Source organism: Physcomitrium patens, chromosome 2 (genome assembly GCF_059467195.1).
Source record: "Physcomitrium patens ecotype Gransden chromosome 2, ASM5946719v1, whole genome shotgun sequence".
Classification (NCBI taxonomy): Eukaryota; Viridiplantae; Streptophyta; class Bryopsida; order Funariales; family Funariaceae; genus Physcomitrium; species Physcomitrium patens.
In genome coordinates this window covers 4,733,823-4,805,911 of record NC_143411.1, presented here as the reverse complement: position 1 = coordinate 4,805,911, position 72,089 = coordinate 4,733,823, and the positions used below count along the sequence as shown (strand labels likewise).

The 72,089-nt window shown below is 33.1% G+C and overlaps 1 protein-coding gene and 1 long non-coding RNA gene across 2 annotated transcripts; one reads left to right on the top strand and one right to left on the bottom strand.

The window, feature by feature from the left end:
* Positions 1-55,880: 55,880 nt before the first annotated feature.
* On the bottom strand, positions 55,881-58,016 carry LOC112279049 (uncharacterized). Its single transcript, XR_002968869.3, has 3 exons — positions 57,643-58,016; positions 57,247-57,386; positions 55,881-56,988 (listed from the first exon to the last, which is right to left on the bottom strand). It is a non-coding gene; the product is annotated as an uncharacterized LOC112279049 (long non-coding RNA).
* Positions 58,017-62,126: 4,110 nt separating this feature from the next.
* On the top strand, positions 62,127-63,671 carry LOC112273374 (uncharacterized). Its single transcript, XM_024502076.3, has 4 exons — positions 62,127-62,836; positions 62,965-63,071; positions 63,213-63,351; positions 63,488-63,671. Exons 1-4 carry the CDS (start codon positions 62,638-62,640, stop codon positions 63,556-63,558), a joined length of 516 nt encoding a protein of 171 aa, XP_024357844.1. The 5' UTR covers positions 62,127-62,637; the 3' UTR covers positions 63,559-63,671.
* The last annotated feature ends 8,418 nt before the right edge of the window (positions 63,672-72,089 follow it).

Genomic DNA, 72,089 nt, shown 5'->3' with positions numbered 1-72,089 from the left:
TTACAAAGATTGACCTAAGGGGAGCTTACAACCTTGTGCAAATCAAGGAAGGAGATGAATGGAAGACAGCTTTTTGAACAAGGTATGGCTATTTTGAATACAATGTCATGCCATTTGGTCTTACTAATGTTCCAACGGTCTTTCAACACATGATGAATGACATCTTTCGAGAGCATCTAGACGATTTTGTTGTCATCTATCTAGATGATATTTTGATATTTTCTAAGAACGAGGAAGAACATGAGAAGCACGTTCGTCTGGTACTCAAAAAACTACGGGAGCGAGGACTCTATGCCAAATTGGAGAAGTGCTTATTTCACCAAACTGAGATGGAGTTTTTGGGATTCATCGCGACTACGGAAGGATTGAAGATGGATCCAAAGAAGGTGGAAGCAATCATGTCTTGGGAAGTTCCGAAGACGGTTAGGGACGTACAATGTTTTCTTGGATTTGCTAACTACTATCGGATCTTCATCAAGAATTATTCTCAAATTGCTGCCCCCCTCACTCGGTTAACGTGCAAGGACAAGCTCGAATGGGGACCTATCGTAGAAAAAGCATTTCAAGATTTGAAGATGGTATTTACTACAGCTCCAATCTTGGTACATCCGGACTTTACAAAGGCCTTTTATTTGGAGACAGATGCTTCGGATTTTGCTTTAGGAGCTATACTTTCACAGATGGGCGTAGATGAGAAGCTCCATCCAGTTGCGTTCTATTCTCGAAAATTCTCTGCTGCTGAGATCAACTATGAGATCCACGATAAGGAACTCCTTGCTATAGTAGATTCTTTCCAAGAGTGGCGCCACTTTCTCGAAGGAACTGCACACCCAGTGATCGTATATACGGATCACAAGAATTTAGAGTATTTTATGTCGGCTCGGGTTTTGAATCGGCGTCAAGTTCGGTGGACTATGTCGCTATCCAGGTTCGACTTTGTTATTACTTATCGGCCTGGGAAGCAACAAGGGTTGTCCGATGCATTATCAAGGAGATCATATCTCGCGCCAAAGGCTGGAGATGCAGCATTTGATCAACAGTGCACGACATTGTTGAAGCCAGAGAAATTTCGACTCAACGCAGCTATTGTACTAATTGATGCTGACTTCTTCGACCAGGTACGGGCCGCAACCATTGAAGATTTTATAGCCCTTGATATCAAGCAACATGCTAGTGATGATAAATTCAAGATGGAAGGAGATCTAGTATATTTCGAAGAGCGGTTGTATATCCCAAAAGGGCCAACACGACTCCGAGTTCTTCAATCTTGTCATGACTTTCCAGCTGCAGGACATTTTGGATTCAATAAGACCTTGGAACTTATTTCGTGCGATTTCTGGTGGCCTCAAATGTGGAAGGATGTGAAAGATTTTGTTGTATCTTGTGACATTTGTTCAAGATCCAAAAACCCTCGACATCGGCCTTATGGACTTCTACAGCCATTGCCTATTCCGCGCCGACCATGGTCTTTGGTTTCCATGGACTTTATTACGGATCTACCACCATCGAATTCATTTGACAGCATTTTTGTTGTCGTAGATCGGCTTACAAAGATGGCGCATTTTGTCCCTTGCAAGAAGACATCGTCAAGCGAAGACACAACAAGACTCTTTCTTGATAATGTGTATCGATATCATGGTCTACCAGATGATATCGTATCGGATCGAGGAACCCAGTTTGTGTCAAAGTTTTGGAAATCTCTTTTTGAGATATTGAAGGTGGATATCAAGCTTTCTTCGGCATTTCATCCTCAAACGGACGGCCAAACAGAACGGGTGAATCAAGTTTTAGAACAATATTTACGTTGCACCATCAACTATCAACAAGATGATTGGGTCGCATATCTACCACTAGCTGAGTTCGCATATAACAACACCCTTCATGCATCAACTCAACAAACGCCATTCTTTTCCAATTATGGATACCATCCGAAGCTTGACTTATGGAGTTCGTCAACGATTAACAATCCGGCAGCTGAAGGATTGGTGAAGGAGCTTTCGTAACTTCAAACTATATTGAAGCTTCAATTGCAAACTGCCCAAGAATCTTACAAGGCGTCCGCGGACAAATTTTGGAATCAGGCACCTAAATTCACGATTGGAGACAAAGTTTGGCTGCTTCGACGAAATATTAAGACCAAGCGGCCATGTGACAAATTGGACTATCGGAGATTGGAACCATTTGTTATCGAGAAGCAGATCAATCCTGTAGCGTATCGTCTGGAGTTACCAGCTACTATGAAGGTACATCCTGTCTTTCATGTTTCTTTATTGGAGCCTTATCGAGAATCGTCTTTTCCTAGAGGAGTACAATGTCCACCACCTAGCATAGAAATAGAGAACCACGAAGAATACGAGGTGGAAAAGGTCCTGAATTCACGGCAAAGACGGGGTAAATTAGAATACTTTGTGCATTGGAGCGGTTACGATATTAATGAACGAACATGGGAGCCGGCCGAAAATCTCGCGAATGCGCCGCAAAAGGTACAGGAGTTTCATCGACGATATCCTGAGAAACCCAAGCCGGTTCGACGATAGCTTCTTACTAAAGCTTGCTCATTCAGAAAACAGAAAAGAGGAGAGAGCACCACCAAAATCCATAGTTGATGTAGTCATTCTCTCCAAGATAGCGTAGAACTTTGTTAGTAGCCCAAGTTTGTTCTTATTGTTTTAGCCTTTGAATATGGATAGCCAAGATACTACACTTGTCATGTCATCTCAAGCAATTAGCTCACGAAGACGACCGCGAGATAAAGAACCGCGTACACCACGATGACGTCAAGGATTCCGAGCAACAGATCGCTGGTGATTATATTTGAGGTCGAGCCTGCCTACAATGGTCAGCCAGAAGGAGTGTTTGCAGGACAATTTCATTATGAAGACACGGAGGTTCATGCTTGGTCAGAAGTTGAAGGCGTGGGCCACTACCGTTGGCTTCAAGGACCATTGAATCACTTGCCTCGTGAACAACAATTGGAGTTCATAGCAGAGGTTATGCGACAGATCTTCATTTTCTTGCGTTGCTATTGACTGACGATAACATTGCTTCTCGGAGACCTCAAAGCTAAAGGAGGAGGTGATGTTAGGGACATAGTCCTTAGACCTTTCTAGAGACAAGTTTCTTATCCATTGAAAGAACCAATTTAACAAGCTTTGTCAAATTCAGTTCTAGTAGCTTTATCAATTTCTACTAAAGAGAAAATCAATTTACCTACGTCGATGCCTAGGATTGGGAAGAAGAAATGGACATTGGAAATTACCACTAATACAAAACCATATGATATTCTAAAAGATTTGGGCACCATACTGCCCATGATCTCTATGAAGCAACTATTGTCACGGACATAAAATACAGACTTGAAATCTAACAAGAAGTTCAAGAAGAAGTGGCAGAACTAGATTAAACAGATGAGTACAACAACAACACTAGAAAGGTGAGCTAGAACTCTAAGAGATGTGTTGTTGAGACTGAAGAACTCTTCAGCCTCAACACCTAAATATACTACTGGCCTATGGTTCTAAGGAAGTGCATCAAGAAGCTTCCCAAGAACTATGAAGCTTCTCAAGCAACTATCCAAGAGCTAGGAAGCTTCTCAAGTAACTTCCTAGAATCTACTAGAATATTCTAAGAATCTTCTAGAGCCTTCTAAGGGAATCTTTAGGGAATCTTCAAAGAATCTTTAGGGAATCTTTGAAGAATATTCTAAGAGAATATTCAAAGAATCTTCTAGAAGTTTCTAGAGACTTCTTTCTAGAAGGTTCTAGAAACTTGTCTCTAGAAAGGTCTAAGGACTATGTCCCTAACATCACCTCTTCCTTTAGCTTCGAGGTCTCCGAGAAGCAATGTTATCGTCAGTCAATACCAACGCAAGAAAATGAAGATCTGTCGCATAACCTCTGCTATGAACTCCAATTGCTGTTCACGAGGCAAGTGATTCAATGGTCCTTGAAGCCAACGGTAGTGGCCTACGCCTTCAACTTCTGACCAAGCATGAACCTCCGTGTCTTCATTGTGAAATTGTCCTGCAAACACTCCTTCTGGCTGACCATTGTAGGCAAGCTCGACCTCAAATACAATCACCAGCGATCTGTTGCTCGGAATCCTTCGACGTCGTCGTGGTGCAGGCGGTTCTTCATCTCGCGGTCGTCTTCGTGAGCTAATTGCTTGAGGTGACATGACAAGTGTAGTATCTTGGCTATCCATATTCAAAGGCTAAAACAATAAGAACAAACTTGGACTACTAACAAAGTTCTACTCTATCTTGGAGAGAATGACTATATCAATTATGGATTTTGGTGGTGCTCTCTCCTCTTTTCTGTTTTCTAGATGAGCAAGATTCAGTAAGAAGCTATCGTCGAACCGGCTTGGGTTTCTCAGGATATCGTTGATGAAACTCCTGTACCTTTTGCGGCGCATTCGCGAGATTTTCGGCCGGCTCCCATGTTCGTTCATTAATATCGTAACCGCTCCAATGCACAAAGTATTCTAATTTACCCCGTCTTTGCCGTGAATCCAGGACCTTTTCCACCTCGTATTCTTCGTGGTTCTCTATTTCTATGCTAGGTGGTGGACATTGTACTCCTCTAGGAAAAGACGATTCTCGATAAGGCTCCAATAAAGAAACATGAAAGACAGGATGTACCTTCATAGTAGCTGGTAACTCCAGACGATACGCTACAGGATTGATCTGCTTCTCGATAACAAATGGTTCCAATCTCCGATAGTCCAATTTGTCACATGGCCGCTTGGTCTTAATATTTCGTCGAAGCAGCCAAACTTTGTCTCCAATCGTGAATTTAGGTGCCTGATTCCGAAATTTGTCCGCGGACGCCTTGTAAGATTCTTGGGCAGTTTGCAATTGAAGCTTCAATATAGTTTGAAGTTACGAAAGCTCCTTCACTAATCCTTCAGCTGCCGGATTGTTAATCGTTGACGAACTCCATAAGTCAAGCTTCGGATGGTATCCATAATTGGAAAAGAATGGCGTTTGTTGAGTTGATGCATGAAGGGTGTTGTTATATGCGAACTCAGCTAGTGGTAGATATGCGACCCAATCATCTTGTTGATAGTTGATGGTGCAACGTAAATATTGTTCTAAAACTTGATTCACCCGTTCTGTTTGGCCGTCCATTTGAGGATGAAATGCCGAAGAAAGCTTGATATCCACCTTCAATATCTCAAAAAGAGATTTCCAAAACTTTGACAAAAACTGGTTTCCTCGATCCGATACGATATCATCTGGTAGACCATGATATCGATACACATTATCAAGAAAGAGTCTTGTTGTGTCTTCGCTTGACGATGTCTTCTTGCAAGGGACAAAATGCGCCATCTTTGTAAGCCGATCTACGACAACAAAAATGCTGTCAAATGAATTCGATGGTGGTAGATCCGTAATAAAGTCCATGGAAACCAAAGACCATGGTCGGCGCGGAATAGGCAATGGCTGTAGAAGTCCATAAGGCCGATGTCGAGGGTTTTTGGATCTTGAACAAATGTCACAAGATACAACAAAATCTTTCACATCTTTCCACATTTGAGGCTACCAGAAATCACAGGAAATAAGTTCCAAGGTCTTATTGAATCCAAAATATCTCGCAGCTGGAAAGTCATGACGAGATTGAAGAACTCCGAGTCGTATTGGCCCTTTTGGGATATACAACCGCTCTTCGAAATATACTAGATCTCCTTCCATCTTAAATTTATCATCACTAGCATGTTGCTTGATATCAAGGGCTATAAAATCTTCAATGGTTGCGGCCCGTACCTGGTCGAAGAAGTCAGCATCAATTAGTACAATAGCTGCGTTGAGTCGAAATTTCTCTGGCTTCAACAATGTCGTGCACTGTTGATCAAATGCTGCATCTCCAGCCTTTGGCGCGAGATATGATCTCCTTGATAATGCATCGGACAACCCTTGTTGCTTCCCAGGCCGATAAGTAATAACAAAGTCGAACCTGGATAGCGACATAGTCCACCGAACTTGACGCCGATTCAAAACCCGAGCCGACATAAAATACTCTAAATTCTTGTGATCCGTATATACGATCACTGGGTGTGCAGTTCCTTCGAGAAAGTGGCGCCACTCTTGGAAAGAATCTACTATAGCAAGGAGTTCCTTATCGTGGATCTCATAGTTGATCTCAGCAGCAGAGAATTTTCGAGAATAGAACGCAACTAGATGGAGCTTCTCATCTACGCCCATCTGTGAAAGTATAGCTCCTAAAGCAAAATCCGAAGCATCTGTCTCCAAATAAAAGGCCTTTGTAAAGTCCGGATGTACCAAGATTGGAGCTGTAGTAAATACCATCTTCAAATCTTGGAATGCTTTTTCTGCGATAGGTCCCCATTCGAGCTTGTCCTTGCATGTTAACCGAGTGAGGGGGCAGCAACTTGAGAATAATTCTTGATGAAGATCCGATAGTAGTTAGCAAATCCAAGAAAACATTGTACGTCCCTAACCGTCTTCGGAACTTCCCAAGACATGATTGCTTCCACCTTCTTTGGATCCATCTTCAATCCTTCCGTAGTCGCGATGAATCCCAAAAACTCCATCTCAGTTTGGTGAAATAAGCACTTCTCCAATTTGGCATAGAGTCCTCGCTCCCGTAGTTTTTTGAGTACCAGACGAACGTGCTTCTCATGTTCTTCCTCGTTCTTAGAAAATATCAAAATATCATCTAGATAGATGACAACAAAATCGTCTAGATGCTCTCGAAAGATGTCATTCATCATGTGTTGAAAGACCGCTGGAGCATTAGTAAGACCAAATGGCATGATATTGTATTCAAAATGGCCATACCTTGTTCGAAAAGTTGTCTTCCATTCATCTCCTTCCTTGATTCGCACAAGGTTGTAAGCTCCCCTTAGGTCAATCTTTGTAAAGATCCTTGCACGCCCAAGTTGTTCTAGAAAACCAGAGATCAAAGGTAGTGGATAGCGATTCTTTTTTGTCACCTTGTTGAAACCTCGATAGTCCACGCACATCCGTAGTGAGCCATCTTTCTTCTTCACAAATAAGATTGGTGCCCCAGCTGGCGACTTCGAATGACGGATGAAGTTCTTGGCTAGATTCTTGTCAATGCACTTTCGCAACTGAGTCAACTCTGTCTGCGACAAATTGTAGATTGGTCCAAAAGGTGGTTGTACTCCTTCTTGCAATTCAATGGCACAGTCATAGGGTCGATGCTTTGGCAGCATATCAGCATTCTTCTTTTCAAAGACATCTTTGAATTCTTCATACTACTTTGGAATAACCAAAGTCGGAGTTGCATCTTCTCGAGTCGGAGTTGCGAAGATGACAAGAGGTGTATTTTGCTTGGCTTCCTTCATGAAAGCCCTTGCACCTATAAACAAGGATTTGTTTCTAGACATTGTCTTGGCAGATTCCACCTTCAAGGAGTTTGTTGGAAATGTCACTTTCCGCAACTTCCAATCTATCAATGGATTATATCTATCAAGCCAAGATAGTCCCAAAATGATAGGACATGAAGGGGTCTTGATAACATTAAACACAATATTGCTCTCATGGTTTTCAAGACGTACCTTCAATGGTTTAGTTTCATGGATAACATTACCCGAAGACAATGGTCGTCCATCTATGACTTCTACATGGACAGGCTTAAGTTTCTTTACACGAGAAATATTGTGAAGCTTGACAAACTCTTCATCTATAAAGCAAGCGGTGTCGTATTACGTGCTTTCCTGCTCGACAACACGCCGGGCGTCTGGCTGTAGAAGGTAGTATGGAGATTCACCGATAGTCAAGCAGTCTATCAATTTTTGAGTGCTGGAATATAAACGACTGCAACAATGTACCGTAAATCTATACGGGTGCTCTTCGACTGCTTGTCGAAGTCCTTTTTGCTCCAGCCGGTAGGTCTCTAGACGTTACAGAGAACCCCGTACAACCCAAACTGTTAACCTTCAATATTGCTTTGTACTTACGATCTTGTATCCACTGACTGTCTTGTTAGATTAACCCAATAAATTTCATTCACTCCGCATACTCAATCCTATAGACACCCTTTTAATCCTTCAATCACAGACGTAACTCGATTTCACAAAACAGTCAAGAGTATTCAAACCCACTTCATTTAAAAATCCTGATTCACCATTACAACACTGACTTCAGCAGCGATTGCCTCAGTCTTCCCCAAAACTCTACGAAGAAGAAAAATCCAAATCCTATGTCTTTCCTTCCCCGACCCGAAGCATGAAGCTCCTCTCACTAATTCCCTTGATCTTCAAAAACCTCCAATAAAAAAAAACCGAACTGGTAACCTTGTAGAAGCTTGAAAAAATCCTTCCCCCCCGATTTCCCTCAAAGAAAAAAAAACCACACACCTCCAAAACTATATCCCACCTAACCTTATCCTCTGAATTTCTTCAATCTTCCGTCTTAGATCCGGAATTGGCTCCTACCTCAAGCTTGGATCCGAAATTGGCTCTCGCCGTCAAACTTTCTCCTCCGTTTTTGCCTTTAAGAAATCCATTTACCGAAAACAACGTTCCCTGAGACGGCACAGAGAAAAGGACAGCCTGAAACAGAATCGAACCCCGTAATCGGGACCACATTGAGTCGCCCGACCAATTCAGGTCCTATATTGGGAAAGATGCCCGTAGTAACCTGGATGTTCCCGTAATTGGGTCAAATTGGTCTTCGCGTCAGATTGGCTAAGACCCGTAGTAAGACCTGGATTTTCCGTAACTAGACTGCATTGGGTGCCCCACCAATACAAGTCTCATATTGGGTAAGAGGACCCGGATTGGATTATCGAAATTGGATCCAATTGGCTCCTCGAACCCGTCGTGTGAATTGGTCCTTCTCTTCCTGCTGACTCCCGTTATTGGAATCGAACGGGGCATTTCAGTATGCCCCGGCTGACTGTAACGGAGTCACTGAACCTGACCACTCAGTATTTGTACTGGAGTTGGTCGATGTTTCCAATATTCGAGGTAACTGAATATTAATAAAATTCCCCTTTCTTTTTATTTTCACTGTATACTCGTGTCACAACACGACATCCACCCCCTCTGAACCTGTGCATCCTCCGGTATGCACCAATTTACCCAATTGCTGTTTGATTCAGAATATATCCCCTACGTCTTTGTCCAGTTCATCTTCGTCACCTTCATTATCCATATCACTTTCATCTTCTTGCTGCGGAATCTCTGTACCTTCATTAAGGTCTTCCATATTCATCTCTGCGTGTCTTCGTTTAAATATTTTTACTCGCTTCCCTGCAATTGGTATTTTCAATTTTGTACCATCTAACTCCCATAATGAGTAAGTCGCATTATCATGAATAGTTGTTACAACATATGGTCCAAACCAACGTTTTGAAAATTTCCGCAAAGTACTATGTTGATTATCCAGACTATTGTCATAAACAAGTACCCAGTCACCTTCCTCGATTGCTTTTGGTCTCAATCGATGTTGCTTATTGAATCGCGCCTTGTTTTGTAACCTTGCTCTTTTTAACCTTTCCAATGCTATCTGGACATCTTCCGTTCTTTGCTCCAATTGTCGAATCCTAATAGCCAGAAGTTCTTCTCTTGTCAATCCATCTTCCCATGGTAGCATACTCCAAGTAAGTACCTTTTCTTCAATCGACATAATTGGTTTTTGACCTGTCATAAGTTCTACGGGCATATATCCTATCACCGAACTATGTGTTGTTCGATCAGCCCATAATGCAAATGACAAAAGCCGTGGCCACTCTTTAACCTTCCCATTACAAGCTTTAACCAATGCTTTCACAATCGGCGGGTGACCGCGTTCGCTTTTTGCATTCCCTTCCGGATTATAAGCAGTAGTCAGTGATAGTTTAACTCCACATCTTTCAAAGAACTTACGAGCTTCTTGTACATTTAATTCTCCACGATCTGCAGTGATTTTTCCTACGCACCCGTAACGGCAAATGACATCTTCAAGCAAAAACCTACAAATCTCCTCTATAGATTTTGTCCTCAATGCTCTTCCTTCTACTTGATTTGATAAATCTTCACGAGCTAAAACCAAATATCTCATCTGCCATAACCCAACCGACATAATAACCAAATCAACAACCCATTTAAAATGAATAGCCAGAGGATACGTAGGATGAAGACCATCTCGATGTCGGATATTAGAGTACGATTGACAGATTTCACATGACTCTACAAATGAGAGCACATCTCGATACATATTTTTCCACCAATATCGTTCCTTGAGTTTAGCAAAAGTAGCCCAGATTCCTCTATGCCCTGCCCATAAACTATCATGAAACTCCTTTAATAATTTTAGTTTTTCTTCCCTTTTGCCTATCACTCCTTGTGGCATCCCAATTCCTTTCTTCGGTCTCTTCCATAAGAATCCATCTCGAAGTAAAAATCCATATGCTTTTTTTCTTATTTGTTTGAATTTTTCTATAGACCAATTCTCCTCCTTAGACAAGGTATTCAAATAATGACCAATATCCAATAATTCTCCTTCATAAGCTTCTTCAAGAAATAGCTTGTCTTCTCTGTTGAGATTTGATATTGAATAAAATTTCAATCCGACATCATCAATGTCTTCAACCATTTTGTCCTCCCTCTCGTATCTTGCTCGAGATAGCATGTCTGCTACTAAATTGTCGTTTCCAGTGATATGCTTAAATTTTGGATTTAGTGACTTAATATAAGCAATCCATCTCAACATTGCAATATCTAGCGTTGAACAGTTAATAATCATTCCAAGCAATGGCAAGCAATCTGTTTCAATTACTACTACTACCCCAATCAAATAGTCCTTTTCAGCTTTCATAGCCGAAACGACTCCCCAAAGTTCTCTTTTGACTTGCGAATATGCACGCTGACGAATACTTAAAACTTTAGCCCCAAATCAAACTGCAAATCTACTCCCATTCGAATCATCTTGACCCACCGCCCATCCAACGGCAATTGGACTAGTGTCTACAATAAGAATCACTGGTCTATTGCACTTATAATCAACCTTCCTCAATATTGGAGGTGACATCAATAATTTCTTCAATCTTTGCATTGCCTGAATATGCCTTTCTTTCCATTCAAATCGGTAACCCTTGCGTAACAGTTCATATAATGGATCCGCTATGTGAGCAAAATGAGGGATCCAGATTCGATAAAATACACATGCACCCAAAAACCTGCGAACCTCTGTTAAAGAACCACAATCCTCTTTCATCCTTCCAATTGCATCAACTTTAGTCGGATCTGGTTTTCTTCCGTAAGATCCGCATAAATGTCCAACAATTACAACCTCTCGCACTCCAAATACGGACTTCATACCCGATAATGTAAGATGAACTTCTCCAAGCCGAGTTAAAATCTTTTCACAATCTTGTATATGATCAACAACATATATGCGACACCCCCTCGTATCTAAAGTTTCATCCTTGTCTCCTTCTCTGCACCCTTTTATAGGAACATCATCCAGAAAAGGCATAGTCCTTTCCGGGATAAAATCTCTCAATACCTTATTCATCTCATTCATCATATGCGCAACTGAGTTGGTCACGCCTTGAGGAAGAGTGCACATTCTAACCAATTCAAGCGGTGTCCTCATCGTTGTCATATCTCTACTTCCTTCGGCAAGTTGAAATTGATCATAACCTGAATACAAATCACCCATTGAATAGATCGCCCTTCTAGCAAACGCCTCAGCAAATTCATCCACAATAGGTCCAATTCGTGCATTCCTGACAATTACAGCATTCACCGGCTGCATATCTTGAATAAACCGTAGTGACCTATTCTTCTTAGGTACCGTAAACCATCGACTAGAATACGGCGCAAATGAAGGTTCTAATATTTTCATCTTTATCTTTTCTTTCAATAGTTCCACCAATTTAGGTAAATGTGCCCTCGGTACTGGAATCGGTCTTAGATTCCAAAGTACATGCGGTACAGTGAAGATAACCATAGGTGTTATAATATTTGGATCCACACACCCAATTTCATGAGATTCGAAGGCAAACGATCTACCTTGTTTAGCCAACATCTTTTTGAAGCAAGTAATTTCCTCCGGCAATAAAGAACCATCAGAACCAATCTTCAATTCTTCAAAATTCTCTTGAGTAAACTGATGTCCAATACTCATTGGATCTCTTAAACTCGCTTCTTTTGATGCTTCTCCCATTTATTCTTTAGAATCCTCTGGTAATGGTCCGGCAACAGGCTTTACCTTCTTATCTGCCGTTTTATATCTCGTCTCTACTGTGACTTCTGGTGCTTGAAAAGATTCAAGCATGGTATAAACCTCTCTCGAATGAATCTCAACAATCTTATCATTATCCCCTAACCCAATAGATGTAATCAATTCCAATGAATCTTCCAGCCCATTTTCTTCATAAACACCCAAAATCCTCTCATCATCTTGCAATGTACCTATCTTGCGTAACTGTCCTTCAATATCATATAATCTTTTTTTTTCTTTTCTTTTAAAATCATCAACTTTCTTATACATAATATTTCCATTCTCCAATATACCAATAAAACTCGCATCAAAGGCACGTTCATCTCGCAAGAGTACCTCCTCTTTTGTACCTCCATAATCTCGCTTTATAGTGGTACCTCCCCAAAATCCTTAAATCCTTCAACAATCTTTGGCAATGGTTTCTCCCTCAACCTATCTCGATTCCGTTCATGGTTAGGAGGTACTGTTAGAAATTGTACAGCTTTCCTCCCATCTTCGCTCCGTACCCTTGCATAAGCAGAACCATAGTCAAGTACCTTTGTTTCCATCCGTGTTGCCGTGATATAAGGTTGTCCTAAAATCAACGGATAAGACGTTGTATCTTGAACGAAGAAATGTTGCCCCGTCGCAACATCCCTAATCCGAATTTTGACATCTGGACAAGCTCCATATAATTCGCCTCGTGTGTTATTAGCTGCTCAAATTGCCCATCCATGTTCCATATCAATTGGCTATTTTTGCTTCTTATAAAGATCTTTAGACATGAGATTTATTTCAGAACCATGGTCCACCAAGACAACTATTGGTTCTTCTATATCTCCTACCTTCACCAATACCTCAATAGTTGCCCTTGCCCAATGCTTTCGAATATAATGGCTCAAAGTTTCCATTTCCTTGTCACTAGAATCTTCGAAACGTATTCGTTGATTATATCCATTCTTTTCATTTGTTGGTTGCTTGTAACCAATATCAACCTCTTCTTCATCTCTACATATTCTTGCATCAATAGTATGACTCATTCTAGTTTCGCTCATTAATTGCCTCTTTCGCTTAATGCTGTCAATGATAACATCATGAAACTCCTTCTTTACAATTCCCAAGACTTCTTTCAATGTGAATTCCACCTTAGCGTTTAATATACGTTCTTTCAACACCCCTTTCAAATTTGTTGCCGCTTCAATGTCAGAAAGTAGCTTATAAGCAATTGATTTGCCCTTATCTTTTGTCTCCGTTGTTTTTTCTCCCAATGATGCTGAGGTATCCTTTACAGGCAATTCTTGTGAAGCTGCCTCCCGAGCCTTGTCTCCTCGAGTTTGCCTCTTAAAAGAATTTCCTTCTCTAGTATCATCAAAATTTCCTCGTCTTTTTTCTTCCATCAAAGCTTCATGTTGGCTCTTAGCAATATATGCATGAACTGAAAGAGACTCAACAGGATCCTCCCAACCTGTTCTTCCTCGTATTGTAGCTGCAGTTCTCAATAACGCTTCTCGAGGTAATTTCCCTTCTTGCATTGTAGAAACGGCAGAAGCCCAAAACTCACTAGTTTCCGTACTTCCACCAATTTCATCATCTACTCTAGCACCATAACTTGCACTTTCTCATACTACTGTTTCATGCTCTTTTAAGTAATCTTGAACCAATGCTCTCATTCCTCCCTTGCCAAAATTGGTTTGAAGAAGATCCTCCCTATCTTTCAATGCTATCTTCCCATCTTTTCAGCAAATAATTCCCTGCCGTATCATATTATTAAATTCATTGCAATCTTTTCTAGTGTGTGAAGCATCATCACACCAAATGCATCTTTGTACATATCCTTGTTTTGAAACATTCTTCGAATTGTTTATAGAAGTATTCTCTTCAAGTCTTGCCAATTTGATTTGAAGATCTCGCATTCCTCGTATAATTTCGTCCATTTTCATATCTGCTTTCTTTGATAAGAATATTGAAGGTTGAACTGTAGGCATTGTTGGTGGTGTTGTACGTACTGGAGCTTTGGGTGCTTGTACAGTTTTCGGAATATTGCTTCTATCCTTCCTCCTTTCTCTTTTTGTAAGCAACCCCACCGCATCTTCAACATTCTTCCACTTTGTTGTCAATCCTTCATCTTCTTCTTTATCTTCAAGAAGGGGTTCTAATTTCTCTTGCAATTCTCCATCAGCAGCTTGAAGAAATAGATCAACTTTGTTCGGCTCTAATGTCAATTTTTCTACCTTCGATAATTGAGAGTACTGCCTCTCAAATTCCCTTAGTAGCTCTATTGCTTGCAAATTCTTATTGGGCCGTTCAATCCATCCCAGAAACAGCTTCTTAGTAACGCGATCAGCATCTTCCAAGAAATATTCGTCTTTCAATGCATGTGAAAAATCCTCCCATGAATTCCCACAACGATCCGTAATCGATGTAATGTGGTCCCTTATCTCCGGTATCGTGGCAAGTCCAAATAGTGCAACCATTTTCTTCTCAGAAACCCGATTTAATTCCATTTCACGAACATAACATCTTAAATACCTTGACATATTCCTCCCATCAAATTGATCAATTTTATTGACCACTGCTTGCAATGCTTTGGTTGCCAAAGCTTCCTTCCGATCATTGCTTTGTTGTTGCTGCATTGACAATGAGAAGGCTTGAAACAAACTAGCAATAGACGGATCCATGTGCATACCTTGTCCTTTAGAAGACTCCCCACCAGAAACTTCTCCCAAAAATCCTTCAAAATTTTTATTTTCATTTTCCATAAAAATAAAGATAAAATCAACCGAAAACCAATACCTTCTACCTCAAGCTTTCACGTCAGGTTCACCACTTATGTCGTATTATCAGCTTTTCTGCTCGAGAACGCGCTGGGCGTCTGGCTGTAGAAGGTAGTATGGAGATTTGCCTATAGTCAAGCAGTCTATCAGTTTTTGACTGCTGGAATATAAACGACTGCAACAATGTACCGTAAATCTATACGGGTGCTCTTCGACTACTTGTCGAAGTCCTTTTTGCCCCAGCCGGTAGGTCTCTAGACGTTACAGAGAACCCCGTACAACCCAAACTGTTAACCTTCAATACTGCTTTGTACTTACGATCTTGTATCCACTGACTGTCTTGTTAGATTAACCCAATAAATTTCATTCACTCCGCATACTCAATCCTATAGACACCCTTTTAATCCTTCAATCACAGACGTAACTCGATTTCACAAAACAGTCAAGAGTATTCAAACCCACTTCATTTAAAAATCCCGATTCACCATTACAACACTGACTTCAGCAGCGATTGCCTCAGTCTACCCCAAAACTCTACGAAGAAGAAAAATCCAAATTCTATGTCTTTCCTTCCCCGACCTGAAGCATGAAGCTCCTCTCTCTAATTCCCTTGATCTTCAAAAACCTCCAATAAAAAAAACCGAACTGGTAACCTTGCAGAAGCTTGAAAAAATCCTTCCCCCCTCCGATTTCCCTCCTTAAAAAAAAAACCACACCCCTCCAAAACTATATCCCCCCTAACGTTATCCTCGGAATTTCTTCAATCTTCTGTCATAGATCCGGAATTGGCTCCCACCTCAAGCTTGGATCCGAAATTGGCTCTCGCCGCGAAGCTTTCTCCTCTGTTTTTATCTTTAAGAAATCCATTTACCGAAAACAACGTTCCCTGAGATGGCACAGAGAACAGGACAGCCTGAAACAGAATCGAACCCCGTAATCCGGACCACATTGAGTCGCCCAACCAATTCAGGTCCTATATTGGTAAAGATGCCCGTAGTAACCTGGATGTTCTCGTAATTGGGTCAAATTGGTCCTCGCGTCAGATTGGCTAAGACCCGTAGTAAGACCTGGATTTCTCGTAACTAGACTGCATTGGGTTGCCCCACCAATACAGGTCTCATATTGGGTAAGAGGACCCGGATTGGATTATCGAAATTGGATCCAATTGGCTCCTCGAACCCGTCGTGTAAATTGGTCCTTCTCTTCCTGCTGACTCCCGTTATTGGAATCGAACGGGGCATTTCAATATGCCCCGGCTGACTGTAACGGAGTCACTGAACCTGACCACTCAGTATTTGTACTGGAGTTGGTCGATGCTCCCAATATTCAAGGTAACTGAATATTAATAAAATTCCCCTTTCTTTTTATTTTCACTGTATACTCGTGTTACAACACGACAGCGGATGCACCCAAGTCTTATAAAGCATCGACTTGTAGTTCTTGAATACCCAGATGTAAAGATACCATAAAACAATCTGAAGGTTGAGCTGAGAGAAAGGGACCTTGATTAATTTTGGATGTTGAAATGTCCAGCCGCACGGTCCCTATTGTGGCTGGGCGTCCTTGTTTTCCTGCATGCTTGTACTCCTGAGTCTTGTTGTTTGAGGCTTTTGTTTCTTCCGACAATCTACAGCTTTATGGCCCACTTCTCCGCAATATAAACACAAGTTTTGTTCAAACCGTCGCTTCCTTTCCTCAGCTGTGAGGGGTTTGAAACGTACCGCATCAATTTGCATGGATTCAGGATCTGTGGAGTGATTCTCTGGACCTTTTGAAAATGTAGCAAATGCTCCATCATTTCTCCAGCCTGATCGTCTTTCTTGTCGTAATTCAAAGAGGCGGTTGTCACAAATAATTGCCTGAGATATAAGTTCTTCTAAAGTATCCGCCTTAGGCATGGTGATCAATAAGTTCTTGACATCATCTCTCAGTCCATATCGAAATCGTGTCATGAACGCCTTATCATTCCAATCAAGGTCACATGTAAGCTGTTGAAATTCTGCAGCATAGATTGCAGCAGAACGTGATCCTTGTCGCAGATTTTGTATCTTTCTTTCAACCACTCTTTCTCGATCGCTATCTCCAAACGCAGCAGTAAGTCTCTCTATGAAAGCCTCTAGGTCGTACAATATTGGAGAATCCTTCTCCAATAGTGGAGCAAGCCAAGAGCGAGCATTTCCTGATAGAAGAGTACCTATGAAAGCAACTTGGGTAAATCCATTCGGATAACGAGAAAGGTATAGGCGTAGGTAAAGCCGTACTTGTTGCACAAAACCTCGGAAGTTGGCTCTTGTTCCGTCAAACTTGTCTGACATACTCGCTTTTGGTTCTTTCGTACTAATCCTTGAAGTATCTATAGGGGTCGTATGTGACACATGTCTTGCTTCTCTCAGTCGAATAATCTCTTGTTGTAGGCTATGAATTTCGCGTCTAGCTTCTTTGGTCACTAGATCAATTTGAGGTTCTTCACTTGGATTGCGAAGAAATGCAATCTCCTTTCGTACACTATTCATAAGAGCTTGAAGATCTGCAAGAGTTGCCACTCTATTGTCTACTTGTGGAGATGCACTGTCTATGACCTGGTCTACTTCCATATTTAGAGAATAGATGGATTAAAATTTTGAGAGAAGAAGAAATTGCTAAGTCTCTTGGAAAAAATTGTAGCACTACCTGTCACTAAAACCTACTCGGAGAAAAGAAAAAAAACACTAAACGATTTCAGTTTTAGAGGAGGGTAATCCGCAACCTCTAAAAATGCCTCAATGCTTTCGAGAAGAGGGATAATCCGCACTCTATCAAAAAGGCAAAGCTCTGAAATCGATGTTAACAGTTTTTTCTACTAGCTATGCTAAACAAAAAGAAGGAATTAATATCAGTCCAAGAGAAGGTAATCCGCAACCCTTAGAACGCTCAAGTATCTCCAAGGAAAGGGGTAGTCCACTCTCTGCCTCAAAGAACTAAGCTCTGATATTGTGATTGAGAAAATATCAGTTTAGAGGAAGGTAATCCGCAACCCCTAAAGCGCTAGAATACCTTCAAGAAGAGGGGTAATCCGCTCTCAAACAAGAAGGATTCAGCTCTGATATTAAGATAAAGGTAGTCTCGACAAACTGTCACGGACACAAAATACAGACTTGAAATCTAACAAGAAGTTCAAGAAGAAGTGACAGAACTAGATTAAACAGATGAGTACAAGAACAACACCAGAAAGGTGAGCTAGAACTCCAAGAGATGTGTTGTCGAGACTGAAGAACTCTTCAGCCTCGACTCCTATATATACTATTGGCCTATGGTTCTAAGGAAGCGCATCAAGAAGCTTCTCAAGAACTATGAAGCTTCTCGAGCAACTACCCAAGAGCTAGGAAGCTTCTCAAGTAACTTCCTAGAATCTACTAAAATATTCTAAAAATCTTCTAGAGCCTTCTAAAAGAATCTTTAGGGAATCTTCAAAGAATCTTTAGGAAATCTTTGAAGAATATTCTAAGAGAATATTCAAGGAATCTTCTGGAAGTTTCTAGAGACTTCTTTCTAGAAGGTTCTAGAAACTTGTCTCTAGAAAGGTCTAAGGACTATGTCCCTAACAACTATTTGTGGTAGCACGTGAGTGCCGAACTATCTTGAATTCCTCATTAATTTGTCGCAGATTTCGAAATAAAGAAATCGAAGAAGTAAGTTTGAATTCCAATCTGGATGCACGTACGATTGATGTCTCAATTGATGGAGTGTTATTATCGAAAGTACAAGTAGATAGAGGATCTAGTGTAAATCTTATGAATATCGCTACAATAGAAGAGTTGGGTTTGGATCACTTATTGCCTACTATAGGAGTTTTGAGAATGGCTGATTCCAATCGAGTTAAACCTATGGATATTCTATAAAGTATTGATATAGTAATTGCGAGTATTACCTACAAAATTGATTATATTTTTTTTCGATTGCAAAGCTCTATATTTTCATACTTAATTTTATTGGGGTGATCGTGGTTGTATCAAGCTAAAGCTCAAAATGACTGAGACCATGGTACATTGATAAAATTAGAAAAGGTAATGATAAAATTGTGCTTTAAATGTATCCTATCCAATATCATAGAGAAATGCAAGTGGCCAGTTCAAAATTCACATCGGATTATGAAGATGAGTCTATAGAAGAAGAAATTGGTGCACCTGACCCAATTTATGCTGATACAAGGCAAGTTGTCGAGCACACTAAAATGAACTACCAGTATAAGAGACCGGGAGAGTACTTAGTTCCTTTAGATGTTATTGATGATTCTGATCATATGATTGCATATTGGATGAATAGACGAGATGTTTATCACGTTAGTGCTATGGAACTGTAGTTGAAAAGTTCTAATGTGTCGGATTTTATGAAAGATTATGGAATTGAGTAGAAGATCAGTTTAGAGATATCTAAAATTCCACGATGTCAATCAATTAATTTAGGTATGAGGGAGGCTTCTCAAATCATTCAGATTTACGACGGTATAAAAGGCAAGGAGAAAAAAATTTGGATGGATTATTTTTTAATGCATAAAACTGCTTTCGCATGGTCGTATGTGGATTTGAAAGGAATTTCAGCTGAAATTTGTTAGCATCGAATTATATTTAAGGAAAACGCTACACCAGTATGCCAAAGTCAACATCGACTTAATCCAAAATACTCACTTATGGTAAAAGAAGAACTAGATAAAATCTTGGAGGTTGGATTCATCTATTTGGTTCTTTTCAGTGAATGGATTTTATCAATTATTATAGTATCGAAAAAGAATAGAAAAGTTTGCATCTATCAAGATTTTTGTAAATTAAATGCGGCTACCAAGAAGGATTATTTTCCTTTACCATTCACAGATAGTATATTGGATGTTGTCGCTGGACATGAATGTTATTCATTTCTTGATGGATTCTCCAGTTATAATCAAGTTAAGATTGCAAAAGAAGACCAATTAAAAACTACTTTTACTACGGATTGGAGGACCTTTGCCTATAAGGTTATGCCGTTTGGGCTTTGTAATACACCAGCTACATTTCAAAGGATAATGACACAAGCATTCCAAGATTATCTATGAATTTTAATAGAAATATTTCTAGATGATTTTTTTTTTATTTAGTACAAGAGCCAAGCATTTAGAATGTCTAGGTCAATATTTAAATCAATGTGTCAAATATGGAATTTCTTTAAATTCGTAAAATATCAATTTGGTGTGCCTTCTAGTAAACTATTGTATCATATAGTTTTGATGGCACGCATTGCTATAGATCTAGATAAAATAAAGATTATAGTAGAATTAAATTAATCAGACACTATTACAAATGTTCAAGTATTTGTTGGCCATGTCAGTTATTATCAGTGATTTATCTATCTATTCGTAGTTATATACCTTTTTTTGATAAATTTCTTGAAGAAACCACCAACCGATCGGACCAATCCATTTTTGACAAAGGAATGTACAATTTTATTCGAAACAAAAATTGGTTTCAGCACCAATATTGGTGGCACCTTGTTGTACAAAACCATTCCAAGTTTATGTAGATGCATCTAATGTCGCAATTGATTTTGTGCTAAGCCAGAAAGATGATCGAGGTTTTGATCATCCTATTTATTATGCAAGTCGTCAATTGGTAGTAATTGAAAGAAATTATACAACAACTGAAAGAAAAGCATTGGGAATGATTTATTCCATACAAAAAATTTGATATTATCTTCTTGGTTATAAATTTATTTTCCATGTCGACCATGATGCTTTAAAATATATGATAAATAAGCTTCAATTGAGTGGTCATATTGCACGATAGATTCTACTCTTACAGGAATTTGACTTTATTATTCAGGTATGACTAGAAAAATCACATTTCAATGCAGACCATTTATCTTTGTTATCCAATATATTGGATAATGAACCTATTAACGATGCACTACCTGATGCGAAACTATTTGCAATAAATGTAATTACTCCGGAGTATAGTAAAATAATTCAATACTTGACATTTCAAACCTTCCTACCCAATTTCAATAAAAAGCTTAAATGACACTTAATATTAAAATGTGCACCTTATACGATGATTGATGAAGCTTTATATAAACAAGGCAAGGATGGAGTTTTACAATGCTATATTTATCAGACTGAAGTGCGTACTATATTGGAAGGTTGCCACTTGGACAATTGTGGTGGATATTTTGCGAGAGACAGCACGACTCATAAAGCTTTATAAGCTGATTATTGGTGGCCAACAATGTTTGCAAATGTCCACTAATTTGTCTGTCATTGTAACCCATGTTATAGAATAGGTCGACCTACTGGAACTTTAGCAATGCCATTGGTATCAATTCTAGATCAAGCGCCTTTTGAAAAATGAGGAATTGATTTTGTAGGACTAATTGTACCAACCTCAAGAAATGGATATAAACGGTATATACAAATAGCAACGGATTATGTCACAAAATGGGCTGAAGCCGTAGCTACAAAAACCGATAGTACAAGTACAATACTAATCTTTTTGTTTGAAAATATTATTACACGGTTCGGTTGTCCACAAAAATTAATTAGTGATCGAGGAACTTATTTTATAAATAGCATAATTGAAGCACTCATGGCTAAATACGAGATAAAATATTGGAAGACTACATCGTATCACCTTAGAGCCAATGGAGAAATGAAAAAGATTAATGGAATTTTATGTAAAATCTTAACAAAAATAGTTTCAAGAGTGATGTCGTGTTGTAACACGAGTATACTGTGAAAATATAAAGAAATAGGACTTTTATTAATGTTCAGTTACCTCGAGTATTGGGAGCAACGACCAATTCCAGTGCAAATACTGAAAGGTTAGGTTCAGTCACCCCGTTACAGTCAGCCCGGGCATACTGAAATGCTCCGTTTGATTCCAATAACGGGAGTCAGTAGGAAGGAAAAGGATCAATTCACACGACGGGTGAGCTTGGTTTGAAGAGCCAATTGGATCCAATTTCAAGAATCCTATCCGAGTCCTCTTACCCAATATGAGACCTGAATTGGTCGGGCAACCCAATGCAGTCTAATTACGGGAAAATCCAGGCCTTACTACGGGCCTCAGCCAATCTGACCCAAAGGACCAATTTGATCCAATTACGGGAACATTCGGGTCTTACTACTGGACTCTTAGCCGATATGAGACGTGAATTGGTTGGGTGACTCAATGTGGTCCCGATTACGAGGTTTCGATTCTGTTTCAGGCTATCCTATTCTCTGTGCCATTTCAAGGAACGTTATTTTCGGTAAAAGGATCTCTTAAAGGTAAAACGAAGGAGAAAGCTCTGACGGCAAGAGCCAATTCCGAATCCAAGATGGAAGATTGAAGAAATTCAGAGGCTAGGGTTTGAAAGAGGGGAGGAAGGTTAAGAAATAAAGGGGGTTTTTTCAGATCGGGTCTTTGGATCGAAGAGCTAGCTTCAAGTTCTTTTCAAGGTTACTAATTTGGTTTCATTAGGATTTGTGAGGGAAGAGCAATTGCTGCTCAAAGTCAGTGTTTATTTTGGTGTTTCGGATTTTATATAAAACATTGATGGTTTGCATTCTCAATCGGTTTGTGCAAGTCGTGTAACATCTATGGGTCAAAATTTGGTATTGTCTGGATAGTTGGGTGTGCTAAGTGTATACAAAAATTTATATTAATCTAACGATGCAATCAAGAGATATCTGGGTTTTAGTACAAAGGATTGTCGGAAGTTGGCAGTCTAGGGTTGGATAGGGTTTTTGTGATATTTGAAGATCTACTAGTTGGATCGACGTAATTTTTGGCTTGGTAATAGAAGATTTGGAGATCAAGTGGCTATTCAATTTTGAGCTGGAGTTAACGGTTGACAAAGGAGAAATCACTTTTGGAGTTTCTACATCAAATTTCAAGGTTGCGGCCGAGTGTCATTAGTGCGGTTTTTGGGTGTTTTCTTGCAATCTGTAAGTTGGGTTGGGCTGAAATTTTCTGAGCATATAGAAGGCTTATACTAGTATTTGGGTGCAAAATTTCACACTAAGTGGACGGTTGGATCAAAAGTTACAGCTTGTCAAAGCTCATTGGCTAGGATTAGGGCTTGTTAAGAAAAACAAAAACAACTTAATTATAAAAGAAATAAAGCAATTGGAATATTGTATGGTTAAAATGACTATGAGGAGTGTTTTTAAATACTTGGAAATTGATATTTCAATTATATTCTTCATACATGGATAAAATCTATTAGGGTTTCTTTGTTATTTGCAAAAAAAACTATACCTTCCACAGCCAAATACTCAGTGTATTCCTGTACAAGACAACACGTAATACGACAGTGGAAACAGATTGGGACACTAAGTTGTTCGCAGCTTTATGGGTATACCATACTGCATATAAAGTTACTACCAATGCTACCCCTTTTCAATTGATTTATGGCCAGGAAGCAATATTACCTATTGAATTGGAAGTCCAAGGTTTACAAATTGCTATAGATAATAGATTGGGAGATCAAGATTCATAATGACATCGTTTAGAAGAATTGGAAAAATTGGATGAAACTAGAGCCAATGCATTAATGATAATGGAAATGACACAAAAATGAAGGAAGACTTATTATGATAGTAAGTTTAGACCAAAGGCTTTTATGCCCAATGATTTGGTACTTCTTTATGATAGTCGATTTAAAAAAATTTAAAGAAAATTTAAGTTCTATGGCATGGGCCATATCAAGTTATTGAAGGATTTCTAAATGGTTGAGTACAATTGGAAGATTTTATGGGTACCAAATTTACAACACAGATCAATGGTAATCGACTTAAACTTTACTATATATAAACCCGGGATGGGTTGTCTGTTATAAAAGGGAGAGTCAATTCAATTGATTGGACCATAGTAAGAAGTAGGAGGGGGGTTCTTGACAAGCATCATATTTTCTTTTGTGGTTAAGGAGAAGATGGAGAACATGGTATCTGAGATAGTAAGGATGGAGATCGATTGGAAGAAATGGTAAGAATGGGTGCAGGTAGAGGTTGTGATGTTGCAGACTAAACTAGCTACATTAGCGAAGGATGCCAATAATTTAGTGCAGACCAATATGCCAGTTTCAGCAATAACACCTTCGGAGATACCTTTGAAACCGACAGAAGAATGACAGAAGATGTTGGAGGAGCGTTGTCATGATGTAACATGGATAATAAGTGAAAGGGTGAAAAAAATATCATGTTTTGAGGATCTCACTTCAAAAATATTGTAGCAAATTATCTTGGAAAAATAGATATTAGTCAAAGGGTAGAAAAATTAAAGCTGCCAATACTGCCTTTTTGCAAATTATACTTCTATTTACTTTGTAAGGCCATAAATAAGAAAAAACAAGGTAGATTAAAAAAATAAAGGATATAGGCATATGTAGGGAAGAGTTAGGAGTGCAAATTAGTAAAAATTACCTCAAGAAGACGAAAGTTGATACCCAAAGAGGATCGGTTATGAACCTGGGTCGAAATCAGACCCTGAGGCACAAAACCACGCTCTGACGGCGACTCAAGAACTCTTTGGCAGATCGGAGAGTGGGTTTTGATAGAAGATTGGATAGGGTTTCTATGGGTGTTGGATTTGGGTGATTTGGATCTGTATTGACTTTGTGAGAGCTTTGCAAATTCAAGGTTTGTTTCAGATGACTTGGATTTTGTGAAATAAAACAGGGTTTACATTTTAGGTGATTTCAAGAGTTTTGTTATAGATCTATAGATGAAATTTTGTGGGTTTATGGTTATAGTTGTGTTCAATATGTGTTGTAAATTTGAATTCGATCTAACAATTGAATTGAAGGATATTGAGGTTTAAGTGGGTCAAGGTCTCAAAAAGTAGAATTTTAGGTCTAGTGAGGGTTTTTAAGATTTCTTGACATCTACTACTTGGATTGGAGTGAAACTTATGTGAAAGGATATTAGACTTATTTTCCTATGTGAAAAAGAATTTTGAAATCAATCGAACGGTGCAAAGGAGAGATATTGGCTCTAGAAGATTGGCATCAAGATTGGAGAAGGAGGCCAATATCCGAGCACATTTTTGAAGTTATCATCAATTTAGTAATTTCGATCATTTTCAAAAAAAATTTGATTTTTTTCAACTTAGTTCTTAAGAAGTGTGAAAAATTTGAGTTAAGATCAATGGTTTATTCATTAGTTATTGAGGTTTAAATCTATTGTAGGAATTACTAAGGTTTGGTTTAAGATTTGGTTAGGGTTTAGTTTAAGATTTGATTAGGATTTGATTTAGGATTTAAGGTTTGGATTAGGGTTTAGATTAGGATTTGGTTTAGGGTTTAGGATTTGGTTAGGGTTTGATTTAGGATTTAGGATTTGGATTAGGGTTTGGATTGGGATTTGGTTTAGGATTTAGGGTTTGGTTAGGATTTGATTTAAGATTTAGAGTTTGGTTAGGGTTTTATTTAGGATTTAGGATTTGGTTTAGGATTTGGTTTGGATTTGGTTTAAGGTTTGTTTAGGATTTAGGGTTTGATTTAGGATTTAGGATTTTATTAGGGTTTAAGATTTAATTAGTTTTGGCCTAAAGTTTGAATGAAGTCCAATAGGATTTTAACTAAAATTAAATTAAGATTGAATTGAGATGTATTTGAGTGATATTTATGATCCTTCTAATATTTCTTTAAGAATTCTTATTATTTTTTGAAATTTCTTTGAGGTTTTTTTGAATTTGATTAAGCTTGCTTAGCATTATTATGGTCTAATTAGAGCATTGTTAATATTCTATTAGAATTAGGATTTTGTTATTGTAATTTCCATTCTTCTTTCCACAACCAGGTGCCCAAAGCATTCTCAAGCAAGACTTCACGTATTACTATAGCGTGACAATCAAATTGCCCGACGTAAGTCTCAAGGACAGGAATTGAGTTTGTTGAATGAAGATTTGATGGCACGTTTGGATAGAGAACCATTGAACAACGAGGTAGACGATGAAGATGTAAAGAAAAGAAGGTCACCGATTCAAAGGGTGATAAGCCAATGCCATTGATTGAAGAAGCTAACACTACATCTTTATAAGTTGAGGCTAAATAATATTTGCAAGGATGCTGCACAATTAGGAGTGGGGCTATGTAGAATAGGTAAATAAACTTTGTGCTAAGTTACTGGTTGGTTATTGACAACCTTGAGAATTAGACTGATCGTTAGGCAATTTCGTTGGTAATAGTAGGTTGTTAGTGGAATAAATGGTTAAAAATTCAAAGGGTCATAACCTTTGAAATCCACTGATCGATGGATCATCTTTTTGGTAGGATAAATAGGTTGAAGAAAGAGAGATCAGGAGCCAGACTGAGAGTCGTAAGCCAAGGTAAGCTTGGTGCTACCGCTTTTTTTTCTTTATTATTTGCTTATGAAGAATTGTGATTGAGAGAAGTATTGTTGAATTGATAATCGTAGAATAGATTATGGGTTAAATTAAGATAAAAGTAGTAAGCCTCGGTATTTTGTAGTTTGATAATTGATTTTAGATAGCTGGAATACAGTCAATTGTGACACTAATAGACCCAATTCATATAACCAGTCTTTCTCCGTATTCGAACCCACCTCTATTAATTCAATTGCTTTGGTCTACTGAAGCTTGAATGCAACGAGAACAATAGTAGCTATTAGACCTAAGAGGTGCTATATTTGAGCCTCTATCTAGGATTGCTCTGCCATATCTTCATACTATAATTTTCTTGTTGGATTCCACTATTATAATGTCTTTTCACCTTTTAGTTGAATTTTTAGAAATAGCTTGTGATGGCCACAACAGAGTATCCAATGTGACCATGACAATTGATCTTGAACTAGATGATGGCTATCAATACACTATCAAAGAATAGTCTAAGACTCGCTTCGATATGAATGAAATAGGACTAGTTTATCTTGAGAGTCTAAAACTCTTGTAATCCATAGATAACATAAAACTTTATTAAAAAATATGACAAAATGGACTACAAAATTAAACAAAATTAAATAGAATATGACATGAAAGACAAAACTATGCAAACAGAAATAGAACAAAATAGAATTGAACATGAAGATGCAAAACCAAAATTTATTAAGAGAGAAGGTTTGAAGCCATACCTAACCAGATGCCTAGAAGGCCTTGGCTAGTCCTATTTATACTTTGTTCTATCACCTTAGATTTTTTAGAATATTCTTAGATAATCGATTCCACTTAGATAATCACCTTAAATTTCTTCTAGAAGATTCTATGGTAGATTCTATCTAGATAACCGTCCTAATCTCTTTCTAAAATATTCCACGATAGATTTCACATGGTCTACTAACTTAGTCCTAATTCTAAAAACTTCCATAACTTCTCAAGCAATGTTCCAACTCTCTATTCCTATATATCAATAATACAAATATCTTATCTATACTCTGTTATAGATATATTAGGATCTAGAAAAAAAAGATTATTAAAAAAAACTTTAAAATACCACAATGTAGTGTAGTAATACATGCTAGTACAACAGTTCAAGAAATAATGACAATTATTTTATACAATGTTCTTACCTCTACTTTCTTTGGTTTAAGAGAGTAAGATATTTTTTATAATTATACCACTCAATCAATCTATTAATTATATACTATTTTTTTATATACAAGATATAAATAAAAATAAAAATTAAATGATAATAAATTATTTAGTAATTTTCTTACATTTGATTATATTACAACCTAATTAAGTATTTTTTATAAACTTATTATAAATTCAAGTAATTTTTTAAGTAAAGTAAATTAAAATTTTAATTTATAATCAATATTAATGTGGATATAGTAAAAATAAAAATAAAAATAAAATAAAATATTATAACCAAATTTTAGATATTTAGATATTTATATTTTAATTATAAATAAAATTATAGATATTTTTATGTATATATGACTATTCTGTCAATTCATAAATATATAATGACTATTAAAATTAAAGCTTTAATAATCAAATTATTTCTAAATTTATTTTTAAAATAATATATAAATTAATATATTAATTTTTTAAAAGTTTATATTTTGATGTAATAGAGTGATTTAATATTTAGAAATTTAATTGATTATAAATGTAATTTATTTTTGTATTATAAATATAACTATACTTATATTTTTAACTAATATATATATATATATATATATATATATATATATATTTTTTTTTATTTATTTATATGAAAATAAATTTATTAAAATCTTGTATTTTAATTGAAAAAAATTATATTTTGGTTTTAAATCTCTTAAATTCTAAAAAAAAATTAATAATTATTTTAAATTTTAAAAAATATTATTATTTGTAATATAAAAATATATATATTTTGTCGCAATCTTTATGCATGTACTTCTAAAATCTAGCAAGTATTACTTTGTAATCTATATATGTCAAAATTTATATATATATATATATATATATATATATATAAAACTATTTTTATTTCAATTATTTCTAAATAATGTGTATCAATAATATGTAACTTTTTAAAAAAATTTAAGATAATAAAAAAATTATAAATATATATATATATATATATATATATATATATTCAAAGTCATGATAAAGTAGACTTATAATGTTCTTAAATAATGCACAATAATAATTGATTATAATATCTTATAAACAAGTAAATATATATGCAAATGTATCATAACTTGATAATTTAAAGCTATATTTCAAAAATTTGATATAATATTTAGAAAGCTTTATCAATAGATGATTACTATATAATATTAAAAGAAATTAGTTATAAATTTGGATAAGCATAATAAGTTAATTTAATACTTTATAAATTATTAAAACTACAAAAGGTGTATATATATATATATATATATATATATATATATGTATGTTTATTTATTTTTAATTATTTTTAATATTAAATAGATTTATCTTTTAAATAATATTTTTAGATTTAAAATTATAAAAAAAACTTTGACTATTTTTTCTTCTATTATAGTTTATATTTATATTCAAATAGTTATAATATTTATAATATTTTGTAATATATATGTTGTATAATAAATAAATAAATCGTACTAATTTGAAATAGAAAATAACATAATTATTAATTAAAAAGCCTAACAAATATAAGACCTCTTATTTTAAATTATTGGAACTAAAAAAAAGATATTTTTATATAAAACTAAAGAATTTTATACTTTTAAAGTATTTTTTATTTTTAAAAATATATGTTATACTTACACACCTTCCTATATTTAAATATTCACACACATTTATTGAACTTAGAACTTAAGGCTACTTCATACTATGGCCAATTATTAAGTGACAAAGGATACTAATAATATAATTGGTAGAGACAAAAAAAAAAATTGATTGCTTGGCCTTTGTACTAGAAACAAACAACCAACAAATGTTTTGGTTGAAAGTACTTTTTGGCAATTTTGGCACCAAAAAATTGTCAAATTGATAAGAAATTGTATTGAACAAGAATTGAAATCCAAACCTTAATTAAATAAAGAAACCACATATCATATTTACTATATTTTAATGGACTTCTATATAAGCCTTTTGCCTAAATTCAAGTAGAGTTGTCCAAAGTCTACTCAACCAAACAACCATGATGTGAAGTGGCTCTTAAAAACAACTATACACACAACCCCCAATGTTTTATACATTACAAAAACTCACAACCATTGGTTGAACTCTACCATATAAAACATTCTACAAGACTCCACATTCCACAATGGTTACAGCTAATATAATGATAAAAACGTCAAAGAAGGATGTGGGTGAAGCGTGTGGGTTGTTGCCGAGTGGTACAAAAGCACTAAGGAGGAAATGTGGAAGTTGGAGTAATGGATGGAAGCGGAGGATCCAGTTGGGGATTGAGAGTGTGTGGATGCGAGTGAATCCAAGCTGGTTGCATTGATTCTGCATTCTTCTGGCTCATTTAACAAGGCTACAGGACCTCTGCTTGGGACTCATGGTGTGTGCCTGGTCCCCCTCATAGGCTTGAACTTTTCCAATTCCCTTCACAGGCACGGCATCTGGTGACAAGAATCTATTGCCTAGGAGCCTGCTTTGCTACCGCTAGATTGGGCCTGGACCTGCACTCCATGCGAGTGCTCTCTCGAGAGTAGTGTCGCAAACCACTCCCTGCCGAGTCTTATCAACGGCGAATCTGCCCCTGTGATGAGCCAGGTTCTCATTCCAGACCTGGTACGTGATAATTCTTCCACGGTTCTAGAGAATTTTCGTTTTGGACTTGGCGTTGTAGATTTGATTTCAGGCGATGGTTTCATGGCTCCCCAAGAAGTTGCTATCTTCATGGGAGACTATCGAAGCTTCTATTTATCTTTCGACGAGGACGGGGGGTGGATATCGAATGTGGCATGACGTCTTAGGTTCCAGTTACCATTTCCGAGATTCAGAGGTTTGTCCGGATGCCCAACTACTGTGAGGAAAAGTCAGTGGGAAGTGAAGAAGGGATCAATATACATGCGTGACATAAGTCATCAACTAAGATTGAAAATACCACCATGTAATGCAGTTTTGTTCAATCTGTGAAGTCCTCGATTCTTACCAGGATGAGCTTAGCAACGTGCGCTACAAGTCTCGGTGGAGTCAGAAGATCGAATTCAAAAAAAAAAAAAGAAAAAAAAAAAAACTCGTGAAAGTACGTATCTGAATGCATCGTTCAATTTACAAGTAACCAGGACTCGGTGAATAAATAGAAGCTTCGATAGTCTCCCATGAAGATAGCAACTGTCTGCATTGCTAGTAGGATGTGTTTAATACATACTCAAGTATTTTTATTTGCACCATGGTATCAGAGCGATAGTTTTAGATCACATTAGCTTTGCTTCCAAATTAGGAATAAAGAAACAGATCTGATAGAAGCGTAATAGAAGGTATATTCTAAACAAATAAAATCTCAGAATAGAAGTAATGGCAGCAGGTAAAAAAAAGTCCTCAAACTATGAGGTAGGAGAGTCAAATAATCTGCAAGGGATTCAAAACTACTATGTTTGGAGGTTGAAGATGCTCACAATCCTAAAGAAAAAAAAAATTATAATGCATTGTAGAAATAAAGTAGTTGGTTTTATTATTTCCTACCAATTTACAAAGAACATCTTATACTAAAATTTAATTAGTAGAGACAAAGCAAAGTGCTCAATCAAGCCTTAATATATCCATTATAGATAATTTTATAGGTATAGTATTTCAACATAACTACCAAGTAGATTCATTTTGAAGAATATTTAATATAGGAGATCAATAGAAAATTATGTTATTAATAAATAAATTGAACATGATGACAATAAAAAAAATTAAAAAAAATAAAAAAGTAATAACAATATTTATCTGATGGAAGCAATGGAGATGAATAATCATCTAAAGGCATTTGACAAAGACATCAAAGACAAGATGCTATCATATTATATGTTGTCATATTTGGAAATGCACTAGGCATTTGGATATAGAATGTGAGGTTGTATTTTATAAGTATTCAAGAATCCTAATATATTTTTCTCTTGTAAGAATAATATAATTTGAATTTTAATTAAAAAGTACTTAAATCCTATACAAAGAGCTCAAAAAAACTCTTCTTAGTAATCTCAATCATACATAAACTCCAATTGTCTTATTACTTTCATAATTAGGTAATTTTAATTTTTCTTTGCAAGTCCTAATCCTAATCAGCAAGCTTTAGTGACCTGTAACTCCTAATCTAACCGTCCACTTATAGCAAAATTTTGCATATAAATACCACTATAAGTCTTCTATGTGCTCAAAAAGAATTCATTCCAATCCAACTTACAAAACATAGAAAAACGTCCAAAAACCACATTGATGTTACTTGGCTACGAACTTGAAAGTTGATCCAAATGTTCTAGTAATGATTTCTCTTTTTCCAACTATTAACTATAACTCAAAATTGGTGTATAGCTTGATATTCAAGTCTTTTAATACTATGCCAAATTTCACTATGATCCAACTGATAGATCTTTAAATATCATAGAAACTTTATTAAACTCCAAATTACCAAAATAAGCTCTTATTTATGCTCTAAAATTTTATTTTTAATTTTTTTCTTATTTTATGATAATTGGGCATGTTAAATTAGGATTTATATAAGTAGAATCTGATTTTATTAAATTTTTAGGATTTTAATCTTTGATGGTATAAATCCTAGCCTGATTCCTTGAGTTAAGTTAATTAAGACCAAAATGATAAGGATTAGAAATTAAAATAGTAATTTGGTTAGTTTTAATAATTTAAAATTTATTAGTCATTGGTATAAGGGTTGATTGTGAGCCTATGAATTTATCTACAATCATCTCATATGATTTAGAGTGAATTAAAATTAGAATTTTTTAAAAGATTTAGTGAAGTTTAGTAATAACTGTTTTGAAGCTTTTTCTTCAACTTCAATAAATCCAAGCAACAAAGTAGTTTTTTTAAATTAATGGAGGCTTTCAAATACAATGGCGGTATGGGATTCACGTCATGGAGTGAAGAAAACAAGATTAGCACCTTCTCCTCCAACATATAAGTGGAGCATTGAAATTTTTATTTTTGAAGGATTTTACATTAATTACTAAAATCTCTCAAAATAAAAATTTTCATAAAATTTGCAAGTAAACATAGATAGAGGTATGTGAGTAGTCAATCTTAGCATAAAAAGGTGTTTTGAACATAGTAGTAAAGCTAGATTTACCAAAAATTATTTTTTTTACTACTTACAATAGCCATGAGCCTTTGTAACGAAATTAGCTTTTGGATGAATGAAGGCTATAGATCTAAATTAGGAATCTTAGAAATCAAAGATAGAGGTGCAACCACCCTTCCACGAGCCTCCACTCAATTGTATAAGAGAGGTTTGGTTTTCCAAGCTCTCTCTCTCTCTCTCTCTCATCTTTTGGTTAAAGACAAAGCCATGTCAAAATTTGGCCAAAAATCCTAATTTTAATTTCATTTAGATTATTAAATCTCATTATGAATTTGTGGATGGATGTGTATGGATTTTTAGTTGTGAATGATAATAATTGGATTTTAAAACATGCTTTATTATGGTAGATAGCTACCTTGGTCTCTCAAGTACTCTAAGAGTTTGAAGGGCCTCGGATTTTCTCCAATCAGTCAGACATTTTTTTTTAATGTAAAATTTCTTATAATTAAATCTTTTATTGTTAGCTTTTCAACAAGATAAGGCTTGCTCAATTTGGAGTTGAATTGAAGTTTTAGTGAAATTTTGACTGTAAGGGAGTTGACTGCCTTCTTAGTTTGAATTAATTGAGTTTAAAAAGGCATTTCTCACTGACTTATAATTGGATTCAATTGAAATTTTGGGAGCATTGGTCTTTGTAAGCTAAGCTATGAAAGACACAATTTTTTTTAGATTTGAAGATGATTTGGATTTTTAGCAAATTTCTAAGTGAAGAGGATTGGTTGCAATGGCAGTTTGAATCACTCAACTTCAAAGGAACAATTTTCATGGCTAAATCACTAAGTTGCAACGAGATTTATTGGAGCAAGAGTGCCTTTAAGTTAAACTTGCAAAAAACTAAGAACCATCCAATTTGGAGCTAGTTATAATTTTTGGTAATTTTTGGAGTAGAAGAAAAACACTACCTTTGATCTTTGGATGTTGTTAAAATACCTTCACTTTTACCTCTCTTATTTTATTTTACTTTCATCTTTACAATGACTTGTAATCTCTATATTTTGATTTTTGGCTAATAAATTTTAAGTTTTAAGTTTTAACCTTTAATATTCTCACTTTAACTTTTAATTTTAACTTTTAATTTTAACTTTTAAATTTAACTTTAACTTTTAATTTTAACTTTTAACTTTTAATTTTAACTTAAACTTAAGTTTTTATTCTTATTGTGAGTTAATAATAATAATTTAATTAATTATCTTTTTATCATTTTTGCATTGTAAATTTTATTTAATATTTTAATTTAATATTGGTAACTATTGCTTGGAAGGCATTAATTTTAATTAAACTACAAACACCCGCATTTAAATTAACTTAATAATTTTACAATTAGAAGTTCTTCTATTCTACCTCTCGAGCTTGTTGTGTAGTACTAATTCCATAGAATGGTGGATTTTAGGCTCACACCAACTTCCAATACCTTCTTGTATCAAATTCCAAATATCTCCCAATTGTAGCATTAGATTATCACAAAATTTCACATACACTTACCACACTCAATTAATCAAGTATTGTTGAATTTTGAACTATAGATGTCATACCAATTTTATGAACTAGCCAAGAGTACTAGCCCTAATTATATTGCATTAATTTCATGTCACTAATACAAACCTTGATTATGAATAATAATTACTAAGTCAAATCAAATCCTATTATAATAAGCCTTATAACTTTAAAAGAAGCTTTAAGCTAGCTGTCCAATTCTAATTGTCAATCTTCAAATGTCTCTCTATTTTTTCCTAAGCAGTCATTTTAGTAACTAGAGGTTTGATTTCGATCATATCTCACAAATGATCAACCATTGGATATCAATCTAACCTATCCTAGGGATTTTTTGGTCCAACCCTATCTTCAACTTAATCCTAGTATCAACCATACTAATTATTTACCTCTTTTAATATGTTTTTATCAATTTATGGTCTTTTTAAGGTAGTAAAAGAATCTCTATAGCCTAGAAGGTAAAATTACTAACCAACCTTTAACCTATTAATTATTAAGATAAGAAAATAAACTAAGAGGCTTTTATAAAAGTCCTGTTTAAATACCTAGAATTATTATTGAATCAAAATAATTAGATATTAATTAGAATTTTATTTTTGATTATATTTTTATTATATAGTTGTATTACAATATGACATTGACCCCTTTTGAATTTGCACATCTTTCGGTATACACCAATTGAACCATATGTCATAATTGGCATCATATTATTCTTTCATTTTTTGTATTAAATCCTTCATTACTATTTTTACCATCCATTTTTATATAATTATTTTTTGAAAAAATATTGATATCTTTAGCATGATCCTACATATTGATTTTTTTATCTTATCTTATGAAAATCTTCACTTACTTCTCAGCAACAGGTATCTTCAATCTCATATCATATAACTTCCTTAATGAATATGTGACATTATCTTGAATCGTTACTACCACATATAATCCAAATCAATATTTTGAAAACTTCTTTAAAGTACTATATTGGTTATCCAAACTATTGTCATAAACAAGTACCTAATCACTTTCTTCAATTGCTCTAGGCTTCAATCAATGTTGCATATCAAATTAAGTCTTATTTCTTAATCTTATTTTTTGTAATCTTTCTTATATTAGTTCCACATCTTTTGATCTTTGTTCATGTTGCCAAATTCTAATAGCTAATAATTCTTCATTTATCAATCCATCTTCTCATAGTAGCATATTCTAAGTTGGCACATATTCTCTAATTGGTTTTTGACTTGTCATACATTCCATCTATAATGCATATGGCAAAAGTTGAGGCCATTCTCTCACTCTTCTATTAAAAGCTTTAACCAAGGCTTTTAAAATTCGTAGATATCCACATTCATTTTTTGCATTCTCCTCTAGATTATAAGTAATAGTCAATGATAATTTAATTCTACATCTTTTAAAGAATTCAAGAGCTTCTTGTGAATCCAATTCTCTTTGATCTGTTATGATCTTTCACACACTTTTATAATAAAAAAATAACATCTTCAAGTAAAAACTTACAAATTTCATTTATAGACTTTGTTCTTAGTGCCATGCCTTCTACTTAGTTTGATAAATCTTCACAAGCCAAAAATAAATATCACATTTTTTATACTCCAATTGACATAATAGTCAAATCTATAATCCATTTAAAATGAATAATCAAAAGATATATCAGATGTAAACCATCTCAATATCATATATTTAAATACATCTAACAAATCACATAAAATTCTACAAATAAAGCTATATCTCGATACATATTCTTCTATCAATATCCTTCTTTCAATTTAGCAAAAGTAGCCCAAATTTTTCTATGCCTCATCCATAGACTATCAAAAAACTTCTTAAATAGTCTTTGTTAATCCTCCTTGGTATCTACTACTCGTTGTGGCATTCTAATATTTGATTTTGGCCTCTTCTAAAGAAATCTTCTATATAATATAAACCTATATGTTTTTTTTTTGATTTTTTTAAATTTTTACAACCAACCAATTAGCACACTTGGTTAATGTACTCAAATAATGTCTAATATCTAATAAATCTTCTTCATAATTTTATTCATGAAATAACTTATCTTCTTTATTCAATTGTGCAACCAAATAAAATTTTGTACCTATATCATCAATATCATCAATCATCTCATCTTTTCTATCATATATTGCTCAAGATAACATATCTACTACGGAATTGTCTTTCCTCTCAACATGCCTAAATTTTGGATTTAATAACTTGATATAAGAAATCCATCTCAACATTGCAATATCTGATATTGTACAATTAGTAATCATTCTAAGTAAAGGCAAACAATCTATTTCAATTACCACCATTGCTCCAATCAAATAATCTTTTTCACCTTTCATAGCTGAAACAACTCTCCATAATTCCCTTTTCACTTGTGAATATGCATGTTGATGAGTACTTAAAATCTTAGTTCTATATTGTACTACAAATCTATGTCCATTCAAATTATCTTGACTTATAGTCCATCCAATGGCAATTGGGCTAGTATCCATTGTAAGAATCACTAGTCTATTGTACTTATAATCAATTTTTTTTAATAATAGAGGTGATGTCAAAAATTTCTTCAATCTTTATACTACTTTGATATGCTTTTCTTTCCATTTAAATCAATAGTCCTAGCATAACAATTCATACAATGGATCTGTTATGTGAGTATAGTAAGGAATCCAAATACAATAAAATACACATGTACCTAAAAACCTACAAACTTCTATTAAAGAATTGTAATCTTCTTTCATTCTTTCAATTGCATCAACCTTAGTTGAATCTGATTTTCTTCTATAAAATCCATATAAATGTCTAATAATTATGACCTCTTCTTTTTTACATGATGTTCCTATAAAATAAACTTTCTCAAGGCAAGTTAATATTTTTTTACAATCTTGTATATAATCAACAACATACTTGTGACATCCCCTCTTATCTAAAGTTTCATCCTTGTCTTCTTTTTTGCACCTTTTAATAGAAACATCATCTAAAAAAGGTAGTCTTCTCAAGAATAAAATCCCTCAATACCTTGTTCATGCCATTCATTGTATGTAGAATTGACTTAGTTGCATCTTGAGAAAGTGTACATATTCTAACTAGCTCAAGTAGTGTTTTCATCATTGTCATATCTCTATTTTCTTTTACAAGTTGAAATTGATGATAAGTCAAATACAAATCATCCATTGAATAGATTGTCTTTCCTGCAAATACTTCAACAAATTCATCCACTATTGGTTCAATTCCTGCATTCTTGATGGTCACCATTGTCATATTATGTGGCATTTGGCTAACAAATGCATAGGACAATTGGTTGTAGAAGATAAAAGAAAAATTGTAATAATAAGTCCTAACAACTCTAATAGATTCTTAATTAAATTATAATTAAAGATTAGTAAATAAAATCAAATATCAATCAAATTTAATTAAAATTCCAAAAAAAATACAAGAAATAAAAATAATTCTCACAAATCTTTTTAAGAAATCATAAAGAAATAACATAGAAATTCAAAAAAATATATATTAAAATAAAAATCTTAATAAAATATTAAAATAAAAACCTTAAATAAATCTTAATCAAAACCTAGTCAAAATTTAGTCAAATCTTAGTCAAACCTTAATCAAATCTTAATCAAATCTTAATAAAATCTTAGTCAAACTCTAAATAGCCTTAATCAAATCTTAGACAAAGCTTAATCAAATTTGAAATAAATATTAACCAAATCCTAATCAAATCTTAAATAAATCCTAATCAAATCCTAAATAAGCCCTAATCAAATCCTAAATAATCTTTATTAAATCCTAGAAAAATCCTAAATAAGCCCTAACCAAATCCTAAACAAACCTTAGATAAATCTTAATCAAACTCTAATCAAATCCTAAACAAATCCTAGTAAAAATTCTAGACAAATCTTAAATAAGCCTTAATCAAATTCTAGATAAATCCTAAATAAATCTTAGTCAAATCCTAATCAAATTCTAATCAATTTCTAATCAAATAAAATCTTAAATCCTAACCAAATCCTAGCCAAACTTTAGAAAATTCTAGCCAAACCATAATCTAAACTAAATTCTAAATCAAATCCTAAATCCTAATTAAACTAAATCTTAAACCAAATCCTAATCAAATCCTAACCTAAATTAAATCCTAAACCAACTTTTAATTCTAACCAAATCCTAATTAAATTCTAATTAATTCCAAGTAATTCTTATAAATTTAGACTTCAATAACTAATGAATGAAACATTGATTTAATTTAAAATTTGTACATTTCTTAACAATTAAGTTGAAAATAAGCACAAAAAAATTGAAAAGGATTGAAATTACTCAATAGAAATTAATCTCAAAAATGTGCTTGGATGTTGGCTAGCCTCTTTTTTCGACTTTAATATTGATCTCTCAGAGCCAATTACTCTTGATTGAATTGTTATTTTTCTTCCAAACTTTACAAACTTGTTAAAAATCAAGCTGACTATCTTTGTGAAAAATATTTACTTCTATCTAATTGGCAGATTGATAAATATCTAAAAAAACCTCACTAGTCTTTAAAACCCTAAATTTTGAGACCATAACCTACAAAAACCTTCATGCCTTTCAATCTAACTATTATATCAAATCCAAATTCACAACACATATCAAACACAATTATACCTACAAATCTAAATATTTTTACTTATAGATCTATTACCTAACTTACAAAATTCTCCAAAAAGTATCACCTATTTTATTTTACAAATTTAGAATCATCCAAAACAAACCTCAACTTTGCAAAGCTTTTACAAAGTCAATACGCAACTAAATCACTCCAAATTAATGCTTAAAAAAACTTCATCAAGTCAATTCTTAGATCCTACTCTCCAATCTCCAAAAAAAACCCTAGAATCATTATTGAAGCTTGGTTTTGTGCCTTGGAATCTGATTTCGACCTTGGTTCATAACTGGCCTTCTCGGAGTATCAATATCTATTTTTTTAAGGTAATTTTTGCTAGAATTTATTCTTAACTTTTTTCTAAAGATGGCTATATCATTTATTTTTTTAATCTACTTTATTTTGCCTTATTTATGGCTCTATAAAGTAAATAGAAGTCACTTTTTAAAAAAAGTAGTATTACTATTAAAAGTTTTATTACCTTCCTATATTTTATCCATATTTTTTTATTTTATCTTTTAACTTGGCTCTTCTATAATAAGATCTATATTATCATCTTTCACCATATAGTCGTATTACAATATGACACCACATTCACTGGCTATATATCTTAAATAAATTTTAATGATCTATTTTTTTAGGCACTATAAACCATCGATTAGAATATAATACAAAAGAAGGCTTCAAAATTTTCATCTTCAACTTTTCTTTCAATAATTCCACCAAGCTTGGTAAATATGTCCTTGGTACTAGAATTGGCCTTAAATTCCAAAGTACATGTGGTAAAATGAAAATAATCATAGACATTATAATATTTGGATCTACATACTTAACTTCTTTAGACTCAAAGGTAAATGATCTATCCTATTTTACCAACATCTCTTTGAAGCAAAAAAATTTCTTTGGCAATAAAAAACCATCAAAATCAATCTTCAATTTCTCAAAAGTCTCTTTAGTGAACTTGCTGTCGTATGGTGTGATTTGCAATCTAGGAATACACTAGGTATCTAGCTATAGAGAGTTTAGCTTTGGCTTATATATAATGTCTTATCTTCCAAAAATCCCTTTATTATCCTTAGATTTGAAGCACTGACTTCAACTTCTAATATCTCCTTCATTCCAACTTAGAATCCACTAAACAATATGCCAAAAGCATAGCCACAAAAATATTCTCTCCAATCAAAGTCACCAATCTTTTCTTTCTTTCTTTATGGGTGCATTATGTCCAAAAGAATGATAGTAGATACAAAATCAACATCTTAACTTTGAGTACCCATATTTTTTTCATATAAACTCCAAATCACATAAAATTTATACCAAAACTATAGCCAAAAACCTAAATTTGCAGATCTTAGCTTCCAAAAGCTCAAATCTTTTCAAAAAATTAACCCAAATTCCTAATATGGCCTCAAGTAGTCTCCTTGAAGCCCATTGGTCATGATTTTTGACCAATAAGAATGAAGATTTTTATCATCCATTTCCATTCATCCATTTGGATGTCCTAATTCTTTTTTTTTGCTACCAAGATCCTTCTCCAATCTTTTTTCTTATAAGATTTATATGATATATGTCCTGAACACCAAATAAAAGAACTAAAATAAAACTTTAAAGATCACCAATGTTTTACAAAGGTGACTCTAAATGTATAAAGTTACTACTAAAAAATCAACTTCAAAAACCATTATCAAAAGAAAATAAAGTTATATAAATTCTAATAATAATCTTTTTAAATAACCTCCTTTTAAGATAGTAATTTAACCATACTCTATAACCAACTGAAATCTAGTAACATGGCTCTCACTATGTTGCTAAGTATTTTATATATTAAATATATAAATATATTATTTTCACATGGTAGCTGAACCACAATATGATATTATGTCCAATATTCCTTGGATCCCTTAAGCTCTTTTCTTTAATATTTCTTCTATTTATTTTTTAGAATCTTCTAGCAAAGATCCAAAAATAGATTTCACCTTTTTATCTATTATCTTATATTTTGTTTCAATTATAACATCCAATGCTTGAAAAGATTCAATTATGTCATTAACTTCTCTTGAATGAATTTGTATAACTTTATTATTATTATCTAATCCAATAGATACAATCAATTTCGAAGGATCCTCCAATCCATTTTCTTTATAATTAATAATAATATTTTTATTATCTTTTAATATTCCTAATTCATACAATTTTTTTTCAATAGAACATAATTTATTTCTTACCTTTTTTTTTTAAGTCTTTGATCCTCTTATACATAATACTTCCATTTTAAAAAATAATAATAAATATTATATCAAAGGTACCTACATTTTGTAAGATTACCTCTCCTTTTGTACTTCTATAATCTCACTTTATAGAAGGTATCCCCAAAAAATCCTTGAATTCTTCAACAACTCTTGGCAATAGATTTTTTTCTCAATTTGTCTCAATTTTGCTCATGATTTGGAGGCATGGTCAAAAATTGTACTACCTTCCTTCCATCCTTACTAAAAATTTGTACATAAGCTAAATCATCATCAAGTACCTTTATTTTGTTCCAAGTTATAATAATCTATGGTTGTCTCAAAATAAAAAGATAAGACGTCATATCTTAAACAAAAAAAATTTATTCCATTACAATGTCATCAATTTGAATTTTTAAATCTGGACAAGCATCATATGACTCATTTCATATATTATTAGCTATCCATATTATCCATCCATATTTCATATCAATTGGCTATCTTTAAAGATCCTTAGAAATAAAATTTATTTCCGAATCATAGTCAATCAAAGCAATAAGTAGCTCATCCATATCTCCAACTTTCATTAATGCCTCTATAGTTACTCAAATCCAATACTTTTGAATATAATAACTTGAAATTTTTTTATCTTTATTACTTTGATCATCAAAATGTACTCTTTGATTATGACTCTTTCTCTCACTTCTTAATTATTTGAAATAATTATCAAATTCATCTTCTTTATCTTCATATATACATACATCAATAGTATAATTCAATCAAGCTTCTTCCATTAATTGTCTCTTTTATTTAATACTGTCAATAATGATATCATGGAATTCTTTCTTATCAATTTCAAAAATCTCCTTCAATGTAAACTCAACCTTAGCATTGACCACACGTTTCTCAAATATTTTCTTTAAATCTATTGCCACTTTAATATCAAATAATAGTTTTTAAGTTGTTAATTTATCTTTATCTTTTATCTCCTTTGTTTTTTTTTTTTTTTGTCCAATATTGTTGAAATGTCTTTTGTAGGCAATTCTTGTGAAGCCGCTTCACAAGCCTTATTTCCTCAAGTTTTCTTCTTTGAAGAATTTTCTTTTCTTATATCATCAAAATTTCTCCTCTTCTTTTCTTCTATTAAAGCTTTATGTTGGCTTTTAGAAATATATGCATATATTCATAAAGCTTCTATAGGATCTTCTTGGCTTCTAGCACCATAAATTTTTGTAGCAGTTTTCAATAAAGATTCTTGTCGTATCTTTTTTTTTTTTGCATTGTAAAAATGGCAGAAGATCAAAGTCCACTTGGTTGAATATTTTCAACAAAATTATGTTTGCCATCATTATCCACCCTAGTTCCATAACTTGTAACTTCTATTATTACAATCCCATGTATTGTTAAATAAGTCTTTTGTTAAGACTTTTGTAACTTATAAATACTTCTAAATTATTATAAATACTTAAATAATAAAAAAACTCTTTAATCTTAATATTTGTATAATTAAATGACTTAAAACTATATTTTTAATTAATCCACCAATTAAGATGAATTTATGGGACTCACAAGATTGGATTATGCGATTGAAAAGTTAATTAAAAAGACTACATTTTACTTTCATAAAAAAAGCTTTAAAGTTGATTTGGAGAAGCAACGATTGCTTGAAGATAGTACTTCCAAATTGAGGTTTGTAACTGAATTAATTTCATGAAGGATTGGATTTTAGCCATATCTTGGACATTTAAATGAATCTTTAGCTAAAATTTCCTACAAATATATATTACTATGTTATAAAGCTATATAAAAAAATTTATAGTATTTGAATTTTTTATTTTTGAAAAATAAAGAGAATAGTATTCAAGTGCTTGTAAATTGGAATTTAGAGCACTTACTAGGATTTCTATGATGCTAGACAATCTATAGTAATTTTTTAATTCATATATTTTATAGGAAAGCTTAAGAGTAAATTCTACATTATCTAAAAATTTTAAAAAAATTGAAAGATTGGATCAAGAAATATAAAATTATAAGATTCAAAGAACAAAAATCCTTTGCAAGAAAAAATATATATATTTTTTAAAAGGATTTTTATATAATTTGAGAATTTTATACAAAATAAAGGGATTTTTGGAAGCAAAGACTTTATATGTATGTTGAAGGTAGAAATATAGAGTTATGATAAAATTATGATATAAATATGAATTTTTGAAATGAGATAATGAATTTTCTTTGAAATTATTAAAAATCTAATTTATCAACAAATGATTAGTTATAATTTGATATTGTAAAAGATGTTAGGAAATTTTTAGATGCTCTAGAAAGTCTTATGTATATACCTTATTAAATATAAAAGATTTTATTAAAAAAATATCTTTCTACATTATTATATTTATTTATCTTTTATAATAAGAATAAATCACTTATTAGAGCTTGGCCAATAAATTAAATCTAAACACTCTAAAGCTAAATAACTAATATATTTTTAAATAGAAAATCATGCCATGTGATAATGCTTATAAATATTATCATCAATAGACTATTACAAAGCTATAAAATAGTAATTTAAGGCATCACATATATGGCACAATCAATATTTGAAGACATTATAGATAAACTCTTTATTAAAATCTATTATATAACAGTAAGAAAACAAAAGTTAGAATAAGAGGAAGCATTAGTAATATAACTTTAACAAATTCATCTTGAAGGATACAGATACAATTATTTCATGTACAAAAGAGGTCAAAGAAGAAGAAGCTTAATTCAAGGAATACCACAATACTTTGGAAGATTCTACATGATCAATCAACTTTAAAATAGACAAAGATAACCATTGAATTTTATTGAAGCAAGACTACTATCTTTTAAATTTGGATTTGGACAACACAAAAATATATGGTCATTTTATTGCTATGTATATAGAGAGCCTAATTATATTATCCAAAATTGCTCAAAAAATCAATATCACAACTCCAACATCAATTATATAGAAAGAAATATTTATAAAAGATATGTTGACAATATAAGCAAAGTCAATCTTGTCAACTATCAAAATAAGAATTTATATATTAACTTAAAAGCTAGCAATCACTTCACTAGAGAAGTCTCAAATTTTAGCTAATAGTTGCATAAAATTCCAATTAGACAATAAAGTCTATAGTTAGTAAATTCTACTAGGTCAAAGCTAATAGATCCACAAATGGCATAAAAGATTTAAATTTTTATATTATGCTTGATTGCAATACTTTTTACAAGTTCATTGAATATAAGAATTGCTACTACTTAACACACTTAAAAAGACATGTAAAGGCTGTCTCACATGACAACAATATTAAGAAAGATTTCCAAAGACCTTGTCTCACTATAAAAAAATTACTATAATTTATATATTATGACTTAGTAGGATCCATAAAAACATTATCTTTAGGATATTCTATCTATTTTTTAATACTCATAGATAATAACTTTGAAAAGAGTTAGATATATTTTTTACAAAGCAAGGATGAAATATTTAGAAAATTCAAAGAATTCAAAATATAAGTAAAAAAAGAAATATAGAATCAAATAATATGCCTAAAAAATAGAGAAGAAGAATATTTATTGTAAGATTTCAATACATTCTTATCATACCATAGAATAAGTAGGTAGCTTATCATACTATATATTTTGTAATAAAATAGAATCAAAAAATAAAAAAATCAAACAATAGTAGAAAAGACATGCTTGATGTTAATAGTATTTTATCTACTAATCAACTTATGGATAAAAGTTATTGATTACACTAACTATCTAATAAATCTCAACTCTATTAAAGCAAATTAAGGTCTAAATCTAAAGCGGCTTTATAAGAAGATCAAATTGTATGTAGACTACTTGTGAATCTTTGGATTTGTTGTATATTTTTACATCCAAAAACAAAAAAAATAAAAAAAAGTTAAAAAATAAAACATTCTAATATATTTTCTTTAAATATGATGATCAAACAAAAGCCTATAAAATATTTAATCTCATATATTGTAAGATCTACATTAGCAAAGATATAGTATTTGATGAAATTATAATAAATTTTACTCATACAAAAATAAATTCAATCCTAGTAAAAAAAAATAAAAATAAAAATTAGAAATTAATTCATCATCTAAAAATATATATGATATAATAAATCAATAAATAGATGATCAAGCTCCCATGACTAAGAAATTTAAATATAGAAAAGAAAAAAATACCTATCTTTTGTTGATTATATTGGATAGTTTAATTGAGTTCACTTTGAAAAAAACACTTGGACATACTCATCAATATGCAACCATAAAAAAAATTCATTAACAAAGGTATTCTATTTGAAATAAAAAAAAATATAATATAAAATTTAAATATGGTTATATTTTTATAATTAAAAAAGATTCTAAATCAAAGAACTATAAAAAAATAATTCAATATATTATATAATAAAAAGCAATCAAATATAAAGTAGAATCTATATAAAAAAATAATACTTAGATTTTGATGGACTTATCCAAAGACAAGAATTCAATATTGGCTATGTAGATTTTCAAAAAAAACTTAGACCTAGCATCAATATAAAAAAAAACTCCAAGCTAGAATTGTAGCTAGTAAATACAAACGAAAAGATGATATTATTTCTTAAATTCAAAAAAAATGAAGTAAATAAAAAGTATATAAGCTAGAATAAGCCATGTACAGATTGCATCAAGTTTCTAAATTCTAATATGATTGAATTAATACATACCTATAAGTGTCACGGACACAAAATACAGACTTGAAATCTAACAAGAAGTTCAAGAAGAAGTGACAAGAACTAGATTAAACAGATGAGTACAAGAACAACACCAGAAAGGTGAGCTAGAACTCCAAGAGATGTGTTGTCGAGACTGAAGAACTCTTCAGCCTCGACTCCTATATATATTACTGGCCTATGGTTCTAAGGAAGTGCATCAAGAAGCTTCCCAAGAACTATGAAGCTTCTCGAGCAACTACCCAAGAGCTAAGAAGCTTCTCAAGTAACTTCCTAGAATCTACTAGAATATTCTAAGAATCTTCTAGAGCCTTCTAAAGGAATCTTTAGTGAATCTTTAAAGAATCTTTAGGAAATCTTTGAAGAATATTCTAAGAGAATATTCAAGGAATCTTTTGGAAGCTTCTAGAGACTTCTTTCTAGAAGGTTCTAGAAACTTGTCTCTAGAAAGGTCTAAGGACTATGTCCCTAACATCACCTCCTCCTTTAGCTTCGAGGTCTCCAAGAAGCAATATTATCATCAGTCAATACCAACGCAAGAGAATGAAGATCTGTCGCATAACCTCTGCTATGAACTCCAATTGTTGTTCACGAGGCAAGTGATTCAATGGTCCTTGAAGCCAACGGTAGTGGCCCACGCCTTCAACTTCTGACCAAGCATGAACCTCCGTGTCTTTATTGTGAAATTGTCCTACAAACACTCTTTCTGGCTGACCATTGTAGGCAGGCTCGACCTCAAATACAATCACCAGCGATCTGTTGCTCGGAATCCTTCGACGTCATCGTGGTGCAGGCGGTTCTTCATCTCGCGGTCGTCTTCGTGAGCTAGTTGCTTGAGGTGACATGACAAGTATAGTATCTTGGCTATCCATATTCAAAGGCTAAAACAATAAGAACAAAGTTGGGCTACTAACAAAGTTCTACGCTATCTTGGAGAGAATGACTACATCAACTATGGATTTTGGTGGTGCTCTCTCCTCTTTTCTGTTTTCTGAATGAGCAAGCTTCAGTAAGAAGCTATCGTCGAACCAGCTTGGGTTTCTCAGGATATCGTCGATAAAACTCCTGTACCTTTTGCGGTGCATTCGCGAGATTTTCGGCCGGCTCCCATGTTCGTTCATTAATATCGTAACCGCTCCAATACACAAAGTATTCTAATTTACCCCGTCTTTGCCGTGAATCCAGGACCTTTTCCACCTCGTATTCTTCGTGGTTCTCTAATTCTATGCTAGGTGGTGGACATTGTACTCTTCCAGGAAAAGACGATTCTCGATAAGGCTCCAATAAAGAAACATGAAAGACAGGATGTACCTTCATAGTAGCTGGTAACTCCAAACAATACGCTACAGGATTGATCTGCTTCTGGATAACAAATGGTCCCAATCTCCGATAGTCCAATTTGTCACATGGCCGCTTGGTCTTAATATTTCGTCGAAGCAGCCAAACTTTGTCTCCAATCGTGAATTTAGGTGCCTGATTCTGAAATTTCTCCGCGGACGCCTTGTAAGATTCTTGGGCAGTTTGCAATTGAAGCTTCAATGTAGTTTGAAGCTGCGAAAGCTCCTTCACCAATCCTTCAGCTGCAGGATTGTTAATCGTTGACGAACTCCATAAGTCAAGCTTCGGATGGTATCCATAATTGGAAAAGAATGGCGTTTGTTGAGTTGATGCATGAAGGGTGTTGTTATATGCGAACTCAGCTAGTGGTAGATATGCGATCCAATCATCTTGTTGATAGTTGATGGTGCAACGTAAATATTGCTCTAAAACTTGATTCACCCGTTCTGTTTGGCCGTCCGTTTGAGGATGAAATGCCGAAGAAAGCTTGATATCCACCTTCAATATCTCAAAAAGAGATTTCCAAATCTTTGACAAAAACTGGTTTCCTCGATCCGATACGATATCATCTGGTAGACCATGATATCGATACACATTATCAAGAAAGAGTCTTGCTATGTCTTCGCTTGACGATGTCTTCTTGCAAGGGACAAAATGTGCCATCTTTGTAACCCGGTCTAGGACAACAAAAATGCTGTCAAATGAATTCGATGGTGGTAGATCCATAATAAAGTCCATGGAAACCAAAGACCATGGTCGGCGCGGAATAGGCAATGGCTGTAGAAGTCCATAAGGCCGATGTCGAGGGTTTTTGGATCTTGAACAAATGTCACAAGATACAACAAAATCTTTCACATCCTTCCACATTTGAGGCCACCAGAAATCGCAGGAAATAAGTTCCAAGGTCTTATTGAATCCAAAATGTCCCGCAGCTGGGAAGTCATGACGAGATTGAAGAACTCGGAGTCGTGCTGGCCCTTTTGGGATATACAACCGCTCTTCGAAATATACTAGATCTCCTTCCATCTTGAATTTATCATCACTAGCATGTTGCTTGATATCAAGGACTAGAGAATCTTCAATGGTTGCGGCCCGTACCTGGTCGAGGAAGTCAGCATCAATTGATACAATAGCTTCGTTGAGCCGAAATTTCTCTGGCTTCAACAATGTCGTGCACTGTTGATCAAATGCTGCATCTCCAGCCTTTGGCGCGAGATATGATCTCCTTGATAATGCATCGGACAACCCTTGTTGCTTCCCAGGCCGATAAGTAATAACAAAGTCGAACCTGGATAGCGACATACTCTACCGAGCTTGACGCCGATTCAAAACCCGAGCCGACATAAAATACTCCAAATTCTTGTGATCCATATATACGGTCACTGGGTGTGCAGTTCCTTCGAGAAAGTGGCGCCACTCTTGGAAAGAATCTACTATAGCAAGGAGTTCCTTATCGTGGATCTCATAGTTGATCTCAGCAGCAGAGAATTTTCGAGAATAGAACGCAACTGGATGGAGCTTCTCATCTACGCCCATCTGTGAAAGTATAGCTCCCAAAGCAAAATCCGAAGCATCTGTCTCCAAATAAAAGGCCTTTGTAAAGTCCGGATGTACCAAGATTGGAGCTGTAGTAAATACCATCTTCAAATCTTGGAATGCTTTTTCTGCGATAGGTCTCCATTCGAGCTTGTCCTTGCATGTTAACCGAGTGAGGGGCAGCAACTTGAGAATAATTCTTGATGAAGATCCGATAGTAGTTAGCAAATCCAAGAAATCATTGTACGTCCCTAACCGTCTTCGGAACTTCCCAAGACATGATTGCTTCCACCTTCTTTGGATCCATCTTCAATCCTTCCGTAGTCGCGATGAATCCCAAAAACTCCATCTCAGTTTGGTGAAATAAGCACTTCTCCAATTTGGCATAGAGTCCTCGCTCCCGTAGTTTTTTGAGTACCAGACGAACGTGCTTCTCATGTTCTTCCTCGTTCTTAGAAAATATCAAAATATCATCTAGATAGATGACAACAAAATCGTCTAGATGCTCTCGAAAGATGTCATTCATCATGTGTTGAAAGACCGCTGGAGCATTAGTAAGACCAAATGGCATGATATTGTATTCAAAATGGCCATACCTTGTTCGAAAAGTTGTCTTCCATTCATCTCCTTCCTTGATTCGCACAAGGTTGTAAGCTCCCCTTAGGTCAATCTTTGTAAAGATCCTTGCACGCCCAAGTTGTTCTAGAAAACCAGAGATCAAAGGTAGTGGGTAGCGATTCTTTTTTGTCACCTTGTTGAGACCTCGATAGTCCACGCACATCCGTAGTGAGCCATTTTTCTTCTTCACAAATAAGATTGGTGCCCCAGTTGGCGACTTCGAATGACGGATGAAGTTCTTGGCTAGATTCTTGTCAATGCACTTCCGCAACTCAGTCAACTCCGTCTGCGACAAATTGTAGATTGGTCCAAAAGGTGGTTGTGCTCCTTCTTGCAATTCAATGGCACAATCATAGGGTCGATGCTCTGGCAGCATATCAGCATTCTTCTTTTCAAAGACATCTTTGAATTCTTCATACTGCTTTGGAATAACCAAAGTCGGAGTTGCATCTTCTCGAGTCGGAGTTGCGAAGATGACAAGAGGTGTATTTTACTTGGCTTCTTTCATGAAAGCCCTTGCACCTATAAACAAGGATTTGTTTCTAGACATTGTCTTGGCAGATTCCACCTTCAAGGAGTTTGTTGGAAATGTCACTTTCCGCAACTTCCAATCTATCAATGGATTATATCTATCAAGCCAAGATAGTCCCAAAATGATAGGACATGAAGGGGTCTTGATAACATTAAACACAATATTGCTCTCATGGTTTTCAAGACGTACCTTCAATGGTTTAGTTTCATGGATAACATTGCCCGAAGACAATGGTCGTCCGTCTATGACTTCTACATGGACAGGCTTAAGTTTCTTTATAAGAGAAATATTGTGAAGCTTTGCAAACTCTTCATCTATAAAGCAAGCGGTGTCGTATTACGTGCTTTCCAGCTCGAGAACGCACCGGGCGTCTGGCTGTAGAAGGTAGTATGGAGATTCGCCAATAGTCAAGCAGTCTATCAGTTTTTGACTGCTGGAATATAAACGACTGCAACAATGTACCGTAAATCTATACGGGTGCTCTTCGACTGCTTGTCGAAGTCTTTTTTGCTCCATTCGGTAGGTCTCTAGACGTTACAGAGAACCCCGTACAACCCAAACTGTTAACCTTCAATACTGCTTTGTACTTACGATCTTGTATCCACTGACTGTCTTGTTAGATTAACCCAATAAATTTCATTCACTCCGCATACTCAATCCTATAGACACCCTTTTAATCCTTCAATCACAGACGTAACTCGATTTCACAAAACAGTCAAGAGTATTCAAACCCACTTCATTTAAAAATCCTGATTCACCATTACAACACTGACTTCAGCAGCGATTGCCTCAGTCTTCCCCAAAACTCTACGAAGAAGAAAAATCCAAATCCTATGTCTTTCCTTCCCCGACCCGAAGCATGAAGCTCCTCTCTCTAATTCCCTTGATCTTCAAAAACCTCCAATAAAAAAAAACCGAACTGGTAACCTTGCAGAAGCTTGAAAAAATCCTTCCCCCCCGATTTCCTTCAAAAAAAAAAAAACCACACACCTCCAAAACTATATCCCACCTAACCTTATCCTCTGAATTTCTTCAATCTTCCGTCTTAGATCCGGAATTGGCTCCCACCTCAAGCTTGGATCCGAAATTGGCTCTCGCCGTCAAACTTTCTCCTCCGTTTTTGCCTTTAAGAAATCCATTTACCGAAAACAACGTTCCCTGAGACGGCACAGAGAAAAGGACAGCCTGAAACAGAATCGAAGCCCGTAATCGGGACCACATTGAGTCGCCCGACCAATTCAGGTCCTATATTGGGAAAGATGCCCGTAGTAACCTGGATGTTCCCGTAATTGGGTCAAATTGGTCCTCGCGTCAGATTGGCTAAGACCCGTAGTAAGACCTGGATTTCTCGTAACTAGACTGCATTGGGTTGCCCCACCAATACAGGTCTCATATTGGGTAAGAGGACCCGGATTGGATTATCGAAATTGGATCCAATTGGCTCCTCGAACCCGTCATGTAAATTGGTCCTTCTCTTCCTGCTGACTCCCGTTATTGGAATCGAACGGGGCATTTCAGTATGCCCCGGCTGACTGTAACGGAGTCACTGAACCTGACCACTCAGTATTTGTACTGGAGTTGGTCGATGTTTCCAATATTCGAGGTAACTGAATATTAATAAAATTCCCCTTTCTTTTTATTTTCACTGTATACTCGTGTTACAACACGACAACGGATGCACCCGAGTCTAATAAAGCATCCACTTGTAGTTCTTGAATACCCAGATGTAAAGGTACCATAAAACAATCTGAAGGTTGAGCTGAGAGAAAGGGACCTTGATTAATTTTGGATGTTGAGATGTCCAGCCGCACGGTCCCTATTGTGGCTGGGCGTCCTTGTTTTCCTGCATGCTTGTACTCTTGAGTCTTGTTGTTTGAGGCTTTTGTTTCTTTCGACAATCTACAGCTTTATGGCCCACTTCTCCGCAATATAAACACAAGTTTTGTTCAAACCGTCGCTTCCTTTCCTCAGCTGTGAGGGGTTTGAAACGTACCGCATCAATTTGCATGGATTCCGGATCTGTGGAGTGATTCTCTGGACCTTTTGAAAATGTAGCAAATGCTCCATCATTTCTCCAGCCTGATCGTCTTTCTTGTCGTAATTCAAAGAGGCGGTTGTCACAAATAATTGCCTGAGATATAAGTTCTTCTAAAGTATCCGCCTTAGGCATGGTGATCAATAAGTTCTTGACATCATCTCTCAGTCCATATCGAAATCGTGTCATGAACGCCTTATCATTCCAATCAAGGTCACATGTAAGCTATTGAAATTCTGCAGCATAGATTGCAGCAGAACGTGATCCTTGTCGCAGATTTTGTATCTTTCTTTCAACCACTCTTTCTCGATCGCTATCTCCAAACGCAACAGTAAGTCTCTCTATGAAAGCCTCTAGGTCGTACAATATTGGAGAATCCTTCTCCAATAGTGGAGCAAGCCAAGAGCGAGCATTTCCTGATAGAAGAGTACCTATGAAAGCAACTTGGGTAAATCCATTCGGATAACGAGAAAGGTATAGGCGTAGGTAAAGCCGTACTTGTTGCACAAAACCTCGGAAGTTGGCTCTTGTTCCGTCAAACTTGTCTGACATACTCGCTTTTGGTTCTTTCATACTAATCCTTGAAGTATCTATAGGGGTCGTATGTGATACATGTCTTGCTTCTCTCAGTCGAATAATCTCTTGTTGTAGGCTATGAATTTCGTGTCTAGCTTCTTCGGTCACTAGATCAATTTGAGGTTCTTTACTTGGATTGCAAAGAAATGCAATCTCCTTTCGTACACTATTCATAAGAGCTTGAAGATCTGCAAGAGTTGCCACTCTATTGTCTACTTGTGGAGATGCACTGTCTATGACCTGGTCTACTTCCATATTTAGAGAATAGATGGATTAAAATTTTGAGAGAAGAAGAAATTGCTAAGTCTCTTGGAAAAAATTGTAGCACTACCTGTCACTAAAACCTACTCGGAGAAGAGAAAAGAAAAAAAAACACTAAACAATTTCAGTTTTAGAGGAGGGTAATCCGCAACCTCTAAAAATGCCTCAATGCTTTCGAGAAGAGGGGTAATCCGCACTCTATCAAAAAGGCAAAGCTCTGAAATCGATGTTAACAGTTTTTTCTACTAGCTATGCTAAACAAAAAGAAGGAATTAATATCAGTCCAAGAGAGGGTAATCCGCAACCCTTAGAACGCTCAAGTATCTCCAAGGAAAGGGGTAGTCCACTCTCTGCCTCAAAGAACTAAGCTCTGATATTGTGATTGAGAAAATATCAGTTTAGAGGAAGGTAATCCGCAACCCCTAAAGCGCTAGAACACCTTCAAGAAGAGGGGTAATCCGCTCTCAAACAAGAAGGATTCAGCTCTGATATTAAGATAAAGGTAGTCTCAACAAACTGTCACGGACACAAAATACAGACTTGAAATCTAACAAGAAGTTCAAGAAGAAGTGGCAGAACTAGATTAAACAGATGAGTACAAGATCAACACTAGAAAGGTGAGCTAGAACTCCAAGAGATGTGTTGTCGAGACTGAAGAACTCTTCAGCCTCGACTCCTATATATACTACTGGCCTATGGTTCTAAGGAAGCGCATCAAGAAGCTTCCCAAGAACTATGAAGCTTCTCGAGCAACTACCCAAGAGCTAGGAAGCTTCTCAAGTAACTTCCTAGAATCTACTAGAATATTCTAAGAATCTTCTAGAGCCTTCTAAAAGAATCTTTAGAGAATCTTCAAAGAATCTTTAGGAAATCTTTAAAGAATATTCTAAAAATATATTCAAGGAATATTCTGGAAGTTTCTAGAGACTTCTTTCTAGAAGGTTCTAGAAACTTGTCTCTAGAAAGGTCTAAGGACTATGTCCCTAACAATAAGACTCAAATCTCTAAAAAAGTAATCATGATCCAAAAATATCTTTTACAATTTGAAATAGAAACTACACCATAGTATTACTCTATGTGAGTACAATTAAAAGATCCAATGATTAGTTGTAATTACTTTTGTGATTTTTTATATATTTTTATTAATTTTAATGCTAAGATGATTAATTAATAGATCCAAATTAGTTTTTTAATTAATTATGAATTTTATCATATTTTTAGGTATTAATTAAATAGATACTTTTAAGTAATAGATAGATTGATTATTAAAATTCTAATGATAGTAAATTTAGAAGGTCTATTACTTCTTTCTTGATTTGATTTAAATTCTCTTTTAGTGCCAAAACTAAAATTTTAATAGAATTTTTCTTCTAATTCTTAGAAATTATATCTTGAATTAATCCACAATCTTAATTTTCAACTCCAAGGCTAATCTCTAATTTGACTATGGTTAGAAACTCCTCAAATCTAATTGCTCTATCTTCCTAATTAATTTCAAGATTTTGAGGCTTAAATTCTGTTTTACAATTTAAATGGATTAAAATTTATAAAATCTAATTGTTAAATTAATGATGATCTTTAGAAGATGGAGACAAGCTATTTTTTATGGTGGAGTTTCCTTTCATAGTGATTTTTATCACTATTTGGAGTTGAAGAATGGAGAAATAATAAATAAATCAAAAATCAAAAGCGTATTAACTCAAGGCCAAATTGAAATTAGGGGTTGTGATTTGCCAAGAGTTTATACTTAAGGGAGTTCAAATTTAAGAATGGTGATCATGAAGGATTTGATGGCAAGAATCCTTGCTGATCTCCTAATTAGGATACTTAGAATTAGAATTAGAGTTGAAATTTACAACTAGATTAGCAAATTAATTGGTTTTAATGATTTAGAAATCGGATTTGAACTTGTGAATAGTCAATCTCAAGGTAATAATGTGTTTTAAACACATTGATGGTGTTGGTTTTACCAAAAAAGAATTATTTTTTGAGTTATGGCATTTCTAGCCTTGAGATCGGTTTTAGACTTAGAGTGATTGTAAACCATTGATTTTGGTTCGGTTTTTTTTTGTTTGGATGGTGGAGATGTGGCCACCCTCCTACAAGCCTCCACTCACTTGTATAAGAGTGGCTTGGTTTTCCAAGACCTCTCTCTCTCCTTTTTTATGGTGAAGCTATATCAAATTTTTCTTTTTTTAATAAAAACTCCTTCCATTTTGTAATTGCTAAGATTTCTGACTCTCTGTTTCTTTAGTTGTATTGCTTCCTTGCAATATTTTTTGACCGCCTTCTTCTAGTTACTAGCTTTTCAAGGACACCAAGCATGCATAACTTGGAGCTTTAATGAATTATTGGCAGAATTTCAAGTGAAGAAGGGTGCACTACTGTGGCCTCGAAGAATAGCGAACTTCAAAAAATCATTGCTCAACGATCTCTATCTTACTTTCCAAGTGGTTTTCAATTTTATTTTTTTTAAAATTCTAGTTTTTTAAAAAAGTAATTAGAATTTTTGAATTTTTTATGAATTTTCAATGAATTCTTAAGTAAGAAGGGGTCTGTTGCTGACTGGTACAAGGGCAGTATATTAGGATTAGCTTTGGAATTTCATAGTGCACTACTTGTTGAAGATTGTTTTGTAAAAATTATTTCAAAAAAGGCGCCTTGAAGTTTAGTTCCAATAAAAGTTTAATTTGGAAATTTTGAAGCTTTTATAAATCTTCAGTGAATTTTTAAGTACGAGGTCTGCTGCCCTTGCAGTTCGGGAGGCCAACTTTAAGAAATCACATCTCAACTATCCCATACTGGAATATTTTAAAAATTGAGGGATAGGAGCTCATCCAAGTGAAGGTTCAGTATAAAAAAATTCACATGTGTAGGAGCTAAAGAGGATTTTTGACGGATTTCCAATTGATCAGGATTTGCTACCTTAATTCGGCATGATGAAGGTAACCTTTCTTTCCTAATCACCTCCTAATTACACTTTTTAGTGCATGGATTGTTGGATTGACTCTTTGCTCATCTTATAACCTTTAATTAAAACTACTTTAGTAAATCTTTTATCTCATCTTGGTAATTAATTATTAATTTTTAACTTCCAATTACCTTCCAACCTTCAATTTTTAACCTCATGTTATTTCAATCTTTACTTAAATTTTAATTTTAAATTTACCTTTTTATCTTAAACTTTAAACCTTTATTTTATTCTATTTTTAATTAATTTTTAACTTTGATTATACTTTTTACCTTCAACTTTTAACCTTTAGGTTATTTCATTCTAACTTAATTTTTAATCTTAATTATAACTTTTACTTTTTACTACCAACAAAGCTATATTTAAATCCTATTGGATGTATTTAGATTGATTCTACAAAAATCTTCTTTAGTATTAATGCATCCAAAATCCAAATTGCAAAGAAAATTGAAATACCTGCAATTAGCCACAAGCTATATCAAAGCCTTGTAGAGAGGTTATTCTATGCAACCATCAATTGTTGAAACATCCAATTTGTAATAGGCAGGATATTAAGGTATATGAATAATTCTTAAATCACTTATTTAATTGTAACAAAGAAAATATTATAATACTTCAAAGATATTATAAACCATAAAATAATCTATTCTTCTAACAATAAAAAGAATACTTCTTATCTTTGCCAATATAGATTGAGCAAGAGATATTGACTCTTACAAATCAATATCAAGCACATTCTATAAATTAGAATTAGTACCTATAGCATAGTCAAACAAGCATCAATTGTCAATTACACTTTTATTGATAAAATTTAAGTACTACATTCTTTCAATAGCCATCTAGAATATTACTTATTTCTATAGAATACTCAAAGAAATTTACTTAGATGACAAGAATCCAACGCTATTAATGTATAACAATATAAATAACATCAAATTAGTTTTAAATCTAACCATGCACCAAAGAATAAAATATATAGAACTAAATCATCATTACATTATATTAGAGACAAGCATCAAGTTGGAATAATTGAGATAAGATATACTTCTATATATTTACAATAAGTTGATATTTTTACAAAGGCTTTAAGACTAATTGAATTTAGTGAAAACAAAGAATTTATTGGATTAAAAAAAATAATAGCATAGATATATATATATATAAAAAAAAACTCAATCTTAGTTACTAAAATTTAATTTCTTAGTTAAAGGTACTTCTCTACATTTTTTTGGATTCTAAAAATTTTAATTTTTGCTCCCAATATCCTTAAACTTGCTTCTTACATTTTAACTATTAGCAACACATCCGCAAACAAAAAGCTCACCATGACCCTTTTGTTCGATACGTAGAGATTGTCAAATGCCAAAAGCCTGCAGCACAATCCCAGTGTCATAAAATAAAGTTGAGTAATGAATCCTTTTAAAAAAATAACACAGAAAGAAAATGTACCCCAATGTGCGATGGGACAGCGGATTATCGTATCCGAAAAACTTGCAAGTATCGACTACAGTTAAGATAACCAATATCACCGTGATTAGCTATTAAAGTACTTCACAGTAAAAGCTGCGATAAATCTGCAAATAACAGATTAGTTACAACAAAGCTCCGAAAGCTCAAGAGAATTTTACCAAGCAGTTTCCGAACCAATCCCGTCAAATCATGCATGTATCGTCAAAGTATCATCCAGTGATTTGAAGAAGTTGGTCAGGAATATCAAGTTGATCTATCGTAAGCCAATTATGAACCGTCCGCTTCTCTGAACCTCGCCCTGCATGCCAGAATAGTTGAAAAAATCACATCTAATCAATCAGAAAGTGACTTTCGGTGCTCATTGGGATTGACTTCTCGAGGACTTTGTGCGATCCTAACGTTAAGAAGGCAAAAGCGTAAAGCAAAATTACTCCATGTAAAGCGCCGTTCAGAATAAGAGTGTCTGCATCATTTAGCATATTCTTCGGGGTAACATTTTAAGCTCCAACACTTCAAAGTCTATCAGTCTTCGAGAGGAAGCGACAAGTCCGCACCTGCACTATAACATTGGAACTGAGCAGGATTACCCATAAACACCAAGCGCTATATGAACACCAAAACATACACGCTTAACTCATTGTAGTCACTGCCCAGTCCCTTTGCAGTCACAGCTCGACCGAGACTACAAATTCATCAAAAACTGCTGCAGACAAGTACTTTGAACATTTAAAGGTGTGGACTACAAAATATTTCAAGTCTGTGTCTTGGATGATGCGTGTGCTTGTGCTGGTGATGCATCACCGTTTTGCATGAACTCTGAGCTACACATCTACGAACTGAACTGGCTGAGCTCTTCATCAGCACATAGAGAACGAGACCTGCACACTACGGCGACACAGTTAACAAATCAGCACTTTCTGGCTTCGCTGGAGAGTGTCTGAAGTTCGATCATAAGCTAAGGAATCCAGCAAGCATAACATCAATGATATGTAAATGTGTGGGCCTAGCGAGAGAGAGAGAGAGAGAGAGAGAGAGAGAGAAACAAATTGATAATTTATGGTACTAACCAAGCGTCTAGGAAATGATTGAATCACTGTTCAGCTCATGGTTGCATCAGCAAATTCACAGGCAAGAAAATTTGATCATCATACAGTAAAATGTATGCAGAGAATGGCTGCCAAACTTGTATCAATGGGCCTAATATGTATCACATATGTTATAAATTAGGATAAGAAAAAACTTCAAAGAAATAAAATCGTAAATAAGGTTTCTCATTACCCACAAGGTTTCCTGAAAATCATGAAGATTTCTCCTGGTGTTCATTTGTAGATCCTTTCCTGGGAGTAGAGTTTCTATGCAAAGCAAACCAAAAAAAAGGTTGTTTTAAGTAGAATTTTACATTTAAAAATCTCAAAAAATCTCAAAAACAAGGATGAAGAAATATTCCATAAACTTTGAGCATTCTTAGCCTAACTTGTATGTCTTTTAAGCTTCTTTTGTATCCTTTATTTGTTATTTTCCCATGTCTTAATCTATTCCTTGAAAAGTACTAAAGTTTCAATAGTACTATTTTTAAAACATTGATTTTTATTTATCTACACATTGAATCCTTATGTTCTCTATATTCCTTTATATCTATCAATAATTCCCTTATTTTAATTCTTTTTTAAAACCTACCTAAATATTTTTTGAATTAATTTTAAAAGAATCATGTATTAAAATATCTAAACTGATATATATATATTTATATATATATATATATATATATTGAATTTTTAATGAATTCTAATTATATTTTTTAATTATTTTAAGAAACTTCTTATATATTTGATTTATAATTTTAATAGATAAATTTATAAGATTAAATGTAATACAAATTAATTTGAATTTTTTCTTTCTTATTAGTCTTTTTGATAACTCTTTCTTTCTTTCTTTCTTTCTTTCTTTCTCTCTCTCTCTCTCTCTCTCTCTCTCTCTCTCTCTATATATATATATATATATATATATATATTTTTAACTCATTTTAAATATCAAAAAATAATATTTCAATACTATTAAAATATTATATTATAATTTATAAATAAAAATTTAAATTAATCTATGAAAAAAAATATTCTATTTTATTTTATTAATACATAATTCTAATAAAATATTTAAAGTAAAAATATTTATTTATTTAATAGTTAATAAAAAATAATATATAATGTATTAAAATTATTTTTAAATAAAAAATTATTTTGTGATTTATTAAAATTATTTTTTTAATTTTATTTTACGTTATTTAAAATTATTTTATGTTATTATTAATAAAAAAATATTAAATTTATCTAATAATTTACTAAAATAATCCATCGATCATTATTAGTTGAAGGACCAACTATTTTTAACTTTTTTTTACCAATGTAGATCTGGAAGTCAAAAATATTTTGATGCTAGTTAAGATAAGTGGATCAATTTAGTAAATATGTGGATCAATTTAACAATTTCTAAATAATAAAGAAAGAAGAATATTAAATAGATCCATTATTTTTATTAAATAGACTCATCTTCAATAAAGAATATAGTAATTATGATGAATGTAGTTGGTTTTTATTAATTGCTCATCCAATAGTGGAAAAATGAATCTAGAGGTCACTATTTTTTTTCATAATAGTTAAGATGGGTGGATCAATTTAATCAAAACTTGGATCTATCTAACATTCTCCTAAAGAAATATCTTGATATCATTTATTGTATTTAAATCTTAAGAATGAAAATATTAAAAATATATTATTACATAAAAATTATTCTAATAATAAAATAATGGAGGTAATTACTATTAAAAAAATTATGTTATTTTTATAATTATAGATATCTCAATGTATTAAAGCTAGCACTATAGAATATTTTTAAATAATTAATATTATCTAAGTAATATCTAATATTTAAAATAATAATTAATATATGCTTTGTAGTTTTTTGAATTTTATCAATACTAGAATTAAAAGATGTCTTATTAAAGATGATTTTTTGAAATATTCAGTAAAATCAATATTATATAGGATATTAAAATTATTATACACATAAATCTTTAAAACAATTGATTTTGATAAATTTATTGGAATTTTTATTTATATATATTTTTTAATTATTTAGTACATATTTTTATTAACTGATGGTAATTAAAATATCTCTTATTTTATTTACTAATATATAAAATACATATATAAATATTATTTTTTAATTAAACCAAATATTTATTCAATGTAATGAGAAGGATAATAATTAATTTAGATTTATCTACAAGTAGTGTTATCTAATATAAGTTTTTTAGAATAAAAATTTAGAATTTCTATTAATAATCCATGAATGTGTTTATATATATATATATATATATATATATATATATAACTAAAAATTAATCTTTATGTCATGTACCTTAATAAAATAATAATTTTAGTTGTAGTTATTATCATTGAATGAAAAATCTTTGAATTGGGAAAATCCACTAATGTTTTTAAAGTTTCTGTGTGAATTTATTCAAAAACGTCTTATTTCAAACTACAGCTGTAATGTTGGCTTTTAGTTTTGCAATTATTACCAATAATAAGTTTGAAAACTCACAATTTAAACCATAAATTCTTTTGCCAATATTAAAATTTTGACATGAATAAAAGTACACACCATTTGATATGGATTTTCATTTGAGTTAATTTTTTATTTTTGTAATTTCCATAATTTTTATAATTTTTGAAACTTTTATTGAAAAGTTTTGATATTTCCATCAGCAACGATCGGATTGTACAAAGTTCACTCCTGCATGTTAAACAAACATATTCCATATGTTAGAATTCTACGCACCAAAATTTTCATTTACCAGTTATTATGTCAAAGATTAGTCATAGACTTGAATTTATATAATATATTTATTCAATACAATCAACATAATGTACGTTCATTCTTTCTGAAGCTGGCTAATACTTTTACTGACGAGAAGCTCAATAGAAGATTGAGGATTAAACAATTCACAACCACTCGCTAATTCATACCTTGCTGACTGTGCAAAACACCAGTTTTGTACATGAAAGCGTTCCTTCAAAAAAACAAACAAAACAACGTGACCAGATTCTCAGAACAATTGTTGTTTCTGCAAGGAATTGTTGATGTGGATTACATAAAATGATCTCGTCTGCAGGTTTCCAGCGGCTGCTTTCTACTTCTGCATCATTTGAATGCGAAGATTTTAGCATTCCACAAGTCATGCAGACAGAGACAGTCATGCCTGTAAACCTCACAATAGTGGAAGAAGGACTTGGATTTCACCACGTGGTTTTGATTAGTGCTTGCATGATTCAGCAACTTGAGTGCTGTAAATCGATTTCAATCATGCAGAGATCAGTCGCTAAGTGCAGCAGCTCCCAGTGAAGCCACTCTGCACATCGTTTCATCGATCACTGTTTGTGCACTCTAAAGCATTTGTAAAATTGCGAAGTTCTCATATTGAGGGGGTTTGGGTTCAACCTTGGTGATATTTCAAGTGACCTGTGTGACATTCCCTCTCCGCTGATTCGATCTGGGGAACGTTTGCCTTCCAAACTTACCAGAAAAATAAATTAATTTAGTTTAAAGATATAACAAAACAATATTGATATGAACTGTACAAGTTATGTTTCTTTTTAAATATCCATGAACCTCCACTGTACCTCGAGAGACTTCAACTGGCATCAAGTACTAAACTAGTACTCAACTTTGGTATCTTAACCGGAGTTCTCAACGTGGTTTGGACATCGAAGTTTTCGTCTATGAGTACGAATTACACGTGGTAACGGAGGAACTTGGTTTTTTCACTTCAGTTATGGCAGCTTTGGTTGGTGGAATGATAGCAGTGGGATGATAGCAGTCCTGTCAATGTTACTCTATGATTGTGGAGGTCTCGTCTGCGGGTGGCCGGGGTCCCCACTAATCGTTTTTAACAGCCAGGGAATGCGACAAAAAGACAAAGCGGAAGTTGCGTGATTCAGACGATGTAGCCCCCAATGATTTGTGACAAAGGCGTCACTGCTGGACTCTTCTCTGCCTGATGAGATCAATGACCACCAGAGAGGAGACTTAGTTTCTTTACACTCTACACAACTGACTCGGATCTGTATGATTTGAGGTACGTGTGTGATGTGCCATGCGTTTCCTCTAAGTCGAAACATTCATTGCTGGGAGACGAAACACTCTGATGATCCATCCACCGTGCGAAAAGAGTAGTCCATCTCTGTCTGAAATGTCGCAAAGAGTGAGGTTTGATTTCTCAATAGCATCTCCTGCAGAACACATCCATTTAGAAACATCTACCTTTCATATCTGAACTGCTGACTGCAAGTAGAGTTGGCCCATCGAAATGGTCAGTTTTTGAGTTTAGCGATTGCGTTGCCAAATTGCAGCAGTTGCGCTGCCGCAGTGAGGTGCTAGATTCGCTGCTGTTGGAGTGGAACCGGAGCACAGGTGATGATCTGCAAACTCGGGTGGCATGGCTACAGCAGTGGTTGGACACGGATAGAGAAGGACCATGAGGAAATAGAATGGAGTCGGACCAGCCAGTTCATCGCATTGGAAATGCAGAGCTGAGGAAGGGCAGGGTGATCCGGATTTCTTACAAGAGGGCAACATACGTAGTGTGCACCGTCAACCTGATGCTGGCGGTGTGTTTGATGTACTCAATCCTGTCGCCTTTGCACCTCAAGTCTCACACTCCTCACGTCATAGCGGTCGACACCTCCAGTGCGTCCCCTGCGCACCATGCCCCCCCTCCCCGCCCTCCATCACCAATCTAACTCCTCTCTCTCTCTTCAACTCACGATCTCACGACCGTTTTATCTAACCAGAAGCAGAACATGGGTTTATTACAGATGGACGTCGCCCATCGTCTCAGCGAACCACGAGGGAAGAATTAGTGCGTTTACGTTCCTCCGACAAACTGCGCCGCGATATGGTGCCCATTCATCTCATTCAAGAGGTGAGAGCATATGTGGTTGTTTGCATATGTTTCAGGAGAGTAAACGATGAATCCACAGTTGATTTATCTTTACAGTTTACTCATGGACAGTATGTCTTAGTGAAAAATGAATGTTTTTGTGACGAGCCATAAATGTTGCAGGTGAAGGTCCTCCAAGCGGAAACCATGGAAGAAATCACGAGAACGAAGAAACTGAGCTCAATCAGGCAAAAGAAGTCCATCGAGGTCTTGCAACGTCTGGCCCAGGTGAGGCGCGGCAACACCCAAGCAAACCAGCAAGGTATCATTCATCCATGTATCCATCCAGCCTTCTTTTCATTCATCCAATTTTTCGGCTCTCATATATTCATCCATCCATCTCTTCATTCATCCATCTTTTCACCCACAAGGTTTCATCGTTGGGCACCCTTTCTTAGGCTTACAGAAATGGAGGAAGAAGAAGCTTCTAGACGCAAAGAGAATCGAAGCTGCCCAACGTGGACGTTAGATTTTTATATTGCTCTACCAAAACCCACCCACCATTGCTTTAGCTATCTGTCACATGGCTCATTTAGCTGTGAATAAATCTACCTCTTCATGGGGTTCTCATCCTCTCCACCATTTGGAATTGTCTCCACAAGGTTAGATAGGCTACTTCAGTGATTTGTGCATAAATGATGTTCATTTTCTTATTTTCTTATTTTTTTTATATAAGGACATGAATGAAGAATGGTAATAACTAACATTAGGGTATTTTGCTTTGGAAATAATGCATAGTAGTTTGTTATCAAGGTGTAATAAAGAATAAAACAATCTAGATAGATACAGGGATGAGTGGATGTTTAGGATCAACCCATGCTAAGATACACATTTTTACCAAATAATGCAAAGATAAATCTCATCTTCTACTTTTCTATGTATGAGAAGTGGTGAGGTTAGCAAAAAGAAGGTGAGGAATGAGGATGGTTAATAAAAGATTTGGATGATTGTTTAATGAATAAATGGCTAATTGGATGCATGAATAAATATATGGTCCTTTAAATGGATGAAAAAGATACTAATAAACTCTATTTTTTTAATATGTAAAATGTGTTTAGTAAATAAAAAAAAATCTGATCTATTTTTTATTTTTTATTTCTTAAAATTTTAAGAAATATTAATTTTAGTATAGAAGGGGTCACTAAAAAAATAAAATAGATTTATATTTATAATAATCAGCATAAAAATATTTCTAATATATAATGTAGATTATTTGCATGATTTATGTATATATACATATTATTCATAAATAATTATTTTTATTAATTAAAATTATATAATAGAAATATATTTAATATAATTTTAATATATAATCTAATATTATATATTAAAAAAAATTACGTAAATTATACTATTCTTTTATATTTTCTCTAATATATAATGTTAACTTATTTATATTATTTATTTAAATATGTACATATTATTAATAAATAATACTTGATGCTATTTAAATTTTTATTTTAAATTTATTATTTTTTATAATATTTTTAATTTTTAATTAAGTAATATCTTTCTATTCACATATTAATTTATTATTTGAAGTGCATATTATAATTTATGCACTATATTATATATAAATATAAACATATATATATATATATATATATGTTTATATATATATATTTTGTATAACTTTCATGTAGTAGCTTGTGTTTCATCCATTCTTTTTGAAAATATTGACTCTTTTTTATATTTTTTATTTAAAATTTAACCTATTTAAAATTTAACTTGCTAAATTTTACATCCATTATTTTTTCCAAAAATAATAAAAAAATTTCAATACATCTTATTTGACTATTATATAATAAAAATATATTATTTTTATTTATTTAAAATATTTTTATTTATTTATTTAATATATATATATATATTTATATTTATATTTGAAATTTACTTATATATTTTTAATATTTTAAAATTTAATGTAAAATTTTAAAAATTATTAAAAATTATATTATAATTTGATTTTTTGGCTATAATATAAATTTTAAAATTTTATAGTGGGGTTGATGTTAGACACCTCAAATTTTAGAATTTTATATTTCTTGATTCAATTATTTAGTTTTTTTAAAATTTCTAAATAATGTAGCATTTATCCTTAAGTTTTACCTAAAAAAGAATGAATTTTTGTCATATTATAAATATTTATAGTATGTAAAAATTAGTTAAAATATATTTTATGTTCATAAGTTTTGATGTGTCTTAGAATGGTTAAGAACTTAATTTAAAGAGAGTGGATATAAGAAACTTTATTTTGAATTTCATCTATTTTTATTATTATTTTTAAATTATATAAGATTTAGATGTTTAATATAGAGCTTTAAGAGAAGGTGGAAGCCTAAAGATGAAAATCTAAACTACTTAGAGGCTTATGGAGAGGGATGAAATCAAGGCATGGTCAGATGAAGGCAAAAGATAAAGATCTTTATTCCTATTGGTCAAAGGCCATATCCAATAGGCATTTAGCAGGATGTCTATGACCATAACAAGAGTTTCACTGACTTTAGAAAAGACATTTGAGAATCAAAAGTAAGGGTTTTAAAGTTTAGGGTTTAAGCTACAATTTGTGCATAAATTTTAGAAGCAAATTCTCTTCATTCCAACATTGTAAATCTACTATAGATTATTTGGCATCTTAGAAATCTTAGCAAAAGCTCTAAATCTTAATTTACAAGCACTTAAATGTTATTTTTTTCATATCTCAAAAATCCAACAATTAAATGCTATAAAATTTGATATATAGCTTTATAACATAGTGTCAAGGATATGAATCTCAAAGAAAGAAAATCTTCAATATATTCTTGTCTCACTAAAAGAAACTAGAAAGTTACTCAAAGATGATATAATATTAAACTAGAATGGCTATTGTCAAAAACATAAAAATTAGAAAGTCTTAAAACAAGATTAAAGACTAGAAAGGTATAGACAAGAGTGAAGAAGGCCTCGCTCTTACTCCTATATATACTCTTAACAAAGAGCTACATGGCAATGTCATATAAAACCTCTAAAACATGTTGGCTTTGCAAGACACATATCTTAACTTGTAAGGTAAGTTTTTCAATATTTATGCCATATAATTAGCTTGTTCTATAAGCTATCAACATGTGATTAACTTATTGATCTACTAATCAATTACAAATATATATGAAGTCAAAGCAATATCTATGAAGCTTCTAAGAAGCTTTTTTAGAAAATATTATAAAATTACTCTACTTTTATTTATTTTTATCTATCTCTACTTAATCATATAGATATTTACTAAAATACATATATATATCCATGGCATTACTTTTCTTTTTAGAGACGAGTTCCACAAGGAATAGTCATCATGTATTAATGAAATTCAAGATGCGGCAAATTATATTTACCACATATTCTAATCTTTGTTCTCTTTGAAGATAGTTGATAGGTCCTCTCAGCCATCAATAATGTTCATAAAAGGGCAAGAAGACCACCCTATTATTTGATTGTTATTGAGGCCTTCACAATTTCCTTCAAATAAAATATTTGGAACATTGTCAAGAGTTGTTTCTACCTCTAATAAAATCACCAAACATTGGGAGTCTCTTCTAAGGTTGTGATACCAAATATGTTATATTTCACCATCTATTTAAAAAAGTATATGTTATTTTTGAGGATCTTCATCTCAATTACATCACTTTGAAGGTTGTCACAATTGCAATGTCTCATCTAGTAAGTCAACAAATGAAAGCTCTTGAGTTGAATTTATTGGTTGTTGGTTCTTCATTTCCTTAATATTACAATTATAAAAAAAACTATAAAAAAAACTATAAAAAAAAATTATAAGTAATGTGTTATCTTTCTTTGATCTTATTTCTTTTATAACAAAGATTTACTTTTCTTCATCTTAATTTTGATGGATGTTGTTAATGAAAAGCTTCAATTCTCTTCCTTGCATTTGCAAGACTCTTTAGTGGCTTCTATATATGTTGACTAATATCATATTTCAGCTAATGAATAAAATATTTCAACCTATTTTGGTGCCACCTTGAATTTAAGACTTCTTTTACCTTAAACTCTTGATTATTATCTACTTTTATAGGAGGAGGTGGTATTTATCTTCTTCTCAAGATATTCACTATCTTATATGAGTCAAAAAGAGATATATAAAATATGGGATGGATCTTCATAGACTCTAGTAGATATAATGGATAAGCAACAAGATTGACTTATTCATTAATAAAAAAAATTCTAAGCCTATAACAGTCCAACTTATCACAAGAACGAGTAGTCTTGATATTGTGATAAAATAATCATACCTTATCACCTATGTTGAATTGTAGTTTTTCTTTACGATGAGCATCTATATTAATTTTTTGTCATTTTTGAGCTCTCTTAAACTTTGCCTTCATTGTTGCATATAGCTTTGATAAATGATTTTTCAAATCTTCTATTGTAGGATTATCAACTTTTAAAAAGTCAAAAGTATCAAGTCATGGGTAATAAAGATAATTAGTAAAAAAAGGTGATTATTGAGTAGAATAATGTATCAAATTATTGTACACAAACTTTACTAATATTAAAAGAATTGTCCAATCATCTTAATGATAGTTGATGGTACATCTCAAGTACTACTACAAAACTTAGTTCATCCATTTTGTTTACTCATTAATTAGAAGATGAAAAGTCTTAAAAAGCTTTATATCTATCTTTAAAATCTTAAAAAGGGTTCTCCAAAATCTTGATATAAAATAAATCCTCCTATTTGATATAATATTTTTAAGCAATCCATGATATCAATAGATGTTATTAAAAAAAAAAAAAAAAAAAAAAAAAACTATTTCTTCACTTGTAATAGATTTTGTATATGGTACAAAATATGCCATCTTAATAAAATAATCTTCTACCACAAATATAGAATCATACAAATCTGAAACTAGAAGTTTCATGATAAAATCCATAGAAACAAAAGACCATCATTGTATTAAAATAGATAATAGCTAAAGAAGTCCATAAGATTGATGGCGAGGAATTTTGGATCTTGAACAAATATTACATGATTATACCAAGTTTTTGATTACCTTCTACATTTGAGGCTTCTAAAAATCTCTTGATATTAGCTCTAAAGTGTTGTTGTATCCAAAATTTCTAAATGTTAGAAAGTCATGACGAGTTTGAAGAACACAAAATTATACTCCATTTTTTAAAATGTATAATCATTCCTTCAAATAGAGTAGATTATTCTTGAATTCAAACTTGGAAGTATCATAAAACCTAGAAAAATTATCCTTGATATCATAAATAAGAGGATCAAAAGCTTGATTGAATTTGCTTAACAAAGATTGAATCAATAATCAATGTTGATTTTGTCTCTTGAAGGTTAAAATTTTTTGGCTTCAAGAAAATCATTTTTTGTTAATCAAAAGATGAATCTCTTTCTTTTGGTGCAAAATAAGAATGTCTAAAAAGGCCGTCAAATAAACCTTGTTGTTTTTTAGAATCGATATATAATCTTGAAATCAAATCTTCATAAAGACATGCTTCAACAAGCTTGGCGATGATTCAAAACAAGTACTAATATGAAATACTTAAGATTCTTATGATTTGTGTATACTATGATTAGACTCGATGTGCCTTCTAAATAATGATGCCATTTTTAAAATAAATCCACAATTACAAAGAGCTCTTTATCGTAGATCTCATAATTAATCTCAACAGCTAAAACTTTTTTGGTATAAAAAGCTACTGAATGGAGTTTGTTATATATTTCTATTTATAATAATATTCTACCCAAGGCAAAGTTTGATACATCTATTTCTATAAAAAAAATGCCTTAAAAAAGTCAACGCAATATAAGATTAGTGTAGAAATAAACTCATTTTTTAAATCATCAAATGATCCTTCAACTTCTTTACTCCACTTAAGTTTGTCTTTATTAGTCAAACGTATAAATAGAGCTACAAATTGAAAAAAATTCTTGATAAAGATCTGATAATAATTGACAAAGTCTAAAAAGTATTGCAAGCCTCTTACTATTCTTAGAATCTTTCAATCTATGATAGTTTGGACCTTCTTCAAATCCATCATTAAGCCTACATTGAAAAAGATTACTATGTATTATCATCATAATAGAAAGTCAATTTAAGTAATGTGGAATATATACTTTTTAAACTTTGTATATAATCCTATGTCTCTAAATTTTTGTAGCACACGACAAACATGAATTTCATACTCTTATGTATTCTTAGAGTAGATTAAGATGTTGTTCTAATAAAAAATAAAAAAATCATCTAGAAACTCATGAAAGATATTATTCATTAGATATTGAAAAGTAATTGGTACATTTGTGAGTTCAAAAGGTAAGACATTATATTCAAAGTATCCATACCTTCTTCAATATGCAATCTTTCATTCATCTCTTTTTTTTTAATGTGGATTAAGTTATATGCTCTTTGTAAATCTATTTTTATATAGATCTTTGTCTAATTCAATTAATCAAGAACTCTTAAAATCAAAAGTAGAAGATACCTATTCTTGATAGTGATCTTGTTGAATCCTTAATAGTCCATACTTATCTATAAGGATCTATTTTTTTTCTTTACAAATAATATAGGAGCTGCAATGTCGTGTTTTAATTTGATTACTATATGAAAATATTGTTCTTATATGTTTAATATATAATTTACTAAGTAACATGATAATAGCAATGTTAGTGGATTTTAAATGATTATAGAATATAGTTAGATTAATACTTTAAAAAGAAGTTGTTTAAAAGAACTACTATTAAAATTTACATAACTTTATTTTCTTTTGATAATGGCTTTTAAGATTAGTTTTGTCTGATAATAACTTTTACATATTTAAAGTCACCTTTGTTAAACATTGGTGATCCTTGAAGTCTTATTTATTTTTTTTATTTGATGTTTAGGGCATACATTATATAAATCTTACTAGAAAAAAATTAGAGAGAAGTCTTGGTAACAAAAAGAGAAGTTAAAGCATCCATATGGATGAATGGAGATAGATGATAAAAATCTCTATTCCTATTGGTCAAAAATCATATCTAATGGGCTTCAAGGAGGCTGCCTAAAGCTTTATTAGGAATTAGGGTTACTATTTTGAAGGCATTTAAGCTTTGGAAGCTAAGATTTACGAATTTAAGTTTTTTTCTATGATTTTGGTGTAAATTTTGTGTAATTTGGAGTTTAAATAAAAGAGAGATGGATGCTTAAAGTTAAGGTGTTGATTTTGTTCCTACTATCACACTTTTAGATATAATGTCCACATACAGAAAGTAATAAAAGATTGGCAACTGGTATTGAAAAAAACACTTTTTTGGCTACATTTTTGGCATATTGTTTAATGGATTCCAAGTTGGGATAAAGGAGATATTAGAGGTTGAAGTCAGTGCTTGCAAATCTAAAGGTAATAAGTAACCTGATTCACTAGTGGTTGTGTTTTGAGCTATATCTTAAAAAAATTAACAAGATTTTGATTCAAAATTTCTAGAAATTTATATAGTCATGTTAAAAAACTTTCTACATAAATTTTGTGGCATTTAAATTTTGGATTTTTGAGATATGAAGAAAATAGTACTCAAGTACTTATAAGTTAGGATTTAGAGCACCTTCTAGGGTTTCTAAGATGCCAAAAGATTGATAGCAATTTTACAATTTATTTTTTTTGTAGTAAAGCTTAAAGATAACAGCTACATTATATAAAAATTTGAAAGAAATTGAATAATTAAATCAAAATTTATGAATTTCTAAAATTTAGAAAAAAAAAATTGTAGAAAAAATATGTTTTAAGGGATTTTGCTATAATTTAGACATTTTATTTAAAGAGAAGAGGTTTTGGTAGTCAAGAATTTGTATATAAATTAAAAGTGAAATAAATAACTTATTAGAGCTTAGCCAATAAGTTAAAACTAAACTCTCTATAGCTAGATATCTTGTATATTCTTAGATTATAAATCATGTCATAAGACACTGTTTGGAGATTTAAAATGACAAATAAAATTCTTAGCCAAGTTTTCATTAATGTACTCCTTGAGTGCAACTAAATCATTTTGTGTTGGGCTACAGAATGGTCCAAATGGTCGTTGTGCTCTTTTGTGAAGATTAATAAAACAATCTTAAGAATGATACTTTGAAAGAATATCTACGTTTTTTATTTCAAAAATATTTTGGTGTCAAGGATATGAACTACAAGATGTATAAATTTGAAAAAACTATGTCAAAAGTAAAGTGAAAAAATATAAATAAAGAATTATATATATTAAAAAAAAACTAGAATAACTATTGCCAAAAGACAAAGAAATTAAAGACTCTTGAAACTAGATTAGAAATAAAAAAAAAAAAAAATTAAAAAGTAAAGAAGACTTTATTCTTGCTTCTATATATATTATTTATCAAGGATCTATGTGGCCACATTCTATAGGACCTCCAAAAATAAGTTGACTTTATATGACATGTATATTGACTTGCAAAGCAAGTTTTCTATATGTGTGTTATATAGTTGGCTTATTCTACAAGCTATCAATACATGTGGCACATGGATAGCTTTTTGATCAAGTTTCAAACCTACTAATAAACTAAAAATATATATAAAGTCAAAATAACATCTAAAAAGCTTCTATAAAGCTTCTCTAGAAGTTATTATGAAATTAAACTACTTTTATCTAATTCTATCTATTCATATTACCTAAATAATAATTATAGTAGATATATATCCATAACATTATCTTTCCTTCTAAAAATGAATTCTAAAAGGAGTGGTGATCATATATTAAAGAAGTCTAAGATATGACAAATTGTATTTGTTATATACTCTGATTTTTATTCTCTTCAAAGATAATTGATAGGTCCTTTCAGCCATTGATAATGTTCCATTCTAGGACAAGAAGACCACCCTATGATTTGATCATTATTGAAACCTTCTTAACTTTCTTCAAACAAAACATTTGTAACACCATCAGAAGTTGTGCCTACTTGTAATAAAATCACCAATCATTGAATTCTTTTTTTTAGATTGTGATAT

Coding starts and splice junctions, on each gene's coding strand:
- LOC112273374 (XM_024502076.3), top strand. CDS start 62,638: ATGGAGTCGGACCAGCCAGTTCATCGCATTGGAAATGCAGAGCTGAGG. Junction 62,837..62,964: donor CATAGCGGTCGACACCTCCA/GTGCGTCCCCTG, acceptor GGTTTATTACAG/ATGGACGTCGCCCATCGTCT. Junction 63,352..63,487: donor CACCCAAGCAAACCAGCAAG/GTATCATTCATC, acceptor ACCCTTTCTTAG/GCTTACAGAAATGGAGGAAG.